The 55182-nt window shown below is 35.1% G+C and overlaps 2 protein-coding genes, 1 long non-coding RNA gene and 1 pseudogene across 5 annotated transcripts; 2 read left to right on the top strand and 2 right to left on the bottom strand.

Moving 5' to 3' along the window:
• Positions 1 to 23985: 23985 nt before the first annotated feature.
• Positions 23986 to 25515, bottom strand: LOC144998703 (uncharacterized). 2 transcript variants are annotated; one of them, XR_013660406.1, is made up of 3 exons: positions 25339 to 25515; positions 24925 to 25263; positions 23986 to 24785 (listed from the first exon to the last, which is right to left on the bottom strand). It is a non-coding gene; the product is annotated as an uncharacterized LOC144998703 (long non-coding RNA). The 2 variants fall into 2 exon arrangements; XR_013660403.1 differs by having other exon boundaries at positions 24925 to 25278.
• A 3701-nt stretch (positions 25516 to 29216) lies between these two features.
• On the top strand, positions 29217 to 33877 carry LOC145007116 (uncharacterized). Its single transcript, XM_078966106.1, has 3 exons — positions 29217 to 29813; positions 32628 to 33339; positions 33414 to 33877. Exons 1-3 carry the CDS (start codon positions 29217 to 29219, stop codon positions 33875 to 33877), a joined length of 1773 nt encoding a protein of 590 aa, XP_078822232.1.
• Positions 33878 to 37079: 3202 nt separating this feature from the next.
• On the top strand, positions 37080 to 39419 carry LOC145037512 (cytochrome P450 Tp4149-like; annotated as a pseudogene). Its single transcript, XR_013678885.1, has 2 exons — positions 37080 to 37980; positions 38678 to 39419. The product of XR_013678885.1 is annotated as a cytochrome P450 Tp4149-like (transcript).
• A 268-nt stretch (positions 39420 to 39687) lies between these two features.
• LOC145037520 (E3 ubiquitin-protein ligase SIRP1-like) lies at positions 39688 to 41339 on the bottom strand. Its single transcript, XM_078986210.1, has 2 exons — positions 41199 to 41339; positions 39688 to 40867 (listed from the first exon to the last, which is right to left on the bottom strand). The coding sequence occupies exon 2, from the start codon at positions 40836 to 40838 to the stop codon at positions 39807 to 39809; it is 1032 nt and encodes a 343-aa protein (XP_078842336.1). The 5' UTR covers positions 40839 to 40867; positions 41199 to 41339; the 3' UTR covers positions 39688 to 39806.
• Positions 41340 to 55182: the final 13843 nt, after the last annotated feature.

Below are 55182 nucleotides of genomic sequence, written 5' to 3' on the forward strand. Positions count from 1 at the left end.
TCAATAATTAATTAGGAATTAATTTTGTGATCAAGTGTAATTAATTAAACTAGAGGGGCTGATTTGTAATTATGTGATAGTTACAAAATAAGGTAAGGATTATCTTATTATTAGAGTGAACGAATTTAAGGTGATAAGGCCTTAGAATTCGACTATGATAAGGATTCAAGGATTATCTTATAGGTTGTTTTGTGGATAAGCAACTAGATAAGGATAATGATTGAAACCCTATCTCTACACCTATATAAAGACCCGAAGGCTCATGAATTCGTGTATCTCTTCCCAAGAAGTCCTAAGGACGAATTCTAACCTCTCTCCTCTCTATTTATACCTTCTCCATTTGCTCTTGGTGTTTGTAAGCCATTAGAGGAGTGACACTTGTGACTCTAAGCCTTCCAAAGTCAATACAAGGAGATTTGGGATTGTTATTGCTACATAACAATCAAGGTAATATTATCAACCTATTCTTATGTTAATATGATTACTTATATGCTAGAATTAGGGTTTCATTATGTGTTCATAATGTTGTATATTTAATAGTGAAAACATAGATCCAATGCTAGGGTTGCATGTTCACATAGGATTGTTTGTACATAACCCATCAGTGGTATCAGAGCCATTGATTTGGTTTCAATTGTATGAACTTGATATATTAGGGTTTATTGCCAATAAACCCTAAGAGGCTAGGGTTTTTCGAGATTAGGGTTTGCAAACCCTAATTTGCAAGAGTTTGAATAAGATCTTCAAATCCTTTCCTTAAACCCTTAAATTTCAAAATCTAGGGTTTGTTATAATGCCTTGATTTTCGAAATTTGCCTCCTCCCCAAGATAAGATCCTAATTTTTAAGGATTTGGATTATCCCATATATTGTAATTATCCTCTAATTGTTATATATGGTAATTCAAGATCTTGCATTATCCATCTATATTTTCGAAATCTAAATAGATATTTAAGGCATTAGGATAACTTAAATGTATAAATGGTAATTATCCTCATTATTTAGATAATACCTTATGATTTAATAATTATATTAATAGTCTAATTCAAGATAATTATTAATTCAGAGTTTTAATATTTAAAATTTTAAATTTAAATGTCATAAATTCGAAATTTTAAGATAGATTAAAACTAAATTGTTTTGAAATGTTTCAAAAATTGCCCTCAAGTTTTGGAATTTAAAAGTTGATTAAAAGTTGATTAGGAATATTAAATTCTAAAACCCTAGTTTTGAAAAGTTCAAATACACCCTTATGGTTTTATTAATTAATTAAGGAGTATAATTAAAAGAGATTTAATAAATCTATAAAAGTTTAGGTTAACCATTTAATTGAATTAAAAGTGTAATTGTTAAAGTTAACCACGTAGTATTTTAAAAGTATAAAATGCACCATATACTATATATATAACATTAAAATTCTAACATTATATATATGTATGAGTAAAAGTCAGTCTTACCGTTAGTAGGCCTCATTCACGAAGCTGGTCTATAAGGGGTGTTTAAGGAAATTGCATATAAAATGGCGATTGAATGGGTATCCACTCTTACCCACCGCACTCTTGACTAGTGGAGGGTCGTTAGCCGAACGGGTAGGATATGACGAAACCTTCCATTATAAGTATAATGAAATACAAAGTAACTAAATGTTTTTCTAATTCCCAATCTTAGTTACTTAGGCAAAAGTGAACTGATGCAATTCCATGAAATTACACTTTGTGCCCTTGCGAAGACGTTAGTGGAGCGTGTGTGGTTTACCGGCACACTAAATGGTTCTAAGCAAAGGTTGCAAAGGGTGACTCAATGTTTGTCATAGTTCGGTGGAGCGTGTGTGGTTTACCGGCACATCGAATGGGTGATTGTAACATGTGAGGGCACCATGTAGTTTGCATGGTTATTCACACCCGCTTTGTGATCCTCGGCATCCCAGCCACAAACTAGAGGGGCATATCAAGATTTAAACATGCCATTGAAAGTTTAATGAATCTCAAAGGATCTAGGAGTTTTCATAGATTTAAAACTTAAATTTCTTTTTCGTTTTTCATGGTGGAAATTAGTGAATTGTCATTCACTTACCTTCAAATATTCTTCAATTAGGGTTACAGCATCCCTCTCCCGAGTTGTAGAATATTGTGTTGGGTCCTAGCCTTAGTATTTCATTTGGGTGATTTACTAAGGACTCAATCTATCAACTAACTTAAATTTGTTTTTCTCCCGTTTTGTAGATGTCAAAGTTCGACAACTATGGTCTTCTCAAATCCCGTGGAACAAGCATTCCACATGAAGATGATATTCCACGATTCGATCGAGGAACAAGAAATCATGCTTCACTTCCTCCTCCTCCTCCAATTATTCTCCCTAACCCACAAGATTGTAAAATTGAAAGGTTCAATATTACTCAACCCCAACATAAAGAAGGAAAGTCGGTGTGTGCACACGTCTTAGGGATGAAGTCACACATTGATAGGTTAAGAATGATGGGATCCGTTGTCGGTGAAGGGATGAATGTTGATTGGGTTCTTCAGTCACTTCCTAACTCGTATAGTGAGTTCGTAAGAGAGTACTATATGATGAACCACGGCGTAACCCTTATTGATCTCACCTATATGCTTATTGCTGCTGAATCAGCAATGGTTTGACGCAATAGAAAAGCAAAGTTGATTGGTGAATATGCCTTCAAGACCTCTATGGATATAGACAATGGCAATGACAGACATGCAATGATCGAAAAGTTTGATCATAAGAGAAAGGCGATGTCTGAAGTAGTTCCATGTGTTGTTCCAAAAGAGTCAATTTGCTTTTATTGCGAAGAGAAGGGGCATTGGAGACGAAGTTGCCCTATTTACCTAAGAGATGGGAGAGTCAAAAGTATGACTACACTTCAGGTAAAATCCACTATCTAACTCCGTTAAATTCCTATTCATTGATTCTTAATACATGATGTGATAAGATTGCATTTGAATGTTTTGAAGGATCGGTGAAAAGAAAGGAAGCTTGATAAGAAAGCAAGATGAATCTAATCACAAGAGATGGATCTCGATCGCATGGACTTGAAGATTGGATTTTGAGCTTAGATAGTTATGATAGAGTTGTTAGAAATTTTCCTTTTACATAGTTTTCAATAGATTTTGCATTGTAAGGACAAATGTTTTTCCACTGCTTTTATAAATAAAATAAAATTTGACTTATTTATTTGTTTACTTCCTTGCAATGAAATCGTTTTGGAAATTGATGTTTGCATATTTCTACAACGAATGGATATGATTCTTAGTTATGTTATTTATGGAAATGTCGAGAAATTACCAAATAGGTAGAGTTTCTCATCGCCCAAAGTTTCAATTGGACTGAAATTTGGAATCACGCAACTTGGTTGCATGATGAATGAGAAATTTCATATTTGGAAATTAGACAAATTCGTTGACAAAGTGTCAAGTGAAGGACTAGGAGATCGAGTACACAAAGTTGTGTGTTGATCAAGTTCACCATAAGAGTAACAAAGATATTTGTCATGATTTGCTAAAGGCTTAGTAAATATGATTACACCTACAAGATTAAGTGTGATTCTGAATTGATTAAAAAAAAAGTTTAAATCAATAGCAAAACGAATAAGAAGAATCAAGTAGGCAGAAAGATAAAAGGTTCTCCATTCTAAGAAGAAGGGAAAGTACCTTTTATGCTTTATGATAGGTCTTAATGATTAAGAACCATATCTCAAATGATCCTCTAAGTGAGTCTTAGTACAATTGTATGTTTAAGAAGAGGAATCAAGGATTGAAGAAATGCTTAAATCAAGAAGTCTATCATACTTCGTTCCAATAACAAGTCTTAAAGTTAAGATTGTGACAATGAGTAAAAAGTATTAAAGGTTTATAACATTCATCAAATGTGGAAATTTGTGATGTCTTGGATAAGACAAAGACCAACTATGACCAATTTATGAAGTGTTTTGATAAAAGCTACACTAACTCTTGAATATTTGGTTGTCAACAAATGTTTATTGACAAGAGAATCTTATATGTCAAGGAGTCAGTGGGAGTCTTAATGGTCTTCAAAGGTTTCAAGAACAAATCAAATAAACCTTATTGATCATCACTAGCACACGAGTTGAGGTTTACAACCTATCGTGTTGACAATATTTTGATTCTGTGTTGTTCCAGTTGAGTTAATTATGCATGTGAGTCCTATGAGTTCTCATTTTGAACGCATAAAAGGCAAAGCACCTTAATCAATGAAAGGTACATTGATAGGAAAAGGTGAGCTGCTTAACTACTTGGAAGACGTGGTGGGCAACTGTGCTACCATAAGGCAAGAAATCAAGATTAAAAAAGGCTCGGTCCATATGAGTTTGAATTTGACGTAAACTTTGGTTTTAACAAATTCACATGGATAGGAACAAATACACCATTTAAATATAAGTGTCATAAGATTTCCTCCTTCATGAAAATGATTATGAGGAAATGCTTTCACTAAGAAAGATTTTAAGAAGATAGTGATTGTAAAATTGCATTCTCGAATTCGATCATGGTTACGGTATCCCTTTCCATAATTTGAATTGTGAGGTTTGGCAATTAGTCTTAATTGTTAAGACACACATATGAACTATCTAAGGCAAAGGTGTATAAGTTCAAGAAGCCTTGATAAAAGATTATCAAAGCACTAAGTATTAGAAACATGGACTTAAGAAATTCAATAGGTATTATCTTTTTGAAAGTTAAGATGTTTATGAATACATGTCGAAGCTAGTGGGAGCATAAGTGTTATGTTTTATAGTAATCATCATGATAGTGGGAGCATAAAAGTTATGATTGTATGATTATTATGGAAAGTTTTGCAAGTTGGCAATATTAATTATAGAAAACAAGAGTTATACCTTGCAAAGTCGTAAGGGTTGTATAGTTGTTTTGCTATAATTAAGGGAGAGAATATTATGCTTCATTTCAAATCTAAAGGATTAGGTTGAGAAATGTTGATAAATTTAGTCAAAGGTACATAGTGTGTTCTTAAAATTTCGATTATGATTACGGCATTCCTTTTCACAATTCGAATTTTGAGAACATAGCAAATAAAACATTGTGCATCGTGTCCCATAGGCTTCTGGTATAGGATCGATTGCAAATGCTTTAATGTTTGACCATTCTAAAATTTTCCAAATGTCTAGCGCATTTAGAGGGAAAACGGACTAGAATCGGTTTTGACTAAAATAATTAAACAACTATCAAAGGACAATCCAAAGTTCGACGAGGATTGGTCGCTTGTGAGTAGTTGGAAGTATAGTATTGGAAAATATGGAAATGTTTCCATATTGGATGGACCATATCGACATCATTACAAATAGAAAAGATTCTATTAAGAATGAGTTGTCATGAGGAAAATATGGAAGCGTGTTCATACTAGGAAGTAAATATTGAAAATCTATGACTAGATTAGAAACTTTTATGCAAAAGGATGTTCAAAGGAATGTACTTTGAGTGAGAGACATCATATCTAAGGAATTGTCTTGTAACAATCTTCGATAGAAGGTTTTTGTAATATCATTGACAATAGTCTTTGTGACTTTGGTGCAATGACATTACGAAAGAATCATTTGCATAGGATGTTAGAATCTAGCATATTCTATAAGTAACAAGAATTTGATATTCTTTCACTTATGAAAATGGATTTGGAGTTGTGAAATGAGAATGATTGGAAATGTGTGCAATTTGTCTATTTCACAAAAGTAAGAACTATAGGTAAACATTGTGTGCATGCTAGGTGCATGGGACAAGTGTAATAATTCAAGTAAGAAGTTGATTACCCGAAACGACAAATAATGAGTAATCAATATGGTGATAAATAAAAGGCGTTTTATTTATGCTCAAAGGGTTGAGGCCATATGGGATTAGTATTATTCTTGTGTTTCACTTTGCATGTTTTGACTTCCAGAATAATTGAGTTTATTAAGAATAATCGAATTATTCGAACGGACCACAGTCGTTCATATGGTGGAAGTAGATATGAATGAAGACTGTCGTGAATTGGTGTGTGGATTATCTAGAAGAGTATTAGACATAAGCACATGTTTGCTGCAACGTTCATGAGTGCTTATGAATATGATTTGAGCATTGGATTAAACCCACGCTCACTTTGATCACTCCATGAATTGTATTACGGTGATTGGTGAGACGATAACATCTTATATTCTTGAAACCGAGATGTGTGAGTTGTATCTTGCTAATCGGTTGCACATTGATAATATGTAAACGCACTAGTAACTTGGTGTTATAAAACATATTGTTGTGTGTGATTTGGTTGGTGAGTGCAAGCAAGCATTGTATCAAAGTTTATCCGTGCCTTTTATTCAAAGTAGAATAAAAGCGATATCTTTTGGGCCCCTCGATGGTTTAGTGATGACAAACGTAAATGCTCGGCCGGGCTAGGGCTAATTTGATTTGTTCAATTAGTATGTCGTCATAAATCGGAAATCGAGATATAGTACAAAGAGAATGATTTGAAATCATATCTCATACGATATCTAGAATGGAGGAATATATGATCCCTTATCTAAGAACACGCGTATCTGATATGATCAGAGTTGACAGCGGCTTTGGAAAGCTACGATTGCAGATCAGGATCTGAAGTCATACGCATAATAGTTATTAGACTTATCTAAGTGGGAGATTGTTGGATTAGTATCTAAGTCCATAACTATTTTGGTATGTACTTGACCCGATGGTGCATGGTCCTTTTGGGTTGCCTTCACCAAAGCAACTTGATTGGAGAAATATATAGAGAGAGAGGATAATATGATTTATTAATATGTTGTAAGAATAATATATTAAAGGAGAAATCATATTTGTTTAATTAATATTGGTCAATAATTAATTAGGAATTAATTTTGTGATCAAGTGTAATTAATTAAACTAGAAGGGCTGATTTGTAATTATGTGATAGTTACAAAATAAGGTAAGGATTATCTTATTATTAGGGTGAACGAATTTAAGGTGATAAAGCCTTAGAATTCGACTATGATAAGGATTCAAGGATTATCTTATGGGTTGCTTTGTGGATAAGCAACTAGATAAGGATAATGACTGAAACCCTATCTCTACACCTATATAAAGACCCGAAGGCTCATGAATTCGTGTATCTCTTCCCAAGAAGTCCTAAGGACGAATTCTAACCTCTCTCCTCTCTCTTTATACCTTCTCCATTTGCTCTTGGTGTTTGTAAGCCATTAGAGGAGTGACACTTGTGACTCTAAGCCTTCCAAAGTCAATACAAGGAGATTTAGGATTGTTATTGCTACATAACAATCAAGGTAATATTATTAACCTATTCTTATGTTAATATGATTACTTATATGCTAGAATTAGGGTATCATTATGTGTTCATAATGTTGTGTATCTAATAGTGAAAACATAGATCCAATGCTAGGGTTGCATGTTCACATAGGATTGTTTGTACATAACCCATCAGAAACTTCCTAAGCAAACGGTCGTTTATTTCTTGAACAACTTCATTCTTTGGAGCAAGTATCGCTCTTTCTTGGAAATAATTTGTACTGTTATACTTCTCCAAAATTAAAGGATATACAAACTCAATTAATAAACCTATAGGATCATCTGGATCATTAATGAGAATATCATCCGGAATATCGATAATCGTTTCGCCGTCGTTCGGACTACCGGAACTTCACTTTGTGTAAAATAGTGGGAAAATTCGATGGGGGGAAGACTCTATGACTGCCACGTGTACAAAATCTACCTATTTATTAGAATAGAGGATATATATATATATATATATATATATATATATATATATATATATATATATATATATATATATATATAAGGTTAGGATTAAATATGAACTATAAATATAATGTGAATGTATGACCATTTTTGGTCCATCAGATTTAAAAAATTGAATGATTGTGATCATAAGGTACATCATATTAACATAGGGTAGCATTTACTAAATAATTACGCCTAATTAATTGTGAGGGTAAATTAGTAAAAATTTTCAACAATAATTTATGGAATGGAAAATGAGCATATTAAGTGATGAAATTTAAATTAGATTTCAAAAAAGAATATTATATATTGTAAATTTTAACTTAGTTACTGTATGGTTAACAATGATTTGTATAAACGTGTATATATTTTTAAATTTTTTTATTGTTTGTGCAATCTTTAAGAATATGGTGTAATGGAAATTCTACAAGAATACCTTCATTATTTTTGTTGATTTTATTGATTATTATGTATGCATTCATAAAAATATGATATACTACAACATATTGAAAATTCTTTAAAAATACCTTTATTCTTTTGGTTCATTTTCATGGATTAATGTTGGTATTTTTATCAATCTATTAAAAACAATGATATTATCTAATTTTTTTAATAATTTCTTTTAGCCTAATGTAAAACCTTCTTGTAAAATTAGTTATTTTGATAGAATGGTTAGTAATTAGCATTCAACAACGGTTAAACATTTATATTAGGAAAGAATGAAAACTAATTAGCATTTTACTACCGTAAAATAGTTGATTCTACCATAATGGTAAATCTCCTTGTATATATGTATCCTATCAAACATGTTTCGTTCTCTAAAAATAAAATACAAAAGGCTTCTTTCATTCTTTATAAATAAGTTTTTTCATTCTTCAATAATTACTACCATCAAATTGGTGACATATATGAAATACATTTCATTCCTTAAGAACGAATACAAAAAATACATAATAATATCAAATAATATAAAACTTATCAATATAATTCATTAAGAATCATATTACATTTTAAAGTGAAGATATTAACCGAATAATTCTTGCAAAAATTAAGCATTTTTGAAGAATTCTTTAATAATACAATGTCTACAACTTTTTGTGTTTCCACTCTTTCCGATCCATGCCAATTACTACCTGCATCACTATCCTCTCCCGCCATCTACTTGTATAAAAATGCCACCATAAAAATATTGTATTTCCATCTTTCTTTGATTGATATCAACTACTACCTATTCATCAATTTGACTTTTTAAATTAGCATAAAAACAAGTTATTTACCAAAATAAAATAGTAGGTCATAGAAGAAGTCAATCATTTAGCACAAGATTGATTTTGACTTTTTTAAGAACAGTATCACAATGTCAAAAACAAAATCTTAATCATATTATTTATCTTGAAAATGAAACTTTAATAGTTTTGTGGATATAAGTACCATGTTACAAGCAACCCTCATCAACTAAAATAATAGTAGCACTAATAATCAAAATATGCCCATATCTACATGATTCTCAAAAAATACAAAAAAATGCGTTCATAGAAAATTTCTATTTGTTGAATATGAATAACATAATAAAAAAACACATCCATGACAATTTTTAGCTTGCTAAATACAAATAGCATAATTTGGCAAATTTCTATTTGCTGAATATGGATAACATAATAAAAAAACATCCATGACAATCTTTCCTTGCTAAATAAGAATAGCATAATCAAAAGAGATGGAGAGGTCAAATGAAGAAGAAAAAAAAGCATCTCTGACAATTTTGATACTTATATACGTGTAAGATAAGAAAACATAAAGAAAAAAGAATGATACCTACCTGCGAAGTCGATGTAAAGAAATTGATCAGAAAAGATGATTCACGATTGATGGTGCCGATGGTGGTTGCTTATGAAGGCTGAATTATAGTGGTTGTGGAGAGATCGCAGACGGTAATTTGCACAACAAATGATTTTAATACATAAATATAAGGATTCGATTTTGAAATTTAAATTATCTTCCATAAAGATAGGATCTAATTAAGGTAACAATTAATTTATTTAACTAAATTATTATAATACCCTTATGAGTTGATTGGTCTAAAATTAATATACATTCACACAATATTTAAAGTTTATGTATGAAGCTAACTTTCTCTTTCTATAAAGGTGATTTTTTAAAATTACACATAACAAGCTAATTCACAAGTCTTACATTTTTAAAGTTGACATCTTCTTTCATTTATTTTTCGAAAACCCTTTGTCACTCGTTCGATTTTAACATCCATAAATACTTATTTTTCAATACCACAAATCAAGTCATCGTTCATGAAAAAGCGGGCAGCAAAAAGTAAAATATGTTTTTTCCGTTTGTGGATCGTTGTTGAGTGTTAATTCGTTTACCTTTGTTGAGTCGATGTTGTGATGAGTTAATTAATTCCACAGTTTGTCTTTCTATTCCACCGTTCATCATTTTTTCATTTTGTGGGATAATTAATTCATTTAGTTGGTTGTTTGATTTAGAACTTTGGACTTCATTTATTAGACTTAATTCATTTAGTGGGTTGTTTCATTTATAACTTTTGACTTTATTTTATTTTATTAAGCTTAATAGAATACCAGTTGCATCTTTTAATATTATGTGGATTAATTCATTTAGTAGGTAGTTTGATTTATAACTTTTGACTTTATTTTATTAGAGGGCTGTTTGATTTAGAACTTTGACTTTATTTTATTAAGCTTAATAGAGTAGTAATTGCATCATTTAATTCTATGTAGATTAATTCATTTAGTGGGTTGTTTGTTTTAGAAATTTGTACTTCATTTTATTAAAGCTTAGTAAAGTAGTAGTTGCACCTTTTAATTTTAGATTAGGCGCCGTGACATAGGGAAAAAAAGGGTTGGCTAAAAAGACACTTCATTTTACCATTTAGACAACCCTAATTAATTTTTAAAATACTTTTATTGGTTGAAATTGCATTGTTTTCCGAAAAAACTGATTACAAGTAGTTGATTATAGGTTGACTTTTTATAAAAGTGATAATAAGATGTCTTATTAGCAGTACCCGAAAAAAAATATAAAAACTTTTAATACGAATGTGAAGAAAATGAGGGCTAGTAATTGCTATCCTACATAGGTTAGTTCCACCATTTGAAATATGTTTTGCTATTTTAATTAAAATTGAAAATTCTTAAAAAATAGTCTCTTCCAAAGAAAATAAGTTTTGTCTTTATTTTTTATTTATTTATTTTTTGTCAACAAGGATAGCACTTTTTTTTTTTAAGTCTAAACATATATCACACATGTGAGGAGAAAATCGTTATTTAACAACACAAAGACTAGAAATATTAAAATATATAAATATGAGGGACTAAAATTGTAAATTAATCTCTTCTTCCGTTTTTAGTCTATCATCGGACTTCCACTGTAACACAACGCCGCCCAAATTCCTACCCCTCCGATTCTGGGTTGCGATTTCGTGGAGGTGGTGTAGGAGACTGGATCGTCATTCTCGAATTCCTGATCTTCCCGTTCATATGGAGTATCCCGATCTTCTCCTCCGGCTTACCTCGAACTCTAGCAATCGTGTTTTCTACAATCATCATATATTTCGTCAACTACACCGGTTTCAATATCATAGTCATCTCTTTCCTTATCTCTATTTTCCCCTTCATCTCATAGCACTCATTGTTGGTTTTTACAGGGGCAATAAAGACCGTTTTTAACAAAACAGAGGCACAAAGAAACAAGACTGCACAGGGGACAAAACAGTCAAATGACAGCAAGGGTAAAATGGGGAAATGCAGGTTTACAACTCTGCATTGTGAACAAAGAAAGCACAGAGAATAGGTAAATACACAGAGGATAATATGAGGGAAAGTACTTTTCTTATTCACTAAATAAAGAAACAAAACAGGGATACACATCAACGTACACTTGCCTTCTGCTTTTAAATTAAAACTTGACAGAAAAATAGGAACAACCTAGCTACATGCTAAAGACCAGGGATTAACTTCACACGTGGTCTTTGATTTATTCAATGAAGAAAAACTGACAAATACTGATTAAAACTTGTGCAGGAAATACCCCCCAGCTCTGAATTATTTCAACATTTTCCCTCCTAATGCAGAGCTCTCAACCTTCTTCATACCAGCCAGCTTACACATTTCCTCATGTTTAACTTTAGCCAAAGGTTTTGTGAGTAAATCTGCCTTCTGTTCCTTTCCATCTACATGTGCAACTGTGATTTCACCATTCTCCACACAATCCCTGATAAAGTGAAATCTAATGTCTATGTGTTTGCTTCTTCCGTGAAAAACAGGGTTCTTCATGAGCTCTATAGCTGACTTGTTATCAACATACATTGCCACTGGTGGGATGTTTTGACCAGTTATTGAAGACAAGAGCCTTCGCAGCCAAATGCCCTGACATGCAGTCATAGTGGCTGCCATAAATTCAGCCTCACATGACGATAGTGCTACACATCTTTGTTTTTGTGATGACCAAGAAACCAGGTTCCCATTCACATAAAACATCATCCCTCCTGTGCTTCTTCTATCATCCAAATATTTTGCATGATCGCTATCCAAATACCCTACGATATTTATCTTCTTTTCTCCTCTTGTGTAGACCAAACCATGATTTAAAGTCCCCTTTATGTACCTGGGAATCCCTTTCACAGCTTGAAGATGAACCATGGTAGGTCTTTCCATGAAGCGACTCATTACTCCTACTGTAGATTCCAAGTCTGTACAGGTATGAGTTAGGTACCTAAGTCCACCTACTATACTCCTGTACTCAGTGGGGTTGACTAGCTCTCCACCTCCTTCTTTAGTCAACTGAGTCTTATGTTCCATGGGACTTTTGGTGGGATTACACTCCAACATATGGGTCTTTGCTAGAAGGTTTCTAGCATATGCTTCTTGCTTCAATGAAATAGAGTTCTTGTGTTGGTTTACCTCAATTCCCAGGTAGTAGGTAAGAAGACCAAGATCACTCATCTCGAATTTAGCATTCATCTCCATCTTGAATTCTTTCACGTCAGTAGTAGAGCTTCCAGTCACCAACAGGTCATCAACATAGACTCCAATAATTAAAGTGTTTCCATTCTTCAACCTGGTATATACAGAGTATTCTTGGGGGAACCTTTTGAATCCAAGACTTTTCAAGTAAGCATCCAGACACGAGTTCCATGCCCTGGGTGCTTGTTTTAGCCCGTAAAGTGCTTTTGACAGTTTAAGGACCTTGCTTGTTTCACCTTTCTTCTCAAAGCCTTCTGGTTGTGTGACATACACCTCCTCTTCTAACTTCCCATTCAAGAAGGCCGATTTCACGTCAAGGTGATGAACACCCCAACCATTCGAACCAGCAAGGGCAAGAATGACACGTACAGTCTCAATTCTAGCAACAGGCGCAAATACCTCGTCATAGTCGATTCCATACTTCTGCACATAGCCTTTTGCCACGATCCTAGCTTTGTGCTTCACTATCTTTCCAGTTGGGTCTCGTTTTACTTTGAAGACCCACTTCAATCCAATTGGCTTCCGATTCTTTGGTAAATCAACTAGGCTCCAAGTATTATTTTTTTCAATCGAGGCTATTTCAGCCTCCATTGCTTGTATCCACTCCTTCTTGCGACTTGCCTCGGTGTAGGTTGAGGGTTCATCATCGCTTCTCACCAACATTAATTCTTCATGTGGTACTTCGATCTCTTCAGTGTTTTCATACAGGTCGGTGAGCAAACGGTAGCGTTTTGGCGCTCCACTACCTGTGGAGCTCAAAACGTTGTTTGGTGTCGAAACCGGAAATCGTCGCTCAGGGGTAATTGATGAACCGGGTGAATCTGGTCGCGTGCCAATGGATGTATCGTAATAACTTGAGTGGCCTGGTGAGTTTGTGGGCTGTGATAACTCGGTCCAAGTGTTATTGTTTTGTGATGGCCCAATCTCGTCCTCGGGTATATTTGACCCACTTTCATGGTCAGCGGTATCCGACACCCGTTCTTCCTGATCGCTATTTACCTCGTCCCCGAAGTCAAAGCCTTCAACAGCAAACGTCATCTCAGGTGTTGGTTTAATCTTAGACGTAACCTCCCATACCCATCTCCGATTTTCTTCAAAGATTACATCCCTGCTTACATATATCGCGCCTGAATTAGGGTCTAGAAGCCTATGAGCCTTCGTGCCTTTCTCTGTTCCAAGATACATCAGTTTCTTGCTTCGATCATCCAATTTCTTGAGGTGCCCCTTCGCTACTTTCATGTGAGCAACGCAGCCAAAAATTCTCAGATGACCGACATGTGGCTTTCTTCCGGTCCATAGTTCATATGGAGTAGCTCCATCTAGAGCTTTTGTGCTTAATCGGTTTAGCACATAGACTGTGTGCCTCACAGCCTTGCCTTATAGTACATCGGGTACCATCATCGACTTCAGACAACTCCGAGCCATCTCAAGCACCGTCCGATTCCGCCTCTCCACCATCCCATTTTGTTGTAGGGAGTAGGGTGCGGTGTAGTGGCGTTCCACTCCGGTTTCTTCACAGTATTCTTCAAATTGCTTTGACAAAAACTCGCCTCCACGATCTGTTCTGAGTACTTTTAACTTCTCCCCGGTTTCATTCTCCACTTTGCTCCTAAAATTCTTGAAGACATGAAAGGCTTCATCTTTAGTTTTCATTAGATATACCCACATTACCCTGTTGTAGCCATCAACTAAAAGCATGAAGTATTTGTTGCCTGCAGGTGTTGGAGGTGAGACTGGTCCACAAAGATCCCCATGGACTAGTTCCAATTTCTTCTTAGCCCTGAAACTTGTGCTTGCTGGGAACGGGTTTCTTGATTGCTTCCCTTTCAAACATCCTTCACAGGGTTCTGATGGTATTACCATCTTGGGGATCCCATCAATTAATCCCTTTTCAGACATAAACTTCAAGGAGGTAAAATTTACATGGCCTAGCCTTGTGTGCCACAGCCATGTTGGATCACTTAGGTTGGCCAATAAACACCTTGGTGCAACCTCTTCTAGTTGGATTTTGTAGAGCCTATTTGGAGACTTCTTCACCTTCATTAGCAGCCTTCCAGTATCATCATGAACCCACAGAAAAGGCTCCTTAATTCTGATCTCATCACCTCCTTCAGAGAGCTGCCCAAGACTAATTATATTGCTGCAGAGATCAGGTATGTAGTACACATCCTCCAGCTTTCTTTCTTCTCCGTTCTTGCACTGAAGCAGAATTGTTCATTTTCCTTTAATTCTTACTTTGGATTCATTTCCAAATTTCACAACACCTTGAATTTTTCTATCCAGGTTTTGGAACTTATCTTCATCTCCAGTCATGTGGTTACTTGTGTTGGATTAATGTCTAAGTCCATAACTATAATTGGTAAGACTTGACCCGACCCGGCATGGTCCATTTGGGTTGCATGGCATCATGCACTTGGATAGACTATAATGAGAGAAATAAGACACTTATGGTTATTAATATATTATAAGTTCTAGTATATTAATAATAAGAATAATAAGATTATTTAATTAGTATTGATCAAGAATTAATCTAGGATTAATTAAGTGATCGAAAGAAGACTAATTAAATATATGGGTTGATTGTACAAATCATCCATACTTATATAGTGGGCTAATGCTCCATCGATTATCTAGTTGGGCCAAAACCCATATGATGCTCCATGGTGTATTTGAACCCATGGATCCAAGGAAATGGAAAGTCATGACAATTAGGGTTTACCCTAATTGTATAACTATATAAACATCTTATTCTTGATCAAAATCGGCCACTAGTGAGAGTAAGAAAGGGCTAGCCGATTTTCATGAAGTGTAGAATTCTCTCAAGTTATTCCAAGTGTATTTGGTGTTGTGTGAACCATTTGAGGTGTCACACTTGGGGCACTAGGCACTCAAGCTTCATGAAGACATTCTACATCAAAGAGGTATGTATTCTATCTTGTTATATTGATAGTTTTGTATGTTAGATTAGGATAATACCTTGGATGTTCATATTTGCATGTATAATAGAGAAAACATAGATCCAAGGTATTTAGGGTTGCATGTACACTTAGGAGTGTTAGAATGCTCATAACCCAACAGTGGTATCAGAGCCTAGGCTTGTTTTCTTGTTATACCTGCAATAGAAGCTGAAAAAACGAATTTGTTGCTGTCTGATCATCAGACTTGGCGATTCCATCAGGAGACTCGGCGAGTCCATGCCTAAAATGTGATCAATTCGATCCAACTCGCCGAGTTGGTTCATGCACTCGACGAGTTGGACCCCCAGACAGCATATTTTCGAGGTTTTTTGGCTAGAAATGGACTAGGAACATTACCCTAAGTTGTTTTTGAACTTATAAACTTGTTTTTTAATGTGGTAATGTTCATGCTAATCCATTTTCAAAGATAATTGTCAATAGATTCATGTTTTGTATTAGTTTAAGGTGTAGACTAATTACATGAAAAAGTTTGATTTGAATTATCTTGTTCTTATGAGTTGCTTAGATTAATAGAAAAGTTAATTGAAATAGTTGCTTTCAATCCATTTTAATCTAAGAGTTGAGTATAAAATGTGTTTGTGTAACTTGTCCTCAAGTTACATGAAGAGTCACATTAAAGACTCATAAAACTCATAAAAGTTGGTAATGGTTACAAAATGAAGAGTCTTGTGTCATTGAATATTTTTTTTATGACTCCATAACTTGTCCTCAAGTTATGGAAGTTCAAGAGTCACTTTATTAAAGAGTAAAAGTGTAACCTTAATTAATTCCATAAGTTATAAAAATAAAGAAAAGTTAATTCTTTTATTAGTTTAAAGTCTTCCATAAGTTATGGAACTTGAAGAGTTTTTTGGATTAAAACTACTTTAAACACATAAGTTATGGAATTAATTAGTTTTGAATAGTTTCAAAACTTGCCCTCAAGTTTTGGAATTTGTAAAGTTTTCTCTTATGAATACTTTAATTCCAAGTTAGCCCTTAGAATTTTAAAAGTTAAAATTCAACCCTTATACTTTATAATATTATAAGTTAATAATATATACATGTATAAGAGTAAAGTCGGTCTTAACGCTAGTACGCCTCATTCACGAAGACAGTCTATAAGGTGGGTATAAGGTTGTTGCCTATAAAATGGCAACTTAATGGGTGTCCACTCTCACCCACCGCTTGCTTGACTGGTGGAGGGTCGTTAGCCGAACGGGTTTGACAGGACTATAATTCTCCCTTCATTAAAACTATTAATGATAAATACTAAGTAACTAAACTCTTAATAATACCCAATCTTAGTTACTTAGGAAAATGTGAATAAGGTGCTAATCCATGAAATTACACTTTGCACTTTGTTTAAGTCGGTTAGTGGAGCGTGTGTGGTTAACCGGCACACTAACTCGTATTTAACAAGGTAGGCAAAGGGTAACTTAATGTTTATCATAGTATCGATGGAGCGTGTGTGGTTAACCGGCACATCGATTGAGGGGTAAACACTTAAGGGTACCAAGTAATTTGCATGGTTACTTCACACCTTGTTTTGTGATCCTCGGCATCCCAGTCACAAAACCTGAAGGGCACACTCGAGATTGAAACATGCCATTGAACAATTCAATGAATCTCAAAGATCTAGGAGTTTCAAATCCAATTAAAACCTAATAATACATTTCATTTATCTTGGTGGAAATTGGTGAATCGTCATTCACCTACCTTCAAATATTTTATAGCTTGGATTACGGCATCCCTCTTCTAAGTTATAAAATAGTTTGTTGGGTCCTAGCCTTAATATTTCATATTGGGTGTCATATTAAGGACTTTAAAATCAACTATCTTGAATATCTCCCAAAAGATGTCTGGTTTAGACATTTATGATCTTCCCAAATCTCTTGAAACAAGCTTTCCTAAATGAAGATGATGTCTGGTTTGGAAATCATACTTCTTTAACCTCCTCAAATTATTCTCCCTAACCCACAAGTTCAAGGTCAATCAAGCCCTATTGGCAAGGCAAGGTCTAGGTGTGGTCACATCTTGGAGATGTAGTCACATATTGACAAGCCGGGAGAGTTGGATGTCAAAGTCTTAAGAAAGTTGGTGGTTAAACTACTTTCTAAGTCACATAGTGAGTTCTTTTGGAACACCTATGAAACAGACTATGACAAGACCCTTTATGATCTTATCTATTTGCTATGATCAACTTCCTAAAACTTTATGGACATTGACAATGATGACATTGGATAACTAGTAAAGCTATCTCTTCCCAGTGGAAAGGGATCGGCCACAATCAACTCGGTTGACCAAATGGTAAAGAGAAAGGCCAAGTCTGAGATAGTCCCATGTACCATTATCAAAGGGTCCATATGTTTATATTGCCAAAGAAAGGGGAATTCGTTGCGAAACTGCCAAAATTTACCTAAGGATGTTAAAGTCAATAAGTTTGACTCTACTTCAGGTAAAGTCCACTATCTAACTCTGCTAAGTTTCTATTATGAGATTCTTGATACATAATGTGACTGGGTCACATGTTGATGTTTTAAGAATCAAAGAAAAAGTGAAGAAACTTAAAAAAAGAATATGTTGAATCTGATCGCATAGATGGATTTCTATCGCGTAGTTTGAAGATCGGATTCTTGAGCTACTTCTTAGGAGTTATGAGATATTGCTTAAGAATAGATAACAACAGGTTTTCATATGGATTGTAAGGATAAGTTTTTCCGCAAAGTTTTAAAATAAAAGAAATTTTTTTGACTTTATTTATTTTAAAATATCCTTACAAGGACATTTGAGGAAAAATTGTTGCTTATATGATTCCATTAATAGCAAGAGTGGAAATATGAAATTGATTCTTTCATTTGTGGTAATGTCTAAATTTACCAAATAAGGAAAGATTCTCATCACCCAAGTTTCAATTGGACCAGAACTTGGAATCATGCAAGTTGTATAGCATGATGAATGAGAACTTTCAAGTATTGAAAAATTAAGACTAACTACTTGTTCACATGGATGTGTGAGTCAAGTAATGGACTAAGGGATCGAGTACACATTCTTGTGCACTGATTAAGTCCACCACAAAATATTGATAAGATTATTCGTCATAGTTTACTAAAGCTCAGTAAATATGGTTATACTTACAAGCTTAAATGTAACTCTGAGACATTGGAAAAGGTTCCAATGTAAGGTAGAGCGAATAAGAAGAATCAAATTAGGCAGAAACATAAAAGTTTCTCAAATCTGAAAAGATGGGAAAATACTTTAGTATCAGTTTTGTGATCATCTTAGTGATTAAGAAACCATAGAACAATTATTTCTCTAAGGGAATATTACTGCATTCTTATGACTAAGAAGAGGAATCTTAAATTGTTGAAATGGTTAAATCAAGAAGATGAGTCATACTTCATTCCAAAAACAATTCTTAGAGTTATACTCTAAAATTGTAACTTGAGTGACATGTCTTAAATAAGGTTTAAAACACTTGTCAAATGTAAGAGTAAAAGTTTTCTACTCTTGTACATTTGAAATTGGTAAGTTGTGATGTTTTCGATAAAACAAAGACCAACTAAGGCCAATTGTGTGAAGTGCTTGTCTTGATTAGATTCCGCACTGTCTCTTGGATGTTTGACAAGGGAGTCTTATAGGTCAAGAGGACAGTGGGAGTCTTAAAGGTCTTGAAAGTCTTAAGAACTAATCAAGAATAAAACCTGAAGTTCTTCACTAGCACACGACTTGAGGTTTATAACCTATCATGTTGATATATTATGTGCCTATTCCAGTTAAAGTTGGCTTTGCATATGAGTTCTTAGAGTTCTCAATTGGTTGCGCAACAACTTGGAAGCAATGGCAGGCCCTTGAGTTGCTAGGTGGCAAGAAATCAAGATTGAGTTCAGTCCATATGAGTTTGGATTTGTTATTATCCTTGTCTTGTGACTATGGTTTTGACAATTCACATGGATAAAAACACATACACCATTAAATCTAAGTGTCATAAGGTTTCTCTATAATTCATGAAAATGATGGTGAGGAAACACTTTCACTAAGTAGATTTTAGATAGATAGCAATTATGATATTTGCATTCTGAAAGTCGTTAGTGGAGCGTGTGTGGTTTACCGACACACTAACCTGGACTTGTGAGAAGTGGCAAAAAGGTCTAACCATTATGATTACGGCATCCCTCTTCATAACTGTTTAGACACACAAGTGTGCTATCTAAGGGAAGGTGTATGTTTTTTGATAAAGTTTTATCAAAACAATTTGGTATTAGAAATCTGAACTTTGGTAAGAAAGTCAACTGATTTCTGAGTACATGTCAAAGCTAGTAGGAGCATAAATGTTATGCTAATAATCATCATGTTAGTGGGAGCATGATAATTATGATAAGTATTGCAAGTTAGCAATGTTAATTATAGAAAACAAAAGGTTTCAATTGGGAAAAGTTGTTTTGCTATAATTAAGGGAGAGGAAATTATACTTCATCTCAAATCCATAAGTTTAGATCGTGAGGTTTTAATCATTTAGTCAAGGAAATATATACGAATTTCATGTTGGAATGGCTCAACATAAGAAAATTCTATATATGGGTCCATTATTTGCGTTCTAAAATTCGATTATGATTACGGCATCCCTTTTCATATTCTGAATTATGAGAACTTGGCAAACAGAAATGGAAATGTTATAGCAAAAGACTGGTTTAGTCTTTATGTGAGACATCATGAATCGTGTCCCATATGCTTCGGATATAGGATCGATTACATGTGCTATATTCATCCTTTCTAAAAGTTTCCAAATGCCTGGGGCATTAAGAAGGGAAAAGGTTTAGAACTGGATATGACTAAAAGGATTAAACAATTGTCGAGGACAATCTAAGGTTTACCAAAGATTGGTTGCTCAAGGACAGTTGGAAGTATAGTGATAATTTTGGAAGGACCATATTAACATAATCTGTAAGGAGGCAACTCTTGTTCAGAAGTGATAGTCAAAATGAATATGGAAATGTTTCAAAGTTAGAATTTTCAATCTGTTTGAGATTAGGAAACTTAATGCAAGAAGGATGTTTCTAAGGAGCTGATCTCCTTTGGAATGGTCTGTAGTGGTTGTTGTCAAGTCCTTATGACTTTGTTCATAATCATTACAAGAGGACCAATGCATATAAGTTTAGAATCTAACAGATTTCAGTAAATGGCATGAATTTGGAATTCTTGCATTTGCAGTAAGGATTTGGGAGTGTGAAAAGAGAATCATTGAAGTTATGTTCAATTGATCTAGTTCACAAAGTAAAGATCATAGACAAACATAGTATGCATACTTGGTGTATAACATGACTAGTGTTTAGAAAACATAGTGTACATGCTTGGAGCATGGGATAATTATTGTTTTAAATTCAAGAATAAAGTTGATAGCTGAAACAGTATACAATGAATAATGTGTAATCATATGGTGATAAATAAAAGGTGTTTTATTTATGTTCATAGGTTTTGATACCATATTGGATTCAATTATTATTGTGTTTCACTTTGCATGTTTTGACTTCCCAAATAAACTAGGTTATTCTTCCGGAATGACTAAGTTATTCAAACCATCCACAGTCGGTCATATGTTGGAAGTAGATATGAATTAAGACTGTCATGGGTTGGCTTGTAGAGGTCTAAGGTGTTGGACAAATGGCTACAACACTCATGAGTGCTCATAAGTTCTGAGTATTGGATTCAACCCGCGCTCATTGGAATCACTTCATGGATTTTATCACGAGTGATCATGAGACGATAATATCTTATATTCTTCAAACCTAGAGATATGAGTTGTTACTATGAGTTGGTTATACATTGATTGCACGAAACCGCATTTGGTAACTCGGTGCTATAAAACGTGCCTTTGTGTATGATTCAACAAGTAGTAGAACAAGCCATATGAGTCGAAGTTTATCCATTCCTTTTACCTTCGGGATAAAAGCGATATCTGTAGGCCCCTCGATGATTTGATGATGACAAATGGAAGTGCTCGGCCGGGCCAGGACTGATTTGATTTGTTCAATTAGTCAGTCATCATAAATTGGAAATCGGGAAACAACAAATGGACAGAGAGAATGATTAGAATCCATGTCTCAGTCCATATGATATCTAGAATGGAGGAATATATGATCCCTTATCTAATGGACAAGTCATTGACAAAGGTCAGCGTTTATCGACAAGGTCAGAGTTCGACAGAATCTTTTGAGAGCTACGATTGCCAGTTGGTTCCTGAAGTCATACACAATAATAGTTTTAGACTTATCCAAGTGGGAGACTGTTGGATTAATGTCTAAGTCCATAACTATAATTGGTAAGACTTGACCCGACCCGGCATGGTCCATTTGGGTTGCATGGCATCATGCACTTGGATAGACTATAATGAGAGAAATAAGACACTTATGGTTATTAATATATTATAAGTTCTAGTATATTAATAATAAGAATAATAAGATTATTTAATTAGTATTGATCAAGAATTAATCTAGGATTAATTAAGTGATCGAAAGAAGACTAATTAAATATATGGGTTGATTGTACAAATCATCCATACTTATATAGTGGGCTAATGCTCCATGGATTATCTAGTTGGGCCAAAACCTATATGATGCTCCATGGATGCTCTATGGTGTATTTGAACCCATGGATCCAAGGAAATGGAAAGTCATGACAATTAGGGTTTACCCTAATTGTATAACTATATAAACATCTTATTCTTGATCAAAATCGGCCACTAGTGAGAGTAAGAAAGGGCTAGCCGATTTTCAGGAAGTGTAGAATTCTCTCAAGTTATTCCAAGTGCATTTGGTGTTGTGTGAACCATTTGAGGTGTCACACTTGGGGCACTAGGCACTCAAGCTTCATGAAGACATTCTACATCAAAGAGGTATGTATTTTATCTTGTTATATTGATAGTTTTGTATGTTAGATTAAGATAATACCTTGGATGTTCATATTTGCATGTATAATAGAGAAAACATAGATCCAAGGTATTTAGGGTTGCATGTACACTTAGGAGTGGTAGAATGCTCATAACCCAACAACTTGCACCAGTGTCAAGGTACCACATTTTTAATTGATTCAAGGCTCCCCCATTTGGCTTCACTTCAGGCTTCACTTTCTCTTCATTTAGAAACACCTCCCCTGTTTCTTCAAAGGTTGCTAGCCACAAAGCTGGTTCATTATCATCATGGACCAAATTTGCCTCTTGATTTCGTTCCTTCTTTGGGTTCTTGCACTCTGCTGCATGGTGCCCAAACTCCTGGCAGTTGTAGCACTGCACACCGCTTTTATCTTGACTGCTAGAGGTTCCTTGGCCTCCCTGATTATGGTGACCACCTCTGCCACGACCACCGCGACCTCTTCCTCTGCCTCTTCCTCTGCCACGTGAACCATTAAAGCCACCCCGGTTTGTCTTTGCCTTTGAGTCACTATCACTTTTTTTCTTGTTCTTCTCTGATCATTGTTGATAGGTCATGAGGAGCTTTCTATCTTCTGGCTCAGCATGACATTTCATCCGTTCTTCATAGGCTTTAAGCCTTCCAATTACTTCTTCAACAGACATGGAGTTTATATCTCCAAATTGCTCAATTGTTGAAGCAATTTGGAGAAACTTGGACGGTACTGCCCTCAACAGTTTCTTCACAATGTAGGACTCCTCTATAGTGTCCCCAAGAGTGCGCATGGTGCTCACAATGTTGCATACTTTTGCAGCAAAGTCATCTATCCCTTCTGTCTCCTTCTTTGTCATGGTCTCAAACTATGTCTTCAAGGTCTATATCCTGGCTATCTTCACTCTATCTGCTCCTATAAACATGGTTTTCAAGGCTTCCCATGCCTCTTTGGCTGTCTTCTTCTCTGCTAAAGAGAGTAACAAATCTTCAGGAATACCTTGATAGATGGCTGCCAAAGCCATCTTATCCTTCTTAACTTCCACAACTGTGTTCTGAGTCCTGGGCTCCACTGCTTCCCAAACCCCTTGAGCTTGCATGAAGACTCTCATTTTTATGGCCCATGCACCATAATTACTTCTGGAGAGCATTGGGTAATGAAGAGTGATCTGACCCTCCTTTTCGCCATTTCCATTATTTCCAGTCATTTCTTCTCGGGACTGATACTTGGGCATGCACCTGAAATCTCTGATCCCAGATGTTGGTTTTTACAGGGGCAATAAAGACCGTTTTTAACAAAACAGAGGCACAAAGAAACAAGACTGCACAGGGGACAAAACAGTCAAATGACAGCAAGGGTAAAATGGGGAAATGCAGGTTTACAACTCTGCACTGTAAACAAAGAAAGCACAGAGAACAGGTAAATACACAGAGGATAATATGAGGCAAAGTACTTTTCTTATTCACTGAATAAAGAAACAAAACAGGGATACACATCAACGTACACTTGCCTTCTGCTTTTAAACTAAATCTTGACAGAAAAATAGGAACAACCTAGCTACATGCTAAAGACCAAGGATTAACTTCACACGTGGTCTTTGATTTATTCAATGAAGAAAAACTGACAAATACTGATTAAAACTTGTGCAGGAAATACCCCCCAGCTTTGAATTATTTCAACACTCATCACCATCCCTCAAATCTGGCCACACAGTTGGCTAAGTTTGGGCCAAAAGGTGTCAAAAGACTGGAACTTGTTCTTCAATACCCTTTTCCGGAACTTAAATTTCTGGGACACCATGAATGCTATGGTCGGTGAAATCGATGGGAATTCGGGTTCATGGCGGTGGCAACAGAGATGATTTCAGGAAAGTGGTTAATGATTTGGCTCGAAATCGGAGCTGTGTTATCAGCTATAAGTTTATTCAAAAATTTGGACCGAAACCTAGTGATGACCGGCGGTGGTTGTGATGCCATTACCACCGCTGCCGAAGGAGGAGGATAAGGTTGAGGTGGAAGGGGTTAGACTCCGCCTTGTGTCGAGAACAGAGATGGGTTTATTACTGTTGTTGCTACCAAAACTACCGTCGTTAAACTTATTATTAGATCCTGTAAAGGTTGAAAATCTGCAACTTCGAATGGCATACGACATACCTCTCATCATCTGTTCATCAAGGGAAAAAAAGTTATTTAAGAAAAAACAAAACGATAACACATTTTTTGGATTTTGAGCTTTCAGATGGGTTCAAATCTTGATTATTTTTGGTTCAAAAATGATAATTTCTTTTTGTGGATGTTCAAACCTCAAACGATAACAGAAATCGCACAAGGGAGATCCATGATTCTGGAGAACGACTTAGAGAAAATGCATTATCTTAAAGCCATCATCAAGGAGACCTTACGTTTGCATCCTCCAGTGCCGCTACTTATTCCTCGAGAATCAATACAAGATGTGAAAGTAATGGGGTACGACATTCCAACAGGCACACAAGCGTTTGTGAATGTTTGGGCGATAGGAAGAGATCCTAGCGTATGGGAAGAACCACAAGAGTTTAGGCCTGAAAGGTTCTTGAACTCTTCTACAGACTATAAAGGGCTTCACTTTGAGTTTCTTCCATTTGGTGGTGGACGTAGAGGGTGCCCTGGAATTCCATTTGCTATAATAATCATTGAATTAGCATTAGCGAATATGATATACAAGTTCGATTTGGCGTTACCTGATGGAGTAAAAGGCAAGGATTTGGACATGAACGACAAGTATGGCCTTAGTCTTCAGAAGAAATCTCCTTTAATTGTTGTGGCAACTTCTCGTTTCTAGTAGTTAATTGCGTCACTATGTAACTTTCAATTATCATATTGAAGAGATGTTTCATAATAAATGTAATAATGTAATATTAAACATATGTTCGTTTATTAACAAATACTATCTAGAAAAAGATGGATATCTATTAAAATAAAAAGCAAACAGAATGTGACAATCGAAAATAAAAAAAAGGAAAAAACTAAGAATAAGAACATGGTGGGTTAATCTTGATGGTTCGGGTAGAGTACTGGTCAAGTCGGTTACGGGTTTGAATGGGTTAGTCCAGGTTCTTTATGCACCGGTTAATAATGAAGATTTAGTCCAAAGAAGGACCTGGTGTTGGAACTTTGACTACAAAATTACAATGTGGGACTTATCCCACATTGGTGGAAGAGAAAACCTTCTCCCACCTTATATATCTAGTCCCACTCATTTAACTAAATGGGTCAAGTAATAGGTTAAGCATATTGGGCTTGGGTTGTGGTGTTGGATTAACCTAATTGGACTTAAAATGGGCTAATATCAAGAGAATATTTAATGGTCAAAAGATGGGCCTTGGGCCTTAGGGTCTTCCTGATTAATTAGATAATTTTTAATTACGAAATTAATTTTTTTTTTTTTTTAAATTCGTAATTACTGAATGACAGGTTTTTAACAGTTATTTTCGGTTTTGACAGTTTCCAACTGTCATAACTAATACCTATAAATACCTGTTTCATTCATCTGAAAGGGGTTGCAGAAATCATCATTCACACCACAGAATTCTCTTTAAAAAAAATTCGTTCTTCCAAAGATGAAGGGAACATAGGAATTTCGTCAGAATCAAGAGAAGTTCTTGATTGATTGTTGTATCCTCTAGACAGATCCCCACCAGGGAAATTTCTGTCTTAGGACACTGCAATTTGCAGGCCTCAATCTACATAATTTCGTTTTTGTGTTTCTGTTGTAAGCATAAACCATCAAGTATGTTTTCTACAAACTGATTCTTGTATATGTCATATATATATATATATATATATATATATATATATATATATATATATATATATATATATATATATCAATTTCGTTTGTTTTATTTCTGTTAATCTTGTTGATTGTATACTTCTGTCATAACACCTGGTTTGGTGGAGCTTCAATAAACGTGGACTTAGTAGTCGTATCTTTGTGGTTTTAGCTAATAGAGTATGGTTTATCTTTTAGTAGGAGTAGGACGTGTATGTATGTATTTTCGGTTTTCCATGAATGAGCAATACACAGAAAATTGTCCTATTGCATGTTCTTTCTTTTAGTGTGAATATAGTGCATGTTTGATCTTGTGTATAGAGCATGTTCCAAAAAAGCATCAATCTCAAAGTGAATGCTTTGAGGAGCGGGATACATGATTATATAATTTGTTTCTTAGACCTTAGTTGTGATCAGTGAAAACCTAGAAATATGAATACATTACCAAATACCGAAGTGCAAGATTCTTTTCTTAGCTTCCTTAATTTGTTCGGTTTGTATCCTGGTGAGACACTAATCGCAAGAGCAAGTACACTGTCATGAAAATTACAAATATAAACTCGTGTTAAAATTTTACACAACTTGAAAGCTTTCATAAAAACAACTAGCGTAACAATTATGCAACTAATCTTTTAGCAACAATGGCGTCATTATTATAAATGGAACTCCTTGAATGGATACGAGAGAGCATATCCGGATTCCACCCCCTTCATCTTCCATTGATGATGAAGGTCCGAGTGAGATCTAAAGACATTGTCCACATCCATGGAGCCAACAATTCATGGTATTGGATCGATGTAGGGCCACAAACTGCATCCACTTACCGTATGTTGGAGCAGAATTTATTCGGCCTCAAACGATGGCATCGCCGATTTAGCCTCAAACGATGGAATCACAGTAAAATAAAAAGAATATTAATTGATTAACACACAATTGCAATAGTTTTTACAAAATGACCTGATCAAATGGTATTTTCTCTTTTTTTGAAATTGTGTTGTCCGGAAAATATAACCAAGAAATTGATGTTTGTCGAAGTTGACTAATATGGTTGTTTCTTGAACGACAACTCACTTTCATTGTAAGTCATCTACAAATATATATATATATATATATATATATATATATATATATATATATATATATATATATATATATATATATATATATATACTAGCCGTCTACCCGTGCAAAGCGGCGGACGGCGAATAATTTGATCTCTTTAGAGTTAAAACCATTTTGCGTTCACTTCGAGAAATGAATATTAAATTACATCTATTTTTCAAGAGCATTACCATACCATATTAAGGGGGTGTTTGGCTAAGCTTTTTTTAAAACAACTTATTAGGTTCCACATCACTATAAGTTAAAAAAGTGTTTGGATTAAAATAACTTATTCCGGTGGAGAACCTCTAATACGTCATTTTTTCATAAGTTACCCTACACTTACTTATTAACTTATAAGCTAATAAACTAATAAGCAATAAGCTTTTTTGTCAAACACCCCCTAAATGGTTACTACTCCCATTTATACATACCCAAACCACTTGTACTGTCTATCGTCCTCTTTTTTTTTCGTTTTCTTTAATTCCTTTATTAATTTAATGTCCTACTAAGTAAAATGCTAAAATATATAAATAATAGTTTACAAAAATAAACCTTTAGAATATCAGGTGTTGTGATTCAAAAGTCGATAAATAGGCCTTTGAGAAGGCCAAAATACTCAGGTGTCAACTTGTTCATTGTGATTTTAAACCTAGTTTGGTCACAAATTAAAACATTTTCAACGATGGTATGTAATTCAAGGATTCATATTAATTTAGGTTCTCGAAACCTTAAAATATTGAACAAAATCTATATAGAACTTTATAATAAGGACAATAATCACCGTAATCTGGAAGTCCATGTGATGAAACTTGATATTAAGGACCAATGATGAAAAATGTTTCATTTTTAGACTAAACAAGATGAAAAATATATAAACTACCTTAATCATGTCAAATCTTGTGTTTAACCATTCTTTATTGCAAAAGTAAGATGCCAAAATATACAAACTAATGATAATACAATGCTCTAACTGGCCCTCTTGGTTGAGTTCTTTGAACCTGCAAAGTCAACACATTAAAGAAACATAAACAAACCTAATATAATAAAGTCTTCACCCAATATATTTATAAGATAAAAATACAAAAAGTTAAAAATGATGAAATCAATTATAAGTAAGGATTAAAATAAAAACATGTTAAGAAAGAGCCATCTGCAGGAGGGATATTTGAATCAACATGTATTTTCTGATGGTTTCAAATTTTGAATTATTCGAAATTCAGGGAAAGAGATAGATTTTGTTGAGAAATATAAGGATTCAAAACACAGGTTAAAATTTAATATTATTCTATTGATGACTACTTGTACTATTAGCTTAATGATTTGAACGTCTTAAAAAAAATAATATTATTATATTCAATCTATTTTTAGAAATAGTGGGATTTCTTTTATAAGATAGTAAAGATATATATATATATATATATATATATATATATATATATATATATATATATATATATAATAATAATAAATAAAAAACAAATAAATAAATAAAGACAAACTAGTACTTATCCATATAATGCATAGCTCCAAGAAATAATAATAAAGAATTATTGTGTGCTCAGATTTCAGCTTTTTATATATTATTGGGCATCATAAATATCTAGTGTTGTTGATGCTTTGCTTTGCTACTGCTGTGTGGTTTCTTCGTTCGCATCTAGAAACAAATTTGGGGAAGAAAGAAAAATGTTTACATATGGTCCTTACAGTTTCAGTGTTTTGGCAGTTGCTACCTATTTTCGCAATAGGAGTAAGAGGGTGTTTGTTTTTTCTCTGCAGGTCTGCGTGACCTCTTCTGTCTGCGAGGCGCAGACCACGCGCAGACATAATGGTTTGCAGTCTGTTTGTTTTTCTGAAGTGCGCAGACATAAAAACGTCTGCGCGAGGTCTTCACCACACAGATATGGGATAGCATCTTCTAAAGTCTGCAAGCCCTTTAACCTAAAAAAAACGCGTCTTTTTTTCTTTTGCTTCCGCCTCCCGTCCTCGTCCAACCCTCCCAGAAAAAACTCTCCATCGTTCGATCGTTCTCCACCTTACAGCGACCACCACCGTCGCAACCCTCCTCTCCGATCAAAGCCATCAATCGCCGCCTTCCTCTCCGATCCGGCGTCCTCCGATTTTCCGACCATCATAATCGATTGCAGCAGCCGGCGAACAACAACCCTCGATCGATCGTACTCCACCCTGCTCGATCGTCTGCTCGCCACCGTTAACCACCCTGCTCGCCACCGGCCGGAGACCGTCGCCCCCACAGCTACACCGGAGACTTCGACCTCACAGGTTCGTTTTTTTTTTTCCTGCTGTGAGCTACACGTTTCTGTTATTCCCTTCTACATATATACTTTCTGTTATTCCCTTCTTTGTGTTGCATTGAAGCTATAGTTCAGAATTTATGTTAATTGATGCATAAACATGAGTGTAAACACCACATAGACCAAAAATGATATAAATCAACTACTTATTTGAGCCTCATCTTATTCAGATTTAAAATGATGTATTGATCAAGATTCCACAACAATCTGTTGTAGTAATTGAACAGGTAGAATAAAAAGCCTCAAAAGATTGTTGTCAACTAAATTGTGTAAAATAAAAACATTTGTAATGAAAGTAATTTATCTTTGAATGTGAAATTGGATTTGATTATGTGTTTGTGCTTCAATTAGCAATTGAACCTAGATTGTTGTGATGTGTTTGTGCTTCAATTAGCAATAAAAAGCCTCAACTAGATTGTTGTGATGTGTTTGTGCTTCAATTAGCAATTGAACCTAGATTTGATTATGTGTTTGTGCTTCAATTAGCAATAAAAAGCCTCAACTAGATTGTTGTGATGTGTTTGTGCTTAAATATGCAGTAATTCAAAGTTGTATATATATATATATATATATATATATATATATATATATATATATATATATATATATATATATATATATATGATTATTGATTGTGTATATTTATATGATAGTGTATATGTATATGATTGTTGATTTTGTATGTATATGATAGAAAGCATCAAAAAGAGACATAAGTTTTGTTTATTTTATAGAAGTAAAGTTTTTTGTCGTTAAAGTGAAGTTTATTTGATTTATAAAGTTTTTTAGAAAACTTTGAATTAAAACACTCTAATTGAGGTTATTTATAATTGAATAAAAAGTTTCACATTATTGTGATTGAAAATCAAACAAAATTACAAATTTGTCGTGAAAATAAAAAAAAATTCTTGAAATAATATGTTACTTGTTCACTGTTTATTGTTAGTTGGTTATTAGAGATGGGAGAAAAACAACAATGGACCAATGAGCACTTAAAATGCTTATTGGATACTTGTATTGAAGAAGTAGAGAGTGTTGGTAGAAAAGGATTGAGTTTACAGAAAGATTCATGGATAAGGCTTGGAAGAGTTCTTAAGGAGAAATTTGGGGTTGAGTTGACTCAAAAACAAATGAAAAACGCATATGACAATCTGAAAGCCAAATACACTGGATGTGTATATTTAAAAAACAAAACCGGTAATATATACAATTCTCAAACAAACACTTTTAATTTAACAGCCAAGGAGTGGGATGATTTTAAGAAGGTACATATACATTAATATCACTGTTGTAAAAATCCCGACTAGGTCCCGATTAATCTCTGATTAATCCCTAGGCGCTACTCAACCGATTAGAGGGCGCCTAGCGATTAATCCCTACATAAATAATGAGTGAAATAGTATGAAATGATGAAATTTTAACATTTTGAAGAAGTTTTATCTTAATGGAAACTATTTGAGGCATGATTAGTGTTGTATTAATCGTATTAACCTATTTTGTTATAATATTAGTGGTATTTATGAACTTTGATATAATATTAGTCATATTTAGGTTTTTAAAATTCAACAAATTAGCAATTAATGGTCCCCGATTAATCCTCCGATTAATCGCTTAACCCCAGTCCACCGACTAGCTAACGTCGAACGTTTTTTACAACCTTGATTAATATACAATAATATATATATATATATATATATATATATATATATATATATATATATATATATATATATATATAACATTTACGTTTGAAGTTGCCAAATATTCTTATACTATTTCTTGTTACATTTGGGTTTAGGGGCATCCGAAAGCTGCTTCTTTGAGAACAATTCCATTGCCTTTTCCAGATCTTTGTGCACGTCTTTTTGATGGAAATAGTGCTACTGGTAATTTTAGGAGTTACTCAACCCAATCATCATCGGTAGCTGGTGCATCCTCCTGTCGTGTTCCACCACTTCAGATCACCGCCACCCCTTTTGATGCAATGGATGATGATGGTGTTGACACTTCTCATCATGAGCCACCACTTTCTGCTGCTTCACCTTCTGCAGCTTCACCTTCTGCTGGTTCACCATATACTGCTACACCATCCGGTAACCCCAACAAAAGGGCTAAACCCTCAACTCCTGTAGCTCCTAGTGCCTCACCGTCTGCTTCTTCACCTGATGGAACTTCTGTTACTGCTGACGATTTAGCATTTGAAATGAAGAAAGCTCTACAAAGTTTGACTAAAGGGTATACAATTCCTCAGTGTTTAGAGAAGTTAGAGGTCCTTCAGTTAGGCCCTACAGATCCTTTACGCTTTGTCGCATATCATATTTTTGGAGGAACCATGAACATGAGAGAGATGTGGATGCATTTGCCCGATGTTCCCGAGATATTACGAGGGTGGCTTGAGATGACGGGTACCATTTTAGGAGTTTTGAAGGATGGGAAGATTGTTCGATGATTTTCTAGTGTTGAAAGTATTTGTTAAGTCTTTTTGCCCTTGTTGGAACTACTTTGTTAAATGTTTTTGCCTTTGTTGGAACTATTTTGTTAGGTCTTTTTGCCCTTGTTGGAACTACTTTGTTAAATGTTTTTGCCTTTGTTGGAACTATTTTGTTAGGTCTTTTTGCCCTTGTTGGTACTTGAAATATGATTAATGGAATGTTTATTTGATACTTGAAATATGGTTTATGTAATGTTATTTTGGCTTGAAATATGATAAATGGAATGTTTATTTGATACTTGAAATATGGTTTATGTAATGTTTTTTAAAGTTCTACTTTGTTGATTTTAGGTTCATATGGATCACGATCAAAAGTTACTTCTCGTAATTCTAATGTACCTATACATCCGTTATTTTTGGAAGAGGGGTGTGAAACGATTGCGGGATAATGATTCGGAAATGACGGGACACGAATACACATTGGAGTTATTACACCGTAATCGTTTACAATGTGTTGAAGTATTACGCATGTCCCGTGAATCTTTTGTACGACTATGTGCTCATTTTAGAGCAAATTACTCATTAAAGGACAGCAAACATGTATCAGTTGAGGAAAAGATGGCTATGTTTTTGATGATGATCGGACATAATCAACGTTACGTGATTATCAAGCGGAGATTTCAACACTCGAAGCAAACAATTCATAAATTTTTTTATGAAGTGTTGGAAAAAATGATGCTTTTCGCACAAGATGTTATAGTACCAACATCTTTTAATCCGAATCCAAACATTCCAGGACATAATAGGAGGCTACGAAGGGTTTTCAAAGGAGCAGTTGGTGCACTTGATGGCACTTTGATACATGCTGTTGTCCCTGCTAAGAAACAAGACTTATATAGAAGTAGGGGAAAGGGAGATTGCTACCAAAACGTATTGGCAATATGTGACTTCAATATGATTTTTACATTTGTTGTGACCGGGTGGGAAGGGGTAGCGCATGACTCTAGAATATTATCAGAAGCAGTAGCCGATCCACAAGCATCATTCCCGTTTCCACCACCAGGTAATTTTTTGTTTTTTTTTTTTAATATTTTCATTTTAATTTGAAAATTGATTAGTGTTTTGCATTTTTTTTAGACAAATATTATCTTTGTGATGCCGCGTATGCACACACTCGAGGATTTATGGCCCCTTATCGTAATGTGAGGTATTGGCTTGGAGATTTTCGTCAAAGACGTGCATTGACCAATAAAGAAAAATTTAACCATGGACATGCAAAACTTCGAAATGTCATTGAGCGTGCTTTTGGTGTTTTGAAAGCACGCTTCCCTATATTGAAGAGGATGGCACCATTCCCGTTTGTGACACAAAGAAACATTGCCATGGCATGCTTCGCGCTTCATAATTATATAAGGAAAGAAGGATTGAGTGATGAGTATTTCGCACGATACGATGAACCCAATGTCCCGTTTCGAAATAACAATGTGGCCATTGATGATGATGAAGACGAGATTCCAACACATGGTACTACAGCAGACCGTGAATATATGACTCAGTTACGTGATGAAATTGCCGATCAGTTGATGCACAATATACATTGAATTGTTTTAAATGAAATTGTTATTGTAAAACATTTTTTTTTTATTGTATGACTAATTTAGTTGCATGAATTTTATTTTCAATGTTATAAGACTATTATTATTAAAATTTTGGTGTTGAAAAATCATTTTAAGTTTGTAAAATAATTTTATTTAAAATTCAGTTTATTTCAGCAGCCTGCAGACGTTAAAAAACAAACAGTCTTCTTATTGCAGACTGCAGACGTTTGGTCCACCTCTTCTGCTGCAGAGGCTTGCAGATGTGGTCCGCAGACTGCAGACATTTTGGCTTCAGAAAAACAAACAGCACCTAAGGTTTTGTGAAGTATGCAGAATTTTCTATTCAAACCCCTACAGTTTATGCGAAGTGGCAAATTTTACCCAGTTTCACATTTAACATATTTTTACCAAATAGCTTTCTCCGGTATTTTAACGACCGGCGTGATGGGTGGCAAAGCACAACGGCGTCAAGTTGAGAGAGGGAGAGATGTAATTGGCATCCAACGATGGGTTTGAATGAGATATTTTTGAACGTGATACCTCTAATGTGGGGTTGGAAGGAAGTATATTTATATGAATTTACTAATTTACCCTTAATAAAACATTGAAACAAACATCATGGCTCAAGTTCATTAAAGGATTCTCTCTCTTTTCTTTTTTTACTAAAAAACCAAAATAAAACAAATTAATTTTTTTTTTTTAGAAAAAGCTGGTATAAGGCTGAGGGTAAATAAATTTTGATTTAGGGGTAATAATTTTCAAAGCTTAAAAAATATGGAGATAATATTATTATACGAAAATTAGTAAATGTATGTCATCAAAATCTAAAAATTACATAATATTTATAATGTAGAAATTATATTATACAGAATTTTTGTTGTTGAGTTTTCAAAGATAATTGTGTATTTTTAATATATTTTTTTTCAATAATCTTATATATTTGGCTACGGAAACATATTTCGTAACTAGTTGACTACGGAACTTTCCGTCCCCAAATACTTATGGATTTTGATTTCGAAGCCATTTTGCAAATTCACCTTTTTGTAACAAGTTCAATAATAGATTAGCTACAAAATTTTATTTTGTAGCAAATTTTCCTAGAAAAATAGCTACAGATCCCAAATACATAGCTAACTAGCTACATATTTTTATTTCGTAGCCAATTATGTAGCCAACTAGTTACATACATGGATTTTGTAACAAGTTTCATAAAGAACTAGCTACAACCAAAAAATTTGTAGCATTATTTGTAGTATACTAGCTACTTCAAGATTTTAATTCTGTAGCAACTATTCAAGATTTAGCTACGGAATGCAATTTCGTAGCCATTTTCGTAGTAAATTAATTACAACCAACCATTTTGTAACATATTCTGTAGTAAAATAACTATAAATTTAGATTATGTAGCAATTTTACGTAGCTACTTAAGATTTAGCTACATAATGCAATTCCATAACAATTTATGTAGCAAAATAGCTACGACAAGTCATTTCGTAGCATATTCCGTAGTAAAATAGCAACGGATTTTGATTCCATAGTAACTTTTCGTAGCTATTTATGATTTTTCTTGTAACGACATGCATGAATTATTGATCAAGAGTGTTGGTAACAATATTAAAGAATGATGAGAAAAACTCCCCGTCATCACAAAATCATATTTTTCAAAAAATTCCATGTTTATAGTGTTAAAAATAGATAAAAGATAATGAAGACTTTGAGTGAAATTTTAGTGGTATATATAGATGAGATGATGAGTGTGTTTAAGTAAATATGATTTTCTTAAGAAAATGCACAAGTAGCCGTTTAACCCTTAGTAATCACAACTTCTTCCCCATTAGAGCGTTTCTCATCGTCACTATCCACAAACCACCCTGGTCGTACGTGGTATCGGGGATGGTGTGCCGGTGATAGACTCCAATCAACATACATTTACTTTTGATCCCTGATCCTATAATATTGAGCATGGTCAAAACCAAAATTGGATAACTTCAAAGACATACAAACTCTACTTAGTTCACTTCTTTCGAACATGGTCAAAACCAACAAAAAAATATAGAAAAATATGTAATCCTTTTAAACAACGTTCTATCTGAAAGTCTTAGTCTTGATGACGTGTTGTTGGGATGGCCAACAAATAACATAACTGTGGAGATCGATGCCTCAAAGAGAAACTACAATTTCGTGACATATAGCTTAAATATTCTTGATACTTGACGTCGTTGAAAAAAAGTTGTGTACCTAAATTCGTGAATTTGCAACGATAGTTGTGGAGGCAGCTGGAATCAAAGATAACATGGTAGCGGTTGCTAGAATCGTCGATGTTAGGATTGGGGGTGACCGGACTCGATGTTACAGTGGGGGGTGTCAAATGAAATTAAGTTAAAAATATAGAGATTCTGGGTGGGGGCGAAAAATAGGAGATAATTGAAAATCAATGAAAACAATAAAAAAAAAAATTGAAAATCCGCGTTTAATGAGAGATGTTTAATTTTTTTGTTGTTGAATCCATTGCTAATCCCTCTCCAATCCATTTTTAAATGGCTAGAATTTACCGAATAGAAATCGTGGTTTTTTATGTTGTTGACCTCTTGGAAGTTTGTCGTTCATTAGCTAGGGATAACTTACATTGCTGATTTTGTCACTGATACCTCTATTTCTAGTAGTAAGGAAAGGAGTGAGCATCAATGGAAGGGAGGCCGACAATTCGTAAAGAGATGGGTGCGGCGTATTCACAAGAGAGAAGATAGACAAGACTGTGATTTGCAATACTTTTTACAAAATGACCGGATCAAATGGTGTTTTCTTTTTTCTTTGGAATTGTGTTGGACGAAGAATATATAACCAAGAAAATGATTTTTGTCGAAGTTGACTATTAGGGCAGTTTCTTGAACAACATATGTTAGTTTAACGGTGTTTTTTAAACAATAAAAATAAATGTAATGATGTTTATCTAACATGTAAACGGGCTAGAACTATTATCAAAATGTTTCTTGAACAACAACTCAGTTTCATTGTAAGTCATCTAAACAAAAAAAACGGGCATAGTAGTCCTTATCCATACACTAATTAATCTATCTAATTGTAATATAATGCATACCGAACCGCTTAGCTCCAAGAAATAATAATAAAGAATTGTTTGGCGTGCTGAGATTTTAGCTTTTTATATAAACCATTCCATATTATTGGGCATCATAAATCTCTTCGTAAGGGAAATGTTTTCTTTCTTACTGAATTCTCCTCTTTTCTACTATTCATGCATCGTTTTAATAATTCTCATCAGTTTCAAATGGATTTATACTCTTTCCAAGACCAAAAGAAATTTACCACCATCTCCACCAAGGCTTCCGATCATCGGAAACCTCCACCAACTAGGGTTGAGCCCCCACCGCTCACTTGATTCCCTGTCCAAAAAACATGGTCCACTCATGTTGATACACCTTGGCAACGTGCCCATGCTTGTTGCCTCCTCACCTGAAGCAGCCAAAGAGATCTTGAAAACCCATGATTTGAAATTCGCAAGCCGACCCAAGTTAAGAATCCCCGACATACTTTTGTATGGCTCCAACGACATAACGTTTTCTCCTTATGGAGAGTATTGGAGGCAACTGAAGAGCATCGCTGTAGTCCATCTTCTAAATAATACACGAGTTCAATCATTTCAACAAGTCAGGGAAAAAGAGGTGGCTCTTATGATTGACAAGATCGAAAACAGTTGTGGTTCTTTAGTTGATCTTAATGAGCTGTTTTTTTGGCTTACGAATAACATTGTCTGCATGGCGAGTCTAGGGAGGAAATATGGTGGGTCAACGTTTGCAGATATAATGGACAGGTTTGTGCATCTGCTCAGTGGTTTCGATGTTGGTGATTATATTCCATGGTTGGCTTGGATAGATCGATTGAGTGGTTTAGAGGAGAAAGCACATAGAGTTGCTAAAGAATTTGATGACTTTCTTGAATGTGTTGTTGAAGAACATGTAGATAAGAGAAAAGAAATGGATGCTCAACGTCGTGAAGATCAAGATCTAGTTGACACCTTATTGGATGTACAAAGAGATAACGCAACTGGCTTTACCTTTCATAGAGATGTCATCAAAGCCCTCATTTTGGTAAGAGTTTTATTTTCATCTTTTAAGTTTGAATTAACGAGTCGTGATCTTTTTGTTTTGGATAAGGTCACATTTGCACCTCAAATGAAACATTAGACATCTAATCATTGATGGAAGTGACTTGGACCAATACTAATGAATAAATTTACTCACAAAGGAAATTTACTTACCACCCACTTCCACGATTACAATGTTGGGGAAAATCGAAATAGCGTTATGGAAATCTGGATAACAAAACAGGAATCGTGTAATTACTTTCCTTATTTGATATTTCGATCCTATATGTTTTGGTATCACGAAATCCAAACTTAGGATAATTCTTGATGCATGAATTCTGATTTTAGGCACAAAATCAGAATCAATTTTAAAAGAAGATGAAGAAGGAAGCGTTTCCCGGTTTTCTGTGTTTCTATTGGCGTCGTTTTCTTTGATTTATCCAATCAACGGATAACTAAAAACAGTTTTCTTTGATTTATCCAATCAACGGATAACTACAACATTATTCTTGAAACACTTGTTAAAACAATTACACTAAATTATATTTGGTGATAAAATCACCAACATACAACAAAGGGAATGGATTGTTAGGATTAATGACTTTAATAAACACGCAATAATGACGATGCTAAAGGAACAATAAGAACTAATAAGACACCCAAGAGTAATGGAACACCATTAAAACTTATGTTTATTGTAGGATGTATTTACTGCTGAACAGATACTACATATGCAAGTTTGGTATGGTCAATCAGCGAGCTAATAAGACACCCAAGAGTAATGGAAAAAGTACAACAAGAAGTAACAGAAATAGCACAAGGAAGATCCATGATTCTGGAAAAGGATTTAGAGAAAATGAATTATCTTAAAGCCATCATCAAGGAGACCTTACGTTTGCATACTCCAGTTCCACTACTTGTTCCTCGAGAATCAACACAAGATGTGAAAGTAATGGGGTACGACATTCCATCTGGCACACAAGCGATTGTGAATGCTTGGGCAATAGGAAGAGATCCTACCTTATGGGAAGAACCAGAGGAGTTTAGGCCTGAAAGGTTCTTGAATTCTTCCACAGATTACAAAGGGCTTCACTTTGAGTTGCTTCCATTTGGTGGTGGACGTAGAGGGTGCCCTGGAATTCCATTTGCTATAATAATCATTGAATTAGCATTAGCGAATATGATATACAAGTTCGATTTGGCATTACCTGATGGAGTAAAAGGCAAGGATTTGGACATGAGTGAGAAGTATGGCCTTGTTGTCCATAGGAAATCTCCTTTAATTGTTGTGGCAACTTCTCGTTTCTAGTAGTTGCGCGTAGTATGTAGCTTTCAACGATGATAATACTGAATATATGTTTCATAATAGATGTAATAACCGAAGAGGTGTGTAGCTTTAAACACAAATCCTTTTAAATTTAAGATATGATTGATTTTCCATAATCATACATTATTTTTTTTTGGAACATCCTAACATGTTATGATTTAGATGTTAATTTAGTTTTACGATTAAATTGATCAAACACAAACTATGAGAGGAGATTATTTGTTGTTCTTGATTTCTTTCTAGGACATTCATTATTATATGCATGAGGAACACAAATCACGGTTTATTGATCCAAAGAACATGACTATAACTTGACACTAACAACTTCCATGACCTTTATAGCAAATTGGTCATAATTGGTTGCCTAAATATGTCATTATACGATTTAGAAAGACAAGAAAACATTAATATAATACGTATAAATACATTTTTGAAAGCCGATAAGTTTCAACATTACACTTCCAAACAGTCTCTGTACACAACTCTCTAACAAACATGAGAACTTATTGTTCTTCATCTTCACCATGGGCTCTACGAGCCCATGGTGACGAACCCGAGCTCGATGCAGATGGCATCGAGCCGGGTTGGGGCCCAGTTGTTGGCCCGAATAAAGTACTAAAAGGCCAAGGAAGAGACAAACGCCTCAAATTTCTATCATCCCCATCTTCACTACCACCCGACTCGTTTGTCTCTTGGCCGGGTCTTGTTTCATCAGAAGGTAACTCAAACCTGCAAACCGGACACGAGCTATGAAGCTCTAACCATGGTAGAATACATTTGCTATGAAATTTATGTTTACATGGCATCTCTTTAGCTTCATTTCCAACTTCAAAATCATCCAAACAAACCGAACATTGAACTGAATTTTCATCGATTTTTACAGTTGGCATTGCTTCCACCGCCTGTTTTTGTGCGGGTCGGGTTCCGTGTCTATTCGGGTCAATTTCAGATAAATGTTGCAGTAATTCGTCTAATCCGGGACCCGAAAAATAGTCACCTAAAGAACCAATTGGATGGGTCCCACCACCGCTGCCTTGAACAACTATTGTCTGATTAAAAGGATTAATCAGAATAACACGTTCCCTATCATGATCACGTTCTTGTGATGTATTGTTTTCAGATCCAGATCGAACACCTTGGAGGAGGTGGAGGATGGCGGCGGAGCTCCGGCCCCGCCTTCTCATGATGGACTCAAACTCACGGTCCAAATCAGAGTCTCCTCCCTCCCGGAAGTTGTAGCTCCGGTGGCGGTCTTCTTCCTCGTTATCTTCATCAAAGTCGATGTGGGAAAATCTCCGGCGACGGCGAGGGTTGTTCATCATGCCGAGAAAGACCGGAGCCCATAACGACTGAGCACGGTCAGGAACATCTTCACGGTGGTGGTGATGGTGGTGGTCGCTTGTTACACTATCCATTTCCTCCATGAATTCACCATTACAACTCGAACACTTGATTGTTAGCACTTCTATGATCGGGACTACGGGCCTATTACATTGATGACACCAGTATCTTGTTGACTCTCTATCTTCATCCATATCTCACTTTCAGAAATCAGAATCAAGCTCTGTTATCAATCGCAATCAAGATCAGCAACCACGGAGTAGAAAAAAAAATTGGTTTGTTAATTCAAACATATTATTACAGATCGAAGTATATAAAACCCTAGAAACCCTTGATCTGAGATTTACAAAGATAGAATTCTACTAGTAATTAACAAGAAAAATAGATCTTCAAAACGTAATTTAACCAGATCCAGAAAGTCAAATTTCTTGGTATAGATTTGTATGATCTATACCTGGAAGAATCTGAAAGCTTCTAGATTTCAATTCTTTCATAAACCTAACCAATCTGGATCGAAACTGACTCAGATAAGAAAGAGAAAGAGAAACAATTACCAGTATCAGCAGACGAAATCCGGTGTGTTGGAAAGATGCAATCAAAGACGTTTTTGTTGGAAATCTGCAATCAAAGACGTTTGTGGTGGGAATCTGAATGGGTATTGTGGGGTCATATGAATTGTAAGAGTTGTCGTGTTGCTGGAAGTGGATTTTGGGAATTTATGGTCTCTGCATAGAAGTCAGATGAGCATCCAAGGTTTGATCGTTGGATTTATGGAATAACAAGAAATGGGAGAAGTTTCTGAGAAAGTAGGAAGTCTGACAACGAATACCGCGTTTTTTTATTGTTTGCTGTTTAAAATTGATAAATAATTCGATATTACTTTATTTATTTAATTAATGATTGTTATGCTTTTATTTTAGAATATCCATAAGAATATGAAATGTTATTGTGAAATATTAAAAAAAAAAATGCCGTTTAGAACCTAATATATGTCGGAGAGTCAAGTTTATGACAAGATAAAGCTTAATATGTCTCAGAACTAACAAATGTCGTATTAATATTTCATACATTTATTTCGGAGAAATTGAAATTTTTTCATCTAAAACATTTTAAAACACAAATTGTTATGTATGTAGAAATTTTATTGTATACAAATCATATATGATTTTAAAGTTTTGACAAACTTATCTCTACCCTCGCAAATACATTAATGATACGGTTTATCATAAGCAAAATTATGTTATGTTAACAATGAGTTCATCCATAAAGAAAACATTTTCAGTTTTCCTATCTACTATCACAATAAGATTCATTTATAATGCAACACTAGTTTGCAGTTCCAATTCCATTAATCAATGTGATTGATGGTCAAAATATTTATAGATTATGTGTGTTTTGATCAAAAATTACACAAGTATAAATTAACTAAATTAAATGAGAGGTTGTGATGTTCGAATAAAGAAATGTATAGTGAATGACATGATTGTTTACAAGGAAAGCCATGGATCTAAGCGAGGATCTCTAGTACAAAACCTTGGGATGATTTTATTAATATAAAATGATGATTACGGAGAGTATTTCAGTAAAAGAACAAGTGAAAAAGTTTGTAGAGTAAGCTAAGAGTAAGTAGTATGTGTTGTGTGTGAGATACATGTGTCAATTTATAATCTAAATTAGCTAACAAGATGTCTCATATTATCGGAATCCTTTATGACCAACTTTGTGAACATTGTTAGACTTGGTATCCTGGGTCTTCAACATAGTTGAGACGACTCTCTGTTGAGAATAAGTCTTCACGTGACTATTTCTGCACATGTGTTAATTAAGAACGAAATATAATTGTTATAAATGTTATTAAATAATATATAACGGTATTAGTCGGGATCCTAAGATAGTTGAGGATCTTGAATATCTGATGAGGTTTGAGGATTTTGAATGCTTTGAGGATCCTGGCCCTAACAATTGCTCCCAAGTTATTCCTGAAAATACAGGAGTTAATTTCTAGAATATTAAAGGGTTAAATTAAAGAGGTAAAAGGAGAGAGAAAAAGTAATTTTCAAAATTAACCCTTAATGGCTAGGTAATTTTGGAATCCAAAGGGTGGATAACTAGCCGTTAATGGTCAAATCAGCCTTGAATCCTTAGTATAAATAGAGGTGATTAGTTCCACAATTCTTTACTCGTCTCGATTTTCTTTTCTTATGTTACCTTTCGATTACCGATGATTTATTAGAAGGTAATTATCTCTTTTTCTTCTACGTTTTTACTTCTTCTATCATGGTTAGAAAAATGGTTGTTTCTCGCAAAAACATCTTAGCTCTCCCTGAAGATGACTTCATCGATCAAGGGATTATCTCCTACGAGGAGATGTGTTCCTTCAGTGATGATGATATTGAGTCTTTGAGACTCAATGGAGCCTTCCCTCCTATAGCCGTTTTTAGGCCCTTCTACCTCTCACCTAACTTGACTTTGTTTCTTCTACCTGGGTGTGCTTCCCTAAATACCCCTTCTCCCTTGGTTTGTCTCTGAATTCTTCAGGATGACTGCGATCTTATATATTCAGGCCATACCGATTGTTTGGAGTATCATATACTAGATTGACCAAGTAAATCAGTCAAAAGGCCTTAATATAGGTCTTCCTGAACTGGCCTGCATATATAATCTCACAACATTCGGGAATTCTCACTTTCTCCTCAAAATCAAAACCCACAGATCTCCTCTGCTCTTGAAAACCAAACATAATGAAGGAGCTTAGATGACTGGGTCAAGAAGGGTATGATTCTTTTATTGTGAGACGTGACTCTTTTCCTACTTTTTTGTGAGACGTGACTCTGTTCCTAGTAGGGATCTCCTGCCAGATGACTGGGTCAAGAAGGGTAGGATTCTTTTATTGTAACATCCGGATTCCTAGGTATATTATTTATTCATTTAATTTTTGGAGTTTGTGGAGGAACTCAGCGAGTTGGCGCCAAGACTCGCCGAGTAGGGACGCAAATGTTCATTCTATTTCATGACCGGACTCGGCGAGTCCATTCGTGGACTCGGCGAGTCCACGCTGTTTAGTGAAGCCCTAATTTCCAAGGATTGGGACCTATTTAAAGGCCCTTATGGTCGTCCATTGTGGCTACTACCCCCAGAGAGAGAGTCTCGGATCATTTGAGAAGCAAGCAGTGACCATTCTTGATCTTTGTGGTGTCATTTAGTAAGAAGAAGGAGGTTCTAGCCAAGGGAAAGCAAAGGAGGTTGCTATTCTAAGGACTAAAAGCTAAGATCATTCATTTGAGGTATTATTATGACTCTTCTTCTGTTTTGGGAAGGATATGTGGTTTTAGGGTTTCTTGTACCCTTGACTAAGTTTTTTTGAGGTCCAAATAATCCATTCTAGAGATAAGGCTTTGTACCTGAACCCATAGAGGTCCAGAGAGCCTTATTCTTCAAGCTTTACGAAGAACAATGGAGGTCATGACCTTGGGTTAAGGTATTTGGGACAAAATCACCATTTAATGCCTATTGGTTGAGTTATAAGCATCAAGATTCAGACTTTACATGACATTTATGCATGGGAAGACCAGATCTATGGATTAGGGGCACAGATCTGACCACAGGAGGTCAATAGAGTTTGTGCATGGCATGAACTCGCCGAGTTGTTCTTGGGACTCGGCGAGTAGGGTTAAGGTCCATGCAGATCACTCAGTAAGTAGACTTGCCGAGTTGGGGGATAACTCAATGAGTCAGAAGGGGGTTAAAAGATTGGAGTTCAAGGCGGTACTCGCCGAGTTGTTCTTGAGACTCGGCGAGTTGAGTCGAGGTAGCCCCGTGATTTATGCCAGGTGTGACTCGTCGAGCACAGGGTAGGACTCAACGTACCAAGCGGGACAGAGAGTTAGTGGACATGTGTGTACTCGCCGAGTCACCGGAGTGCACTCGGCGAGTTGGGTCAAAGTTGACCGTTGACTTTTGTTGACTTTTAGGGTTTGGTCAACAATGGGCCCTTGAGTCAAGAGGGGGGGTAAAATAGTCTTTTACCCTTCTAAGGGTGATAATAGAGGGTCGAGTCTAGCCTCGAGTGTTATGTTTATGAGGGTATTTACTTTGTGTGAATAGGCGGAGGCTAGGCAATACTACTACCGAGTCAGAGATTTACGAGACGTCTGAGGTGAGTCTTCTCACTATGCCTTACCTGATGGGGTAATTATATGTGACCTAAGGGTCTTATATGTATGATGTATATGTGATGTAAGTTATATGTGATATGTTATGTGATATGAGCATGATGTGGGCCGGAAGGTCAAGATGATACGGACCGGAAGGTCAACAGAGACTGGGATGGAAATCCCCTGAGACACTTGGATCGGAAGGTCCTATGGCCTGGAAAGGCGTATGTGCTATATGTGGTATTTGGGGGAACTCACTAAGCATTTATGCTTATAGTGTTTATGATATGTGTTTCAGGTACTAGCAATGATCGCGGGAAGGCGCCGGCATGACTCGTACACACGCATATTGGAGAATATACATTTTGATCTTGGGATTTTGTACTGATACAATGTTTTTATTTATGAATGCAAACTATATTTCATGGTTTTTCAAAAGTGAAAAATTGTTCAAATTTTTACGGTGTTACATTTATATTAATATAAGGATCCTAGAATTCACATATTCTTATTTTGTTTTCTTTTTTGCAGCTTTCAAATTCGAAGAGCTCGTCCCTGTTGCCGAGGAATCTGAAGAGAAGATCGAGAAGTTCTTAGCCCAATCTGAAGCTCAAAGATCCTTTCGATTTGATCAAGCCACTCTACAAGAAAGCTCATCTGCCACTGAACTCATGTCGACATGTAAGGATCCTTGATTCCTTTTCGCTCGTGATGAAGATTTTTAATAGCCTTCTATTATATATTTATATAGGATCCAAAGCCAGTCGCTCTAGTGCTCATTTCACACTCGCTGATCTTGACACAGCCATGTTGAAGTATCAGCTAGCGGTGAAAAATGAGAATAGCTCATCTTCTCTCCCCCCAAAAGATCGACCATTGACTTGACAGGGAAGACCCCAGAAACCCGGAAAAGGAAAACTATTGAGTCTACATGTCTATCTTTGGAGAGCCTTGGGGCTGAGGAAGCGCTCTAGAAATTGGTCTCTATGTCCCAAGCTATAAGTGTTGGTTTTATTCTTGTTTTATCTTTTATTCTACCTTTTGCTGACCCATTATGTCTTTGTTTTAGGTCTCTGATCATGTTTTTGTTGATCTAAGGATCCTAGGGGAGAGGGTTGAACAAGCCCTTCAGGGACAGGAGAGGATGTGGAAAGCGACCAATAAGGATTTGTTGAGGAGAGTAGAGTTGCTCGGCAAGGAGAAGGCTGAAAAGGAGGATGAGCAGTTTCTCGGGATGGAGGAAGTGATCTCTGATGCAAAAGTCAGTGTTGTGGTGGTTGTTTGAGAGGCCAAGATCCATCTTGCGGAGGATCTGGAGAATGCAGGTTCATGGGATGTGGACGGTTGGCGCGAGGCACTGGCCAAATTAACTGACAAGACTGCTACTGCCAATCAAGATCATGTACTACGGCTGACTGAAGGATGCAAGAAATTAGTTTTGGTAGTTTTTTCTTTTATCAGTAATGTAAAACAATTAATTGTTTGGTTGGGTTTGTACGCAACCCCTTTTGAATGCAATGGTTGTGTTTTCTTTTCATATCTCTCTCTTGATTCCTCTGCATGAGTGTTACGATACTAAAATCCTTAAATAATCAGGATCTGGAAAACTTGATTCCTACAAACAATCCTGAGACAAAATTCTTTTAGTGAATCATTTTTAGTATACTTGAATTCTGATAACATAATGATTTTTGCTTATGATCATTGTGACAACCGTAAATTCTGGTCAAGTCAAAGTCAAACAAAGTCAACAGGTCAAACCGGTCAACTTATTTAACCCTTGTATACTAGGGTTTACATTATGAAATTACTATACAACTCGCTATTCTAATGAGAAATCATTAATTGAAAAGTTCGTATATCTAGATTTCCTTAACCTAAAATTGTGGTAAGTAAAGAACCAAACCGATAAAACCATGTTGCATACTCATCGGGAGTGTGTAGGACCCTTAACATGGCTTAATGGGGTTTATGGATCTTACGTTGCGATGTCGGACACTCAAAAATGTCACAAACGAAACCTCTCTCAATCGTTTTCACTCTATCTCTTTCTATTTTAAATCTCTCCCAAATCTCTCTCAAATCTCTCCCAAATCTCTCCCAAATCACTCTCAAAAGTTCCCGTAACTTTTTATAATCATTTGGGTCATCCTAACCCTTAACTGGGTCAAAAATATCTCAAAAACGGAAGTCTACGTGAAAATCAGCTTTAAGGAGCCGAAACTCCTCTTAAGAGGTCGAACCCCCTTCTGAACCGAGCCTCCCCTGGAACCAAGAAGCAGCCGAAACCAAACCCAGCTAAGCAGTTGAGACCGAGCCTCGCTGACAGCTGAGACCGAGCCTCGTCGCCCAGCCAAGACCTCGCCTCGCCTCCTGCTCCTTTCCCTACCCTCGCACCTTCAATCTCGTTCTCTCCCTTTCGGTTCTTCCTTTCCCCTCTTTCGGTTCTCACCCTCTTGGAGCCGAACCTCGCAGGTTCGGTCCAGATTTCCGGTTTTCGACCCAAACTTCGTTTTAAGCCCGTTTTTCATCATTTTAACGTGGAATTTTCACCCAAAACTTTATTTTAACATATAAGGCCCCTTAATTATTAATTAATCATGTTTTTGAGGATAAACCTTATCCAAGAAGAGTGGGTGAAGTACAAAGGGGTGGAGTGTTGACTTTCCCTTAGCTTATGACACAAACAACCACCCACACCCACTCCTTGACCAGCCACACTCCTTCTACCATGCCTAGGTCATGTCAATGTACTTTCTCATCATTTCCATCCATTTTCCACTTTTTTAGAGCTGGAACATCCCTCCTCTCTCCTCACTTCACTCATTTTCACTCAATTTCACGAAAATCAAACACCACTTTCAAATTCTCTCACACAAATTCGAGATTTCCAAGGCATTTTCCAGCTTTTCTCCTTCATTTGGTAAGTATCATCACCCTCCTTATGGTTATTACATTTTCTATTACTCAAATCATTGATTCCTTACACAAACTCCACCATTATTGTGTTAGATTCTTGAATCTTCAAGCAATCCTTCAAGTGTTCTTGAGTTAAACACTTCTCTCCTTCAACATCCATCCACTGAAATCACACAAGGTGAGTTCATACCCCTATACTTTTATACTTTCTTGAGTTTTAAGGGGGGGGGGATACAAGTTAAAACCACCAAGAACACCGCTAAGTTCTTCTAACAGCTTTCATCAGAAATGTTGGGCTCCATTCACGGACTGTTTTGATCAACTTAAACATTTTATTTTTCAAAACTGTTATAGGTGCAAGTAGTTCCAGTTCTTAGCCTTAAAATGGTTACTTGCACATCCCTATACGATTTTTCTACAATTTATGGTGATTCTTACAAAGTTGTCTATCATTTAAAGAACCAATCCGGACCAGTCTGTGATTATGGACATTTTCTCACATGTTGGAGACCACTAAAAATCATGATAAAATTTATGAACAAACTAGATACGTTTTCCAAACTCTCAGAATTTATGGATTCTGATTTGGACCTGTTATGAATTTTCTATAAATTTTTCTAAGAACAGTAATAGAAAATGTTAACAACGGAAGAAATGCTATCACTTTCATTTCACCTTGTAACATGTCGAGCAAGGTGAATATCTTTATGTGAATACATGTTATTGCAATAAATGACATTTTTTCTTAGTATACAGACATGCATCAGTTAACAAATGGATTTTGATATATAGAACATAGAAGATAACAAATTGTTATAATCAAAGTACATCTATTACATACAAACATTTAAATAAACTATGTTAAGTATAGTTTATGTGCATTACCACTACTACCCTTGTTTTGATAAACTATAATAGGTATAGTTTATAATACATTACATAACACACTCATACAAAAAGGGTACATTTATACAAAAGGGATTTTCATTACATTACACGTAAATTCGTTAATGACTATTGTGAGACATTCGCTTCACATTACCAATAAGTCATGTATTGTAACCAGAGTCTCTTGGAGGAGAGCGTGATTGTTGTATATAGATCTATATTAAGTTTGACAAACCTACACCTGAGCTACATGCAACAGCTAGATCGGCAGGTCTGAGATGACAAATGTCATAATATATTCGACGCCTGAAGAACGTCGTTTCAGGCGAACTAGGTCATAGTATGGTTATAATAACTCACATTAAGTATTAACAAACATAGAATTTATGGGGATTTCATTGAAATAAAATGAGTTTATGTCGATTTAAACTCGCATTGTTTTACTATAAATAGGACAAATTAATTGTACATTCAGGTCTTTGGGTTTTAAGACTACATTTACTCATTTAAGAAAATATTGGATTTTCTAGAACGGACACTACTTTTACAAGAAAAGGTTTCATAATTGCATACAAAAACTTATGAACTCACCAACCTTTGTGTTGACACTTTTTCAAAACAACTTGTATTCTCAGGTAATCACTAAACAAGTAACCAAGTACTTTTGAGGATGAGACGTTAAGGCATCAAACATTTCACATTTTTGTCAACATATTGTAATTGATTTGGAAACATGTAATTCATACAATGATGTAACTCTTTCAATTATATATATATATATATATATATATATGTGTGTGTGTGTGTGTATGTGTGTGTGTGTGTTGCTTGTGTTTACTTTAATCACTATTGCAAATGTTGTTATGATACTATACATGAAGTCCTCAACCCTCGGATGTTTCCACCATCCTTGGTTTGGGGGTGTGATAATCATAGAAAGTTCAGGATCCTTAAACTTTACTTAAAGTTCCTCAAGAATAAGGATAGATGGAACCTGATTGTCTTTAATTTTCTCCTTAATCTTCATAAGCTTTTCAATCTTAGAATTCACTGAGGATAAATCTAAATTAGGAAAGAACTTAGGATTGTTGTTGTCTTCTGATGATAAGGTTCTTATTGATGAGCATCCATACCGATGAGGATCCTTAATGATGAGCTCATATGGGGGAATTCCCTTATTAGGATAACCTGTTTAGGTTATAAACCTTGAAAAAATTCTTAGGTAACATCATAAGTTCAATTGATAACATGTTAATGTTATGTACTAGGGAGGATCCTAACTTGTGTCATATTTCATAGGAAAGATCCCTACTTATGATTGTTGGATTAGTGTCTAAGTCCATAACTATTTTGGTATGTACTTGACCCGATGGTGCATGGTCCTTTTGGGTTGCCTTCACCAAAGCAACTTGATTGGAGAAATGAATAAAGAGAGAGAGGATAATATGATTTATTAATATGTTATAAGAATAATATATTAAAGGAGAAATCATATTTGTTTAATTAATATTGGTCAATAATTAATTAAGAATTAGTTTTGTGATCAAATGTAATTAATTAAACTAGAGGGGCTGAATTGTAATTATGTGATAGTTACAAAATAAGGTAAGGATTATCTTATATATATGGTGAACGAATTTGAGGTGTAAATCCCTTAGAAGTCGAGTATGATAAGGATTCAAGGATTATCTTATTGGTTGCTTAATGGATAATCAACTAGATAAGGATAATGACTGAAACCCTATCTCTACACCTATATAAACACCCCTAGGGCCATGGATTCGTGTATTCCTTCCCAAGAGGTCCTAGATACGAATTCTAACCTCTCACTTCTCTCTTTATACCTTCTCCATTTGCTTATGGTGTTTGTGAGCCATTAGAGGAGTGACACTTGTGACTCTATGCATTCCAAAGTCAATACAAGGAGGAATTGGGATTGTTATTACTACATAACAATCAAGGTATATTCTTAAACCTAATTACATGTTAATATGATTACTTGCATGCTAGAATTAGGGTTTATAGTCTTGGATTCAAAGCATGTACAATAGAGAAACCTAGATCCAAGCATTAGAGTTTGTATGAGCACATAGGATGTCTTATGACCAAAACCCAACAGTGGTATCAGAGCCTAGATTGGTTTCAATTGTATTGATGCATATTTGATCGAAATAAGCACTGAAAATCAATTTTTTGAGTTTCTGAATGTTTGACTCGCCGAGTCACTTGGTGAACTCGCCGAGTCAGCTGTACTCGACGAGTCCAGGTCCAGACTCGACGAGTCAAAGGGTCTGATAGCTCAGATTCGCGATTTTCTTCCTGTTTTGGTTTTGGATAATTACCATAAACTTGCTTTTGTGATAAAATCCGAATTTTTCCATTATTATGTGATTATCCTTACCAAAATAGAAGATAATTGTCAAAATTTAGATAATCACTTGTTTTATTAGATAAAGTTTGATTATTTGTAATTTAGATTTGAATTATCTTGTGAAATAGTTTCAATTTATCCCTTTAGGTTTTATAGTTTAAATTTGAACCCCAAAAGTTTTGTTGTTTTGAAATTTAAATAGTTAAAACCCTAATGTTTTGAAATGTTTCAAAACTTGCCCTCAAGTTTTGGAATTTAAAAGTTGATTAAAAGGTTTAATTAGAAATGTTAAATTCTAAAACTCTAGTGATGTTTTGAAAAGTTCAAATCACACCCTTATGGTTTTATTAATTAATTAAGGAGTATAATTAAAAGAGGTTTAATAAATCCATAAAAGTTTAGGTTAACTATTTAATAGAATTAAAGGTGTAATTGTTAAAGTTGACCACATAGTATTTTAAAAGTTATAAAATACACCCTATACTATATATAACATTAAAAGTCTAACATTATATATATGTATAACTAAAAGTCAGTCTTACCGTTAGTAGGCCTCATTCACGAAGCTGGTCTATAAGGGGTGTTTAAGGAAATTGCCTATAAAAGGGCGATTGAATGGGTATCCACTCTTACCCACCGCACTCTTGACTAGTGGAGGGTCGTTAGCCGAACGGGTAGGATAGGACGAAACCTTCCATTATAAGTATAATGAAATACAGAGTAACTAAATGTTTCGCAAATTCCCAATCTTAGTTACTTAGGCAAAAGTGAATTGATGCAATTCCATGAAATTACACTTTGTGCCCTTGTGAAGACGTTAGTGGAGCGTGTGTGGTTTACCGGCACACTAAATGGTTCTAAGCAAAGGTAGCAAAGGGTGACTCAATGTTTGTCATAGTTCAGTGGAGCGTGTGTGGTTTACCGGCACATCGAATAGGTGATTGTAACATGTGAGGGCACCATGTAGTTTGCATGGTTATTCACACCCACTTTGTGATCCTCGGCATCCCAGTCACAAACAAAAGGGGCATATCGAGATTTAAACATGCCATTGAAATGTTCAATGAATCTCAAAGGATCTAGGAGTTTTCATAGATTTAAAACTTAAATTTCTTTTTCGTTTTTCATGGTGGAAATTAGTGAATCGTCATTCACTTACCTTCAAATGTTCTGCATTTGGGTTACGGCATCCCTCTCCCGAGTTTTAGGATATTGTGTTGGGTCCTAGCCTTGGAATTTCATTTGGGTGATTTACCAAGGACTCAATCAATCAACTAACTTGAATTCGTTTTTCTCCCGATGTCAAAGTTCGACATCTATGGTCTTCGCAAATTCCGTGGAACAAGCATTCCACATGAAGATGATATCCCACGATTTGATCAAGGAACAAGAAATCATGCTTCACTTCCTCCTCCTCCTCCAATTATTCTCCCTAACCCACAAGATAGTAAAATTGAAAAGTTCAAGCCCTTTTGGCAAATAAACATAAAGAAGGAAAGTCGGTGTGTGCACACGTCCTAGGGATGAAGTCACACAATGATAGGTTAAGAATGATGGGATCCGTTGTCGGTGAAAAGATGGCTGTTGATTGGGTTCTTCAGTCACTTCCCAACTCATATAGTGAGTTCGTAAGAGAGTACTATACGATGAACCACGACGTGACCCTTATAGATCTCACCTATATGCTTATTGCTGCTGAATCAGCAATGGTTTGGCGCAATAGAAAAGCAAAGTTGATTGGTGAATCTTCCTTCAAGACCTCTATGGATATAGACAATGGCAACGAAAGACATGCAATGATCGAAAAGTTTGATCATAAGAGAAAGGCGATGTCTGAAGTAGTTCCATGTGTTGTTCCAAAAAGAGTCAATTTGCTTTTATTGCCAAGAGAAGGGGCATTGGAGACGAAGCTGCCCTATTTACCTAAGAGATCTAAGAGATGGGAGAGTCGAAACGTATGGCTCTAATTTAAGTAAAAATCCATTGACTAACTCTTTTAAGCTTCATTCTAGATTCTGAATACATAATGTGATAAGATTACAATTGATGTTTAGAAGGATCGAAGAAAAGAAAAGAAGCTTAAGGGAAGAAGTGAGCAGAATCTAACCGTGAAGGAATGGATTTCGATTGCGTTTCTCGAAGATTAGATTCTTGAGCTACTACTTAGAGTTAGAATTAGATTGCTAAGAAAGATGTATTCGCATAAGTTTTTCAATGAGTTGCATTGTGAAGGACAAAATTTTTCCGCAATAAAATAAATTTTGATTTTAAATTTTATTTATTTATCCTTACAATGGCGTGTATGAAAAAATTGATGCAATAATGGATTTTTTTCTTATTGTGTTATGGAAAGTCAAGAATTTACCAAATAGGGAGAGTTTCTCATCGCCCAAGTTTCAATTGGACAGAAACTTGGAATCATGCAACTTGGTTGCACGATGAATGAGAAATTTCATATTTGGAAATTAGACTAATTCATTGACAAAGTGTCAAGTGAAGGACTAGGAGATCGAGCACACAAAGTTGTGTGTTGATCAAATTCACCATAAGAGTAACAAAGATATTCGTCATCGTTTACTGAAGGTTTAGTAAATATGATTATACTTACAAGATTAAGTGTAATTTTGAATTGATTAAAGGGTTTAGATCAATAGCAAAACGAATAAGAAGAATCAAATAGGCAGAAAGATAAGAGTTTCTCCATTCTAAGAAGAAGGGAGAGTGGCTTTTATGCTTTATGATAGGTTTTAATGATTAAGAACCATATCTCAATTGATCCTCTAAGTGAGTCTTGGTACAATTGTATGTCCAAGAAGAGGAATCAAAGATTGATGAAATGGTCAAATCAAGAAGACAATCATACTTTGTTACAATAACAAGTCTTAAAGTTAAGATTGTGACAATGAGTAAAAAGTATTAAAGGTTTATAACATTCATCAAATGTGGAAAGTTGTGATGTCTTGGATAAGACAAAGACCAACTATGACCAATTTATGAAGTGTTTTGATACAAGCTACACTAACTCTTGAAAATTTGTTTGTCAAGAAATGTTTATTGACAAAAGAATCTTATATGTCAAGGAGTCAGTGGGAGTCTTAATGGTCTCGAAAAGTTTCAAGAACAAATCAAATAAACCTTATCGATCATCACTAGCACACGAGTTGAGGTTTACAACCTATCGTGAAGACATTATTTTGTTTCTGTGCCAATCCAATCGAGTTAATCATGCATGTGAGTCCTATGAGTTCTCATTTGAATGCATAAAAGGCAAGGACCTTGATCAATGGAAAGTACATTGATAGGAAAAGGTGAGCTACTTAACTACTTGGAAGACGTGGTGGGCAGCTGTGCTACCATAAGGCAAGAAATCAAGATTAAGAAAGTTCGATCCATATGAGTTTGAATTTGTCGTAAACTTTGGTTTTAACAAATTCGCATGGATAGGAACACATACACCGTTTAAATCTAAGTGTCATAAGATTTCCTCCTTCATGAAAATGATTGTGAGAAAATGCTTTCACTAAGAAAGATTTTAAAAGATAGTGATTGTAAAATTGCATTCTCAAATTCGATCATGGTTACGGCATCCCTTTCCATAATTTGAATTGTGAGGTTTGGCAATTAGTCTTAATTGTTAAGACACACATATGAAGTATCTAAGGCAAAAGTGTATAAGTTCAAGAAGCCTTGATAAAAGATTATCAAAGCACTAAGTATTAGAAACATGAACTTAAGAAATTCAATAAGTATTGTTTTTCTGAAAGTTAAGATGTTTATGAATACATGTCGAAGCTAGTGGGAGCATAAGTGTTATGTTTTATAATAATCATCATGATAGTGGGAGCATAAATGTTATGATTGTATGATTATTAAGGCACGTATTGCATAGTTGGCAATATTAATTATAGAAAACAAGAGTCATACTTTGCAAAGTTGTAAGAGTTGAAAGGTTGTTTTGCTATAATTAAGGGAGAGAATATTATGCTTCATTTCAAATCTAAAGGATTAGGTTCCGAAATGTTGATAAATTTAGTCAATGGTACATAGTGTGTTCTTAAAATTTTGATTGTGATTACGGCATTCCTCTTCGCAATTCGAATTTTGAGAACATAGCAAATAAAACATTGTGCATCATGTCCCTTACGCTTCGGGTATAGGATCGATTGCGAATGCTTTAATGTTTGACCATTCTAAAATTTTCCAAAT

Source organism: Lactuca saligna, chromosome 1, assembly GCF_052625555.1.
Source record: "Lactuca saligna cultivar CGN05327 chromosome 1, ASM5262555v1, whole genome shotgun sequence".
In the NCBI taxonomy this organism is placed as follows: Eukaryota; Viridiplantae; Streptophyta; class Magnoliopsida; order Asterales; family Asteraceae; genus Lactuca; species Lactuca saligna.

Coding starts and splice junctions, on each gene's coding strand:
- LOC145007116 (XM_078966106.1), top strand. CDS start 29,217: ATGTTTACATATGGTCCTTACAGTTTCAGTGTTTTGGCAGTTGCTACC. Junction 29,814..32,627: donor CGGAGACTTCGACCTCACAG/GTTCGTTTTTTT, acceptor TGTTGATTTTAG/GTTCATATGGATCACGATCA. Junction 33,340..33,413: donor ATTCCCGTTTCCACCACCAG/GTAATTTTTTGT, acceptor CATTTTTTTTAG/ACAAATATTATCTTTGTGAT.
- LOC145037520 (XM_078986210.1), bottom strand. CDS start 40,838: ATGGATGAAGATAGAGAGTCAACAAGATACTGGTGTCATCAATGTAAT.